Genomic DNA, 72,089 nt, shown 5'->3' with positions numbered 1-72,089 from the left:
GAAGATAAGTGTGTGTGAATGCCGTCCTTCACCTAGCTTGTTGGGAAAACAAAGTTTCTTTTCAGTTTCAAACTCCACTCCATATATATATATGGGGAGGTATTAGCTCCAACTCAGATTCACAGTGAAAACTGCAGGAACTTCAAACCGGCACTATTAAACACACTGAGAAACCAGAGTAAAACTTTCTCCTGCAACCCGTTCCCTTTGTGCTAGATGAACGAACGTCTCTCCACATGCTCAGTTCTGAGAGGTAAGTGTGTGTCAAAGCCATCTTCACCTAGCTTGTTGGGAACACAAAGTTTCTTTTCAGTTTCAAACTCCACTCCATACATATATATGGGGAGGTACTAGCTCCAACTCGGTTTTACAGTGAAAACTGCAGGAACTTCAAACCAGCACTAGGAAACAGACTGAGAAACCAGAGTAAAAGTTTCTCCTGCAACCCTTTCCCTTTCTGCTAGATGAACGAACGTCTCTCCACATGCTCAGTTCTGAGAGAGAAGTGTGTGTGAAAGCCGTCCTTCACCTAGCTTGTAGGGAAAACAAATTTTCTTTTCAGTTTCAAACTCCACTCCATACATATATATGGGGAGGTGTTAGCTCCAACTCAGTTTCACAGTGAAAACTGCAGGAACTTCAAACCGGCACTAGGAAACAGACTGAGAAACCAGAGTAAAAGTTTCTCCTGCAACCCATTCCCTAGGTGCTAGATGAACGAACGTCTCTCCACATGCTCAGTTCTGAGAGATAAGTGTGTGTGAACGCCGTTCTTCACCTAGCTTCTTTCGAACACAAAGATTCTTTTCAGTAGCAAACTACACTCCATACATATATATGGGGAGATACTAGCTCCAACTCGGTTTTATAGTGGAATCTGCAGGAACTTCAATCCGGCAGTAGGAAACAGACAGAGAAACCAGAGTAAATGTTTCTATTGCAACCCGTTCTCTTTGTGCTAGATGAACGAACGTCTCTCCACATTCTCAGTTCTGAGCGATATGTGTGTGTGAATGCCGTCCTTCATTTGGCTTGTTTATAACACAATGTTTCTTTTCAGTTGCAAACTCCACTCCATTCATATATATAGGGAGGTACTAGCTCCAACTCGGTTTACAGTGAAAACTGCAGGAACTTCAAAACTTCACTAGGAAACAGACTGAGAAAACAGAGTAAAAGTTTCCCCTGCAACCCGTTCCCTTTGTGCTAGATGAACGAACGTCTTTCCACATGCTCAGTTCTGAGAGATAAGTGTTTGTGAAAGCCGTCCTTCACCTAGCTTGTTGGGAACACAAAATTTCTTTTCAGTTGCAACTCCACTCCATATATATATATAGGGAGGTCCTAGCTCCAACTCGGTTTTACAGTGAAAACTGAAGGAACTTCAAACCGGCACTAGGAAACAGATTGAGAAACCAGAGTAAAAGTTTCACATGCAACCCGTTCCCTTTTTGCTAGATGAACGATCGTCTCTCCACATGCTCATTTCTGAAGATAAGTGTGTGTGAAAGCCGTCCTTCATCTAGCATGTTTGGAACACAAAGTTTCTTTCCAGTTGCAAATTCCACTCCATACATATATATGGGGAGGTACTAGCTCCAACTCGGTTTTACAGTGAAAACTGCAGGAAATTCAAACCGGCACTAGGAAACAGACTGAGAAACCAGAGTAAAAGTTTCTCCTGCAACCCGTTCCCTTTGTGCTAGATGAACGAACGTCTCTCCACATGCTCAGTTCTGAGAGATTAGTGTGTGTGAAAGCCGCCCTTCACCTAGCTAGTTGGGAAAACAAAGTTTCTTTTAGTTGCAAACTCCACTCCATACATATATATGGGGAGGTACTAACTCCAACTCGGTTTCACAGTGAAAACTGCAGGAACTTCAAACCGGCACTAGGAAACAGACTGAGAAACCAGAGTAAAATTTTCACCTGCAACCCGTTCCATTTGTGATAGATGAACGAACGTCTCTCCACATGCTCAGTTCTGAGAAATAAGTGTGTGTGGAAGCCGATCTTCACCTAGGTTGTTGAGAACACAATGTTTCTTTTTAGTTGCAAAATCGACTCCATTCATATATATAGGGATGTCCTAGCTCCAACTCGGTTTTACAGTGAAAACTGCACTAAAGTCAAACCTTGACTAGGAAACAGACTGAGAAACCAGAGTAAAAGTTTCACCTTCAACCGGTTCCCATTGTGCTAGATGAACGAACGTCTCTCCACATGCTCAGTTGTTGGAGATAAGTGTGTGTGAATGCCGTACTTCACCTAGCTTGTTGGGAAAACAAAGTTTCTTTTCAGTTGCAAACTCCACTCCATACATATATATGGGGATGTACTAGCTCCAACTCGGTTTCTCAGTGAAAACTGCAGGAATTTCAAACCGGCACTAGGAAACAGACTGAGAAACCAGAGTAAAAGTTCCTCCTGCAACCCGTTCCCTTTGTGATAGATGAACGAACGTCTCTCCACATGCTCAGTTCGGAGAGATAAGTGTGTGTGAAACCGTCCTTCACCTAGCTTGTTGGGAAAACAAAGTTTCTTTTCAGTTGCAAACACCACTCCATACATATATATGGGGAGGTACTAGCTCCAACTCGGTTTTACAGTGAAAACTGCAAGAACTTCAACCCGGCACTAGGAAACAGACTGAGAAACCAGAGTAAAAGTTTCTCCTGCAACCCGTTCCCTTTGTGCTAGATGAACGAACGTCTCTCCACATGCTCAGTTCTGAGAGATTAGTGTGTGTGAAAGCCGTCCTTCACCTAGCTTGTTGGGAAAACAAAGTTACTTTTCAGTTGCAAACTCCACTCCATTCATATATATAGGGAAGTCCTAGTTCCAAATCGTTTTTACAGTGAAAACTGCAGGAACTTCAAACCTTCACTTGGAAACAGTCTGAGAATCCAGGGTAAAAGTTTCTTCTGCAACTCGTTCCCTTTGTGCTAGATGAACGAACGATTCTCCACATGCTCAGTTCTGAGAGATACGTGTGTGTGAAAGCCGTCCTTCACCTAGCTTGTTGGGAACACAAAATTTCTTTACAGTTGCAACTCCACTCCATATATATATATAGGGAAGTCCTAGCTCCAACTCGGTTTTACAGAGAAACATGCAGGAACTTCAAACCGGCACTAGGAAACAGACTGCGAAACCAGAGAAAAAGTTTCTCCTGCAACCCGTTCCCTTTGTGCTAGATGAACGAACGTATCTCCCCATGCTAATTTCTGAGTGATAATTGTGTGTGAAAGCCGCCCTTCACCTATCTTGTTGGGAACACAAAGATTCTTTTCAGTTGCAAACTCCACTCCATACATATATATGGGTAGGTACTAGTTCCAAATCTGTTTTACAGTGAAAACTGCAGGAACTTCAAACCGGCTCTAGGAAATAGACTGAGAATCCAGAGTAAAAGTTTCTCCTGCAACCTTTTCCCTTTCTGCTAGATGAACGAACGTCTCTCCACATGCCCAGTTCTGAGAGATAAGTTAGTGTGAAAGCCCTTCATCAGCTCGCTTGTTGGGACTCAAAATTTCTTTTCAGTTGCAAACTCCTATCCATATATATATATGGGGAGGTACTAGATCCAACTCGGTTTTACAGTGAAAACTTCAGGAACTTCAAACCGGCACTAGGAAACAGACTGAGAAACCAGAGTAAAAATTTCACCTGCAACACGTTCCCTTTGTGCTAGATGAACGAACGTCTCTCCCCATGCTCAGTTCAGAGAGATAAGTGTGTGTGAACGCCGTTCTTCACCTAGCTTCTTTCGAACACAAAGATTCTTTTCAGTAGCAAACTACACTCCATACATATATATGGGGAGATAATAGCTCCAACTCGGTTTTATAGTGGAATCTGCAGGAACTTCAATCCGGCAGTAGGAAACAGACAGAGAAACCAGAGTAAAAGTTTCTATTGCAACCCGTTCTCTTTGTGCTAGATGAACGAACGTCTCTCCACATTCTCAGTTCTGAGCGATATGTGTGTGTGAATGCCGTCCTTCATCTAGCTGTTTATAACACAATGTTTCTTTTCAGTTGCAAACCCAACTCCATTCATATATATAGGGAGGTACTAGCTCCAACTCGGTTTACAGTGAAAACTGCAGGAACTTCAAAACTTCACTAGGAAACAGACTGAGAAAACAGAGTAAAAGTTTCCCCTGCAACCCGTTCCCTTTGTGCTAGATGAACGAACGTCTTTCCACATGCTCAGTTCTGAGAGATAAGTGTTTGTGAAAGCCGTCCTTCACCTAGCTTGTTGGGAACACAAAATTTCTTTTCAGTTGCAACTCCACTCCATATATATATATAGGGAGGTCCTAGCTCCAACTCGGTTTTACAGTGAAAACTGAAGGAACTTCAAACCGGCACTAGGAAACAGATTGAGAAACCAGAGTAAAAGTTTCACCTGCAACCCGTTCCCTTTTTGCTAGATGAACGATCGTCTCTCCACATGCTCATTTCTGAAGATAAGTGTGTGTGAAAGCCGTCCTTCATCTAGCATGTTTGGAACACAAAGTTTCTTTCCAGTTGCAAATTCCACTCCATACATATATATGGGGAGGTACTAGCTCCAACTCGGTTTTACAGTGAAAACTGCAGGAAATTCAAACCGGCACTAGGAAACAGACTGAGAAACCAGAGTAAAAGTTTCTCCTGCAACCCGTTCCCTTTGTGCTAGATGAACGAACGTCTCTCCACATGCTCATTTCTGAGAGGTTAGTGTGTGTGAAAGCCGCCCTTCACCTAGCTAGTTGGGAAAACAAAGTTTCTTTTTAGTTGCAAACTCCACTCCATACATATATATGGGGAGGTACTAACTCCAACTCGGTTTCACAGTGAAAACTGCAGGAACTTCAAACCGGCACTAGGAAACAGACTGAGAAACCAGAGTAAAAGTTTCACCTGCAACCCGTTCCCTTTTTGCTAGATGAACGATCGTCTCTCCACATGCTCATTTCTGAAGATAAGTGTGTGTGAAAGCCGTCCTTCATCTAGCATGTTTGGAACACAAAGTTTCTTTCCAGTTGCAAATTCCACTCCATACATATATATGTGGAGGTACTAGCTCCAACTCGGTTTTACAGTGAAAACTGCAGGAAATTCAAACCGGCACTAGGAAACAGACTGAGAAACCAGAGTAAAAGTTTCTCCTGCAACCCGTTCCCTTTGTGCTAGATGAACGAACGTCTCTCCACATGCTCATTTCTGAGAGGTTAGTGTGTGTGAAAGCCGCCCTTCACCTAGCTAGTTGGGAAAACAAAGTTTCTTTTTAGTTGCAAACTCCACTCCATACATATATATGGGGAGGTACTAACTCCAACTCGGTTTCACAGTGAAAACTGCAGGAACTTCAAACCGGCACTAGGAAACAGACTGAGAAACCAGAGTAAAATTTTCACCTGCAACCCGTTCCATTTGTGATAGATGAACGAACGTCTCTCCACATGATCATTTCTGAAAGATAAGTGTGTGTGAAAGCCGATCTTCACCTAGGTTGTTGAGAACACAATGTTTCTTTTTAGTTGCAAACTCCACTCCATTCATATATATAGGGATGTCCTAGCTCCAACTAGGTTTTACAGTGAAAACTGCACTAAAGTCAAACCTTGACTAGGAAACAGACTGAGAAACCAGAGTAAAAGTTTCACCTTCAACCGGTTCCCATTGTGCTAGATGAACGAACGTCTCTCCACATGCTCAGTTGTTGGAGATAAGTGTATGTGAATGCCGTACTTCACCTAGCTTGTTGGGAAAACAAAGTTTCTTTTCAGTTGCAAACTCCACTCCATACATATATACGGGGATGTACTAGCTCCAAATCGGTTTCTCAGTGAAAACTACAGGAACTTCAAACCGGCACTAGGAAACAGACTGAGAAACCAGAGTAAAAGTTCCTCCTGCAACCCGTTCCCTTTGTGATAGATGAACGAACGTCTCTCCACATGCTCAGTTCGGAGAGATAAGTGTGTGTGAAAGCCGTCCTTCACTTAGCTTGTTGGGAACACAATGTTTCTTTTCAGTTGCAACTCCACTCCATATATATATATAGGGAGGTCCTAGATCCAACTCGGTTTTACAGTGAAAACTGCAGGAACTTCAAACCGGCACTAGGAAACAGACTGAGAAACCAGAGTAAAAGTTTCCCTGCAACCAGTTCCCTTTGCGCTAGATGAACGAACGTCTCTCCACATGCTCAGTTCTGAGAGATTAGTGTGTGTGAAACCGTCCTTCACCTAGCTTGTTGGGAAAACAAAGTTTCTTTTCAGTTGCAAACACCACTCCATACATATATATGGGGAGGTACTAGCTCCAACTCGGTTTTACATTGAAAACTGCAAGAACTTCAACCCGGCACTAGGAAACAGACTGAGAAACCAGAGTAAAAGTTTCTCCTGCAACCCGTTCCCTTTGTGCTAGATGAACGAAAGTCTCTCCACATGCTCAGTTCTGAGAGATTAGTGTGTGTGAAAGCCGTCCTTCACCTAGCTTGTTGGGAAAACAAAGTTACTTTTCAGTTGCAAACTCCACTCCATTCATATATATAGGGAAGACCTAGTTCCAAATCGTTTTTACAGTGAAAACTGCAGGAACTTCAAACCTTCACTTGGAAACAGTCTGAGAATCCAGGGTAAAAGTTTCTTCTGCAACTCGTTCCCTTTGTGCTAGATGAACGAACTATTCTCCACATGCTCAGTTCTGAGAGATACGTGTGTGTGAAAGCCGTCCTTCACCTAGCTTGTTGGGAACACAAAATTTCTTTACAGTTGCAACTCCAATCCATATATATATATAGGGAAGTCCTAGCTCCAACTCGGTTTTACAGAGAAACATGCAGGAACTTCAAACGGGCACTAGGAAACAGACTGAGAAACCAGAGTAAAAGTTTCTCCTGCAACCCGATCACTTTGTGCTAGATGAACGATCGTCTCTCCACATGCTCTGTTCTGAAGATAAGTGTGTGTGAAAGCCGTCCATCATCTAGCTTGTTTGGAACACAATGTTTCTTTCCAGTTGCAAACTCCTCTCCATACATATATATGGGGAGGTACTAGGCCCAACTCTGTTTTACAGTGAAAACTGCAGGTACTTCAAACCGGCACTAGGTAACAGATTGAGAAACCAGAGTAAAAGTTTCTCCTGCAACCCGTTCCATTTGTGCTAGATGAACGAACGTTTCTCCACATGCTCAGTTCTGAGAGATAAGTGTGTGTGGAAGCCGTCCTTCACCTAGCTTGTTGGGAACACAAAGTTCCTTTTCAGTTGCAAACTCCACTCCATACATATTTAAGGGGAGGTACTAGCTCCAACTCGGTTTTACAGTGAAAACTGCAGGAACTTCAAACCGGCACTAGGAATCAGACTGCGAAACCAGAGAAAAAGTTTCTCCTGCAACCCGTTCCCTTTGTGCTAGATGAACGAAAGTATCTCCCCATGCTAAGTTCTGAGTGATAATTGTGTGTGAAAGCCGCCCTTCATATATCTTGTTGGGAACACAAAGTTTCTTTTCAGTTGCAAACTCTACTCCTTACATATATATGGGAAGGTCCTAGCTCCAACTCGGTTTTACAGTGAAAACTGCAGGAACATCAAACCGGCACTAGGAAACAGTCTGAGAATCCAGAGTAAAAGTTTCTCCTGCAACCCGTTCCCTTTGTGCTAGATGAACGAACGTCTCTCCACATGCTAAGTTCTGAGAGATAAGTGAGTGTGAAAGCCGTCCTTCATCTAGCTTGTTTGGAATACAATGTTTCTTTTCAGTTGCAAACTCCACTCCTTACATATATATGGCGAGGTAGTAGATCCAACTCAGTTTTACAGTGAAAACTTCAGGAACCTCAAACCGGCACTAGGAAACAGACTGAGAAACCAGAGAAAAAGTTTCTCCTGCAACCCGTTCCCTTTGTGCTAGATGAAACAACGTCTCTCCACATGCTAAGTTCTGAGAGATATGTGAGTGTGAAAGCCGTCCATCAGCTCGCTTGTTGGGAACACATAGTTTCTTTTCAGTTGCAAACTCCTATCCATATATATATAAGGGTAGGTACTAGCTCAAAATCGGTTTTGCAGTGAAATCTGCAGGAACTTCAAACCGGCACTAGGAAACAGACTGAGAAACCAGAGTAAAAGTTTCTCATGCAACCCGTTCCCTTTGGCCAGGATGAACGATCGTCTCTCCACATGCTCAGTTCTGAGAGATAAGTGAGTGTGAAAGCCGACCATCAGCTCGCTTGTTGGGACACAAAGTTTCTTTTCAGTTGTAAACACAAATCCATACATATATATGGGGTGGTAGTAGCTCCAACTCGGTTTCACTGTGAAAACTGCAGGAACTTCAAACCGGCACTAGGAAACAGACTGAGAAACCAGAGTAAAAGTTTCTCCCGCAAAACGTTCATTTTGTGCTAGATGAACGAACGTCTCTCCACATGCTCAGTTCTGAGAGATAAGTGAGTGTGATAGCCATCCTTCACCAAGCTTGTTGGGAAAACAAAGTTTCTTTTAGGTTGCAAACTCCAATCCATACATATATATGGGGAGGTACTAGCTCCAACTCGGTTTTACAGTGAAAACTGCAGGAACTTCAAACCGGCACTAGGAATCAGACTGCGAAACCAGAGAAAAAGTTTCTCCTGCAACCCGTTCCCTTTGTGCTAGATGAACGAACGTCTCTCCACATGTTCAGTTCGGAGAGATAAGTGTGTGTGAAAGCCGTCCTTCACTTAGCTTGTTGGGAACACAATGTTTCTTTTCAGTTGCAACTCCACTCCATATATATATATAGGGAGGTCCTAGATCCAACTCGGTTTTACAGTGAAAACTGCAGGAACTTCAAACCGGCACTAGGAAACAGACTGAGAAACCAGAGTAAAAGTTTCCCTGCAACCAGTTCCCTTTGCGCTAGATGAACGAACGTCTCTCCACATGCTCAGTTCTGAGAGATTAGTGTGTGTGAAACCGTCCTTCACCTAGCTTGTTGGGAAAACAAAGTTTCTTTTCAGTTGCAAACACCACTCCATACATATATATGGGGAGGTACTAGCTCCAACTCGGTTTTACAGTGAAAACTGCAAGAACTTCAACCCGGCACTAGGAAACAAACTGAGAAACCAGAGTAAAAGTTTCTCCTGCAACCCGTTCCCTTTGTGCTAGATGAACGAACGTCTCTCCACATGCTCAGTTCTGAGAGATTAGTGTGTGTGAAAGCCGTCCTTCACCTAGCTTTTTGGGAAAACAAAGTTACTTTTCAGTTGCAAACTCCACTCCATTCATATATATAGGGAAGTCCTAGTTCCAAATCGTTTTTACAGTGAAAACTGCAGGAACTTCAAACCTTCACTTGGAAACAGTCTGAGAATCCAGGGTAAAAGTTTCTCCTGCAACTCGTTCCCTTTGTGCTAGATGAACGAACGATTCTCCACATGCTCAGTTCTGAGAGATACGTGTGTGTGAAAGCCGTCCTTCACCTAGCTTGTTGGGAACACAAAATTTCTTTACAGTTGCAACTCCACTCCATATATATATATAGGGAAGTCCTAGCTCCAACTCGGTTTTACAGAGAAACATGCAGGAACTTCAAACGGGCACTAGGAAACAGACTGAGAAACCAGAGTAAAAGTTTCTCCTGCAACCCGATCCCTTTGTGCTAGATGAACGATCGTCTCTCCACATGCTCAGTTCTGAAGATAAGTGTGAGTGAAAGCCGTCCATCATCTAGCTTGTTTGGAACACAATGTTTCTTTCCAGTTGCAAACTCCTCTCCATACATATATATGGGGAGGTACTAGCCCCAACTCTGTTTTACAGTGAAAACTGCAGGTACTTCAAACCGGCACTAGGTAACAGATTGAGAAACCAGAGTAAAAGTTTCTCCTGCAACCCGTTCCATTTGTGCTAGATGAACGAACGTCTCTCCACATGCTCAGTTCTGAGAGATAAGTGTGTGTGAAAGCCGTCCTTCACCTAGCTTGTTGGGAACACAAAGTTTCTTTTCAGTTGCAAACTCCCCTCCATACATATATATGGGGAGGTACTAGCTCCAACTCGTTTTCACAGTGAAAACTGCAGGGACTTCATACCGGCACTAGGAAACAGACTGAGAAACCAAGGTAAAAGTTTCTCCTGCAACCCGTTCCCTTTGTGCTAGATGAACGATCGTCTCTCCACATGATAACTTTGAAGTTAAGTGTGTGTGAAAGCCGTACTTCATCTAGCATTTTTTGAACACAAAGTTTCTCTCCAGTTGCAAACACCACTCCATACATATATATGGGAAGTTACTAGCTCCAAATCGGTTTTACAGTGAAAACTGCAGGAACATCAAACCGGCACTAGGAAACAGACTGAGAAACCAGAGTAAAAGTTTCTCCTGCAACCATTCCCTTTGCGCTAGATGAACGAACGTCTCTCCACATGCTCAGTTCTGAGAGATAAGTGTGTGTGGAAGCCGTCCTTCACCTAGCTTGTTGGGAACACAAAGTTTCTTTTCAGTTGCAAACTCCACTCCATACATATTTAAGGGGAGGTACTAGCTCCAACTCGGTTTTACAGTGAAAACTGCTGGAACTTCAAACCGGCACTAGGAATCAGACTGCGAAACCAGAGAAAAAGTTTCTCCTGCAACCCGTTCCCTTTGTGCTATATGAACGAACGTATCTCCCCATGCTAAGTTCTGAGTGATAATTGTGTGTGAAAGCCGCCCTTCATATATCTTGTTGGGAACACAAAGTTTCTTTTCAGTTGCAAACTCCACTCCTTACATATATATGGGAAGGTCCTAGCTCCAACTCGGTTTTACAGTGAAAACTGCAGGAACATCATACCGGCACTAGGAAACAGTCTGAGAAACCAGAGTAAAAGTTTCTCCTGCAACCCGTTCCCTTTGTGCTAGATGAACGAACGTCTCTCCACATGCTAAGTTCTGAGAGATAAGTGAGTGTGAAAGCCGTCCTTCATCTAGCTTGTTTGGAACACAATGTTTCTTTTCAGTTGCAAACTCCACTCCTTACATATATATGGCGAGGTAGTAGATCCAACTCAGTTTTACAGTGAAAACTTCAGGAACCTCAAACCGGCACTAGGAAACAGACTGAGAAACCAGAGAAAACGTTTCTCCTGCAACCCGTTCCCTTTGTGCTAGATGAAAGAACGTCTCTCCACATGCTCAGTTCTGAGAGATTAGTGTGTGTGAAAGCCGTCCTTCACCTAGCTTGTTGGGAAAACAAAGTTACTTTTCAGTTGCAAACTACACTCCATTCATATATATAGGGAAGTCCTAGTTCCAAATCGTTTTTACAGTGAATACTGCAGGAACTTCAAACCTTCACTTGGAAACAGTCTGAGAATCCAGGGTAAAAGTTTCTTCTGCAACTCGTTCCCTTTGTGCTAGATGAACGAACGATTCTCCACATGCTCAGTTCTGAGAGATACGTGTGTGTGAAAGCCGTCCTTCACCTAGCTTGTTGGGAACACAAAATTTCTTTACAGTTGCAACTCCACTCCATATATATATATAGGGAAGTCCTAGCTCCAACTCGGTTTTACAGAGAAACATGCAGGAACTTCAAACGGGCACTAGGAAACAGACTGAGAAACCAGAGTAAAAGTTTCTCCTGCAACCCGTTCCATTTGTGCTAGATGAACGAAAGTCTCTCTACATGCTCAGTTCTGAAGATAAGTGTGTGTGAAAGCCGTCCATCATCTAGTTGTTTGGAACACAATGTTTCTTTCCAGTTGCAAACTCCTCTCCATACATATATATGGGGAGGTACTAGCCCCAACTCTGTTTTACAGTGAAAACTGCAGGTACTTCAAACCGGCACTAGGTAACAGATTGAGAAACCAGAGTAAAAGTTTCTCCTGCAACCCGTTCCATTTGTGCTAGATGAACGAACGTCTCTCCACATGCTCAGTTCTGAGAGATAAGTGTGTGTGGAAGCCGTCCTTCACCTAGCTTGTTGGGAACACAAAGTTCCTTTTCAGTTGCAAACTCCACTCCATACATATTTAAGGGGAGGTACTAGCTCCAACTCGGTTTTACAGTGAAAACTGCAGGAACTTCAAACCGGCACTAGGAATCAGACTGCGAAACCAGAGAAAAAGTTTCTCCTGCAACCCGTTCCCTTTGTGCTAGATGAACGAACGTATCTCCCCATGCTAAGTTCTGAGTGATAATTGTGTGTGAAAGCCGCCCTTCATATATCTTGTTGGGAACACAAAGTTTCTTTTCAGTTGCAAACTCCACTCCTTACATATATATGGGAAGGTCCTAGCTCCAACTCGGTTTTACAGTGAAAACTGCAGGAACATCAAACCGGCACTAGGAAACAGTCTGAGAATCCAGAGTAAAAGTTTCTCCTGCAACCCGTTCCCTTTGTGCTAGATGAACGAACGTCTCTCCACATGCTAAGTTCTGAGAGATAAGAGAGTGTGAAAGCCGTCCTTCATCTAGCTTGTTTGGAACACAATGTTTCTTTTCAGTTGCAAACTCCACTCCTTACATATATATGGCGAGGTAGTAGATCCAACTCAGTTTTACAGTGAAAACTTCAGGAACCTCAAACCGGCACTAGGAAACAGACTGAGAAACCAGAGAAAAAGTTTCTCCTGCAACCCGTTCCCTTTGTGCTAGATGAACCAACGTCTCTCCACATGCTAAGTTCTGAGAGATATGTGAGTGTGAAAGCCGTCCATCAGCTCGCTTGTTGGGAACACATAGTTTCTTTTCAGTTGCAAACTCCAATCCATATATATATACGGGTAGGTACTAGCTCAAAATCTGTTTTGCAGTGATCTGCAGGAACTTCAAACCGGCACTAGTAAACAGACTGAGAAACCAGAGTAAAAGTTTCTCATGCAACCCGTTCCCTTTGGCCAGGATGAACGAACGTCTCTCCACATGCTCAGTTCTGAGAGATAAGTGAGTGTGAAAGCCGACCATCAGCTCGCTTGTTGGGACACAAAGTTTCTTTTCAGTTGTAAACACAAATCCATACATATATATGGGGTGGTAGTAGCTCCAAATCGGTTTTACTGTGAAAACTGCAGGAACTTCAAACCGGCACTAGGAAACAGACTGAGAAACCAGAGTAAAAGTTTCTCCCGCAAAACGTTCCTTTTGTGCTAGATGAACGAAAGTCTCTCCACATGCTCAGTTCGGAGAGAAAAGTGTGTGTGAAAGCCGTCCTTCACTTAGCTTGTTGGGAACACAATGTTTCTTTTCAGTTGCAACTCCACTCCATATATATATATAGGGAGGTCCTAGATCCAACTCGGTTTTACAGTGAAAACTGCAGGAACTTCAAACCGGCACTAGGAAACAGACTGAGAAACCAGAGTAAAAGTTTCCCTGCAACCAGTTCCCTTTGCGCTAGATGAACGAACGTCTCTCCACATGCTCAGTTCTGAGAGATTAGTGTGTGTGAAACCGTCCTTCACCTAGCTTGTTGGGAAAACAAAGTTTCTTTTCAGTTGCAAACACCACTCCATACATATATATGGGGAGGTACAAGCTCCAACTCGGTTTTACAGTGAAAACTGCAAGAACTTCAACCCGGCACTAGGAAACAGACTGAGAAACCACAGTAAAACTTTCTCCTGCAACCCGTTCCCTTTGTGCTAGATGAACGAACGTCTCTCCACATGCTCAGTTCTGAGAGATTAGTGTGTGTGAAAGCCGTCCTTCACCTAGCTTGTTGGGAAAACAAAGTTACTTTTCAGTTGCAAACTCCACTCCATTCATATATATAGGGAAGTCCTAGTTCCAAATCGTTTTTACAGTGAAAACTGCAGGAACTTCAAACCTTCACTTGGAAACAGTCTGAGAATCCAGGGTAAAAGTTTCTCCTGCAACTCGTTCCCTTTGTGCTAGATGAACGAACGATTCTCCACATGCTCAGTTCTGAGAGATACGTGTGTGTGAAAGCCGTCCTTCACCTAGCTTGTTGGGAACACAAAATTTCTTTACAGTTGCAACTCCACTCCATATATATATATAGGGAAGACCTAGCTCCAACTCGGTTTTACAGAGAAACATGCAGGAACTTCAAACGGGCACTAGGAAACAGACTGAGAAACCAGAGTAAAAGTTTCTCCTGCAACCCGATCCCTTTGTGCTAGATGAACGATCGTCTCTCCACATGCTCAGTTCTGAAGATAAGTGTGTGTGAAAGCCGTCCATCATCTAGCTTGTTTGGAACACAATGTTTCTTTCCAGTTGCAAACTCCTCTCCATACATATATATGGGGAGGTACTAGCCCCAACTCTGTTTTACAGTGAAAACTGCAGGTACTTCAAACCGGCACTAGGTAACAGATTGAGAAACCAGAGTAAAAGTTTCTCCTGCAACCCGTTCCATTTGTGCTAGATGAACGAACGTCTCTCCACATGCTCAGTTCTGAGAGATAAGTGTGTGTGAAAGCCGTCCTTCACCTAGCTTGTTGGGAACACAAACTTTCTTTTCAGTTGCAAACTCCCCTCCATACATATATATGGGGAGGTACTAGCTCCAACTCGTTTTCACAGTGAAAACTGCAGGAACTTCATACCGGCACTAGGAAACAGACTGAGAAACCAGAGTAAAAGTTTCTCCTGCAACCCGATCCCTTTGTGCTAGATGAACGATCGTCTCTCCACATGCTAACTTTGAAGATAAGTGTGTGTGAAAGCCGTCCTTCATCTAGCATGTTTGGAACACAAAGTTTCTCTCCAGTTGCAAACACCACTCCATACATATATATGGGAAGTTACTAGCTCCAAATCGGTTTTACAGTGAAAACTGCAGGAACATCAAACCGGCACTAGGAAACAGACTGAGAAACCAGAGTAAAAGTTTCTCCTGCAACCATTCCCTTTGCGCTAGATGAACGAACGTCTCTCCACATGCTCAGTTCTGAGAGATAAGTGTGTGTGGAAGCCGTCCTTCACCTAGCTTGTTGGGAACACAAAGTTTCTTTTCAGTTGCAAACTCCACTCCATACATATTTAAGGGGAGGTACTAGCTCCAACTCGGTTTTACAGTGAAAACTGCAGGAACTTCAAACCGGCACTAGGAATCAGACTGCGAAACCAGAGAAAAAGTTTCCCCTGCAACCCGTTCCCTTTGTGCTAGATGAACGAACGTATCTCCCCATGCTAATTTCTGAGTGATAATTGTGTGTGAAAGCCGCCCTTCATATATCTTGTTGGGAACACAAAGTTTCTTTTCAGTTGCAAACTCCACTCCTTACATATATATGGGAAGGTCCTAGCTCCAACTCGGTTTTACAGTGAAAACTGCAGGAACTTCAAACCGGCACTAGGAAACAGACTGAGAAACCAGAGTAAAAGTTTCTCCTGCAACCCTTTCCCTTTGTGCTAGATGAAAGAACGTCCCTCCACATGCTCAGTTCTGAGAGATAAGTGTGTGTGAAAGCCGTCCATCAGCTCGCTTGTTGGGAACACAAAGTTTCTTTTCAGTTGCAATCTGCAATCCATACATATATATGGGGTGGTACGAGCTCCAACACTGTTTTACTGTGAAAACTACAGGAACTTCAAACCGGCACTAGGAATCAGACTGAGAAACCAGAGTAAATGTTTCTCCTGCAAACTGTTGTCTTATTGCTAGATGAACGAACGTCTCTCAACATTCTCAGTTCTGAGAGATAAGTGTGTGTGAAAGCCGTCATTCACCTAGCTTGTTTGGAACACAAAGTTTCTTTTCAGTTGCAAACTGCACTCCATACATATATATGGGGTGGTACTAGCTCCAACTCTGTTTAACAGTGAAAATTGCAGGAACTTCAAACCGGCACTTGGAAACAGACTGAGAAACCAGAGTAAAAGTTTCCTCTTCAACCCGTTCCATTTGTGCTAGATGAACGAACGTCTCTCCACATGCTCAGTTCTTAGAGATAAGTGTGTGTGAAAGCCGTCCTTCACCTAGCTTGTTGGGAACACAAAATTTCTTTACAGTTGCAACTCCACTCCATATATATATATAGGGAAGTCCTAGCTCCAACTCGGTTTTACAGAGAAACATGCAGGAACTTCAAACGGGCACTAGGAAACAGACTGAGAAACCAGAGTAAAAGTTTCTCCTGCAACCCGATCCCTTTGTGCTAGATGAACGATCGTCTCTCCACATGCTCATTTCTGAAGATAAGTGTGTGTGAAAGCCGTCCATCATCTAGCTTGTTTGGAACACAATGTTTCTTTCCAGTTGCAAACTCCTCTCCATACATATATATGGGGAGGTACTAGCCCCAACTCTGTTTTACAGTGAAAACTGCAGGTACTTCAAACCGGCACTAGGTAACAGATTGAGAAACCAGAGTAAAAGTTTCTCCTGCAACCCGTTCCATTTGTGCTAGATGAACGAAAGTCTCTCCACATGCTCAGTTCTGAGAGATAAGTGTGTGTGAAAGCCGTCCTTCACCTAGCTTGTTGGGAATACAAAGTTTCTTTTCAGTTGCAAACTCCCCTCCATACATATATATGGGGAGGTACTAGCTCCAACTCGTTTTCACAGTGAAAACTGCAGGAACTTCATACCGGCACTAGGAATCAGACTGCGAAACCAGAGAAAAAGTTTCTCCTGCAACCCGTTCCCTTTGTGCTAGATGAACGAACGTATCTCCCCATGCTAAGTTCTGAGTGATAATTGTGTGTGAAAGCCGCCCTTCATATATCTTGTTGGGAACACAAAGTTTCTTTTCAGTTGCAAACTCCACTCCTTACATATATATGGGAAGGTCCTAGCTCCAACTCGGTTTTACAGTGAAAACTGCAGGAACTTCAAACCGGCACTAGGAAACAGACTGAGAAACCAGAGTAAAAGTTTCTCCTGCAACCCTTTCCCTTTGTGCTAGATGAAAGAACGTCCCTCCACATGCTCAGTTCTGAGAGATAAGTGTGTGTGAAAGCCGTCCATCAGCTCGCTTGTTGGGAACACAAAGTTTCTTTTCAGTTGCAATCTGCAATCCATACATATATATGGGGTGGTACGAGCTCCAACACTGTTTTACTGTGAAAACTACAGGAACTTCAAACCGGCACTAGGAATCAGACTGAGAAACCAGAGTAAATGTTTCTCCTGCAAACTGTTGTCTTATTGCTAGATGAACGAACGTCTCTCAACATTCTCAGTTCTGAGAGATAAGTGTGTGTGAAAGCCGTCATTCACCTAGCTTGTTTGGAACACAAAGTTTCTTTTCAGTTGCAAACTGCACTCCATACATATATATGGGGTGGTACTAGCTCCAACTCTGTTTTACAGTGAAAATTGCAGGAACTTCAAACCGGCACTTGGAAACAGACTGAGAAACCAGAGTAAAAGTATCCTCTTCAACCCGTTCCATTTGTGCTAGATGAACGAACGTCTCTCCACATGCTCAGTTATTAGAGATAAGTGTGTGTGAAAGCCGTCCTTCACCTAGCTTGTTGGGAACACAAAATTTCTTTACAGTTGCAACTCCACTCCATATATATATATAGGGAAGTCCTAGCTCCAACTCGGTTTTACAGAGAAACATGCAGGAACTTCAAACGGGCACTAGGAAACAGACTGAGAAACCAGAGTAAAAGTTTCTCCTGCAACCCGATCCCTTTGTGCTAGATGAACGATCGTCTCTCCACATGCTCAGTTCTGAAGATAAGTGTGTGTGAAAGCCGTCCATCATCTAGCTTGTTTGGAACACAATGTTTCTTTCCAGTTGCAAACTCCTCTCCATACATATATATGGGGAGGTACTAGCCCCAACTCTGTTTTACAGTGAAAACTGCAGGTACTTCAAACCGGCACTAGGTAACAGATTGAGAAACCAGAGTAAAAGTTTCTCCTGCAACCCGTTCCATTTGTGCTAGATGAACGAAAGTCTCTCCACATGCTCAGTTCTGAGAGATAAGTGTGTGTGAAAGCCGTCCTTCACCTAGCTTGTTGGGAACACAAAGTTTCTTTTCAGTTGCAAACTCCCCTCCATACATATATATGGGGAGGTACTAGCTCCAACTCGTTTTCACAGTGAAAACTGCAGGAACTTCATACCGGCACTAGGAAACAGACTGAGAAACCAGAGTAAAAGTTTCTCCTGCAACCCGATCCCTTTGTGCTAGATGAACGATCGTCTCTCCACATGCTCAGTCCTGAAGATAAGTTTGTGTGAAAGCCGTCCTTCATCTAGCATGTTTGGAACACAAAGTTTCTCTCCAGTTGCAAACACCACTCCATACATATATAAGGGAAGTTACTAGCTCCAAATCGGTTTTACAGTGAAAACTGCAGGAACATCAAACCGGCACTAGGAAACAGACTGAGAAACCAGAGTAAAAGTTTCTCCTGCAACCATTCCCTTTGCGCTAGATGAACGAACGTCTCTCCACATGCTCAGTTCTGAGAGATAAGTGTGTGTGGAAGCCGTCCTTCACCTAGCTTGTTGGGAACACAAAGTTTCTTTTCAGTTGCAAACTCCACTCCATACATATTTAAGGGGAGGTACTAGCTCCAACTCGGTTTTACAGTGAAAACTGCAGGAACTTCAAACCGGCACTAGGAATCAGACTGCGAAACCAGAGAAAAAGTTTCTCCTGCAACCCGTTCCCTTTGTGCTAGATGAACGAACGTATCTCCCCATGCTAAGTTCTGAGTGATAATTGTGTGTGAAAGCCGCCCTTCATATATCTTGTTGGGAACACAAAGTTTCTTTTCAGTTGCAAACTCCACTCCTTACATATATATGGGAAGGTCCTAGCTCCAACTCGGTTTTACAGTGAAAACTGCAGGAACATCAAACCGGCACTAGGAAACAGTCTGAGAAACCAGAGTAAAAGTTTCTCCTGCAACCCGTTCCCTTTGTGCTAGATGAACGAACGTCTCTCCACATGCTAAGTTCTGAGAGATAAGTGAGTGTGAAAGCCGTCCTTCATCTAGCTTGTTTGGAACACAATGTTTCTTTTCAGTTGCAAACTCCACTCCTTACATATATATGGCGAGGTAGTAGATCCAACTCAGTTTTACAGTGAAAACTTCAGGAACCTCAAACCGGCACTAGGAAACAGACTGAGAAACCAGAGATAAAGTTTCTCCTGCAACCCGTTCCCTTTGTGCTAGATGAACCAACGTCTCTCCACATGCTAAGTTCTGAGAGATATGTGAGTGTGAAAGCCGTCCATCAGCTCGCTTGTTGGGAACACATAGTTTCTTTTCAGTTTCAAACTCCAATCCATATATATATACGGGTAGGTACTAGCTCAAAATCGGTTTTGCAGTGAAATCTGCAGGAACTTCAAACAGGCACTAGGAAACAGACTGAGAAACCAGAGTAAAAGTTTCTCCTGCAACCCGTTCCCTTTGTGCTAGATGAACGATCGTCTCTCCACATGCTAAGTTCTGAGTGATAATTGTGTGTGAAATCCGCCCTTCATATATCTTGTTGGGAACAAAAAGTTTCTTTTCAGTTGCAAATTCCACTCCTTACATATATATGGGAAGGTCCTAGCTCCAACTCGGTTTTACAGTGAAAACTGCAGGAACATCAAACCGGCACTAGTAAACAGTCTGAGAAACCAGAGTAAAAGTTTCCCCTGCAACCCGTTCCCTTTGTGCTAGATGAACGAACGTCTCTCCACATGCTAAGTTCTGAGAGATAAGTGAGTGTGAAAGCCGTCCTTCATCTAGCTTGTTTGGAACACAATGTTTCTTTTCAGTTGCAAACACCACTCCTTACATATATATGGCGAGGTAGTAGATCCAACTCAGTTTTACAGTGAAAACTTCAGGAACCTCAAACCGGCACTAGGAAACAGACTGAGAAACCAGAGAAAAAGTTTCTCCTGCAAACCGTTCCCTTTGTGCTAGATGAACCAACGTCTCTCCACATGCTAAGTTCTGAGAGATATGTGAGTGTGAAAGCCGTCCATCAGCTCGCTTGTTGGGAACACATAGTTTCTTTTCAGTTGCAAACTCCAATCCATATATATATACGGGTAGGTACTAGCTCAAAATCGGTTTTGCAGTGAAATCTGCAGGAACTTCAAACCGGCACTAGGAAACAGACTGAGAAACCAGAGTAAAAGTTTCTCATGCAACCCGTTCCCTTTGGCCTAGATGAACGAACGTCTCTCCACATGCTCAGTTCTGAGAGATAAGTGAGTGTGAAAGCCGACCATTAGCTCGCTTGTTGGGACACAAAGTTTCTTTTCAGTTGTAAACACAAATCCATACATATATATGGGGTGGTAGTAGCTCCAACTCGGTTTTACTGTGAAAACTGCAGGAACTTCAAACCGGCACTAGGAAACAGACTGAGAAACCAGAGTAAAAGTTTCTCCCGCAAAACATTCCCTTTGTGCTAGATGAACGAACGTCTCTCCACATGCTCAGTTCTGAGAGATAAGTGAGTGTGATAGCCATCCTTCAACAAGCTTGTTGGGAAAACAAAGTTTCTTTTAGGTTGCTAACTCCAATCCATACATATATATGGGGAGGTACTAGCTCCAACTCGTTTTTAGTGTGAAAACTGCAGGAACTTCAATCCGGCAGTAGGAAACAGACTGAGAAACCAGAGTAAAAGTTTCTCCTGCAACCCGTTCCCTTTGTGCTAGATGAACCAACGTCTCTCCCCATGCTCAGTTCTGAGAGATAATTGTGTGTGAAAGCCGTCCTTCACCTAGCTTGTTGGGAACACAAAGTTTCTTTTCAGTTGCAAACTCCAATCCATACATATATAAGGGGAGGTACTAGATCCAACTCAGTTTTACAGTGAAAACTTCAGGAACTTCAAACCGGCACTAGGAATCAGTCTGAGAATCCAGAGTAAAAGTTTCTCCTGCAAACTTTTCCCTTTGTGTAAGATGAACGAACGTCTCTCCACATGCTCAGTTCTGAGAGATAAGTGTGTGTGAAAGCCGTTCTTCACCAAGCTTCTTGGGAACACAAAATTTCTTTTCAGTAGCAAACTACACTCAATACTTATATATGGGGAGGTACTAGCTCCAACTCGGGTTTACAGTGAAAACTGCAGGAACTTCAAACCGGTACTAGGAAACAGACTGAGAATCCAGAGTAAAAGTTTCTATTGCAACCCGTTCTCTTTGTGCTAGATGAACGAATGTCTCTCCACTTGCTCAGTTCTGAGAGATAAGTGTGTGTGGAAGCCGTCCTTCACCTAGCTTTTTGGGAACATAAAGTTTCTTTTCAGTTGCAAACCCCACTCCATATATATATATGGGGAGGTACTAGCTCCAACTCTGTTTACAGTGAAAACTGCAGGAACTTCAAACCGGCACTAGGAAACAGACTGAGAAACCATAGAAAAGTTTCTCCTGCAACCCGTTCCCTTTGTGCTAGATGAACGAACTTCTCTCCACATGCTCAGTTCTGAGAGAAAATTGTGTGGGAAAGCCGTCCTTCACCTATCTTGTTGGGAACACAGAGTTATTTTCAGTTGCAAACTCCAATCCATACATATTTATGGTGAGGTACTAGCTCCAAATCGGTTTTACAGTGAAAACTGCAGGAACTTCAAACCGGCCCTAGGAAACAGACTGAGAAAGCAGAGAAAATATTTCTCCTGCAAACCGTTCCGTTTTTGCTAGATGAACGAACGTCCCTCAACATGTTCAGTTCTGAGAGATAAGTGTGTGTGAAAGCCGTCCTTCACCTAGCTTGTTGGGAACAAAAGTTTCTTTCCAGTTGCAAACTCCAATCCATACATATATATGGGGAGGTACTAGATCCAACTCGGTTTTACAGTGAAAACTTCAGGAACTTCAAACCGGCACTAGGAAACAGTCTGAGAAACCAGAGTAAAAGTTTCTCCTGCAAACTTTTCCCTTTGTGCTAGATGAACGAACGTCTCTCCACATGCTCAGTTCTGAGAGATAAGTGTGTGTGAAAGCCGTTCTTCACCTATCTTCTTGGGAACACAAAGTTTCTTTTCAGTACCCAACTACACTCCATACATATATATGGGGAGGTACTAGCTCCAACTCGGTTTTACAGTGAAATCTGCAGGAACTTCAAAACGGCACTAGGAAACAGACTGAGAAACGAGAGTAAAATTTTTTATTGCAACCCGTTCTCTTTGTGCTAGATGAACGAACGTATCTCCACATGCTCAGTTCTGAGAGATAAGTGTGTGTGAAAGCCGTCCTTCACTTTGCTTGTTGAGAACACAAAGTTTCTTTTCAGTTGCAACTCCACTCTATATATATATATAGGGAGGTCCTAGCTCCAACTCGGTTTTACAGTGAAAACTGCAAGAACTTCAAACCGGCAGTAGGAAACAGACTGAGAAATTAGAGTAAAAGTTTCTCCTGCAACCCGTTCCCTTTGTGCTAGATGAACGATCGTCTCTCCACATGCTCAGTTCTGAAGATAAGTGTGTGTGAAAGCCGTCCTTCATCTAGCTTGTTTGGAACACAAAGTTTCTTTCCAGTTGCAAACTCCACTCCATACATATATATGGGAAAGTACTAGCTCCAAATCGGTTTTACAATGAAAACTGCAGGAACTTCAAACCGGCACTATCAAACAGACTGAGAAACCAGAGTAAAAGTTTCTCCTGCAACCAGTTCCCTTTGCGCTAGATGAACGAACGTCTCTCCACATGCTCAGTTCTGAGAGATTAGAGTGTGTGAAAGCCGTCCTTCACCTAGCTTGTTGGGAAAACAAAGTTTCTTTTCAGTTGCAAACTCCACTCCATACATATATATGGGGAGGTACTAGCTCCAAATCGGTTTCACAGTGAAAACTGCAGGAGTTTCAAACAGGCACTAGGAAACAGACTGAGAAACCATAGTAAAAGTTTTTCCTGCAACCCGTTCCCTTTCTGCTAGATGAACGAACGTCTCTCCACATGCTCATTTCGGAGAGATAAATGTGTGTGAAAGCCGTCCTTCAACTAGCTTGTTTGGAACACAAAGTTTCTTTTCAGTTGCAACTCCACTCCATGTATATATATTGGGAGGTAATAGCTCCAACTCGGTTTTACAGTGAAAACTGCAGGAACTTCAAACCGGCATTAGGAAACAGACTGAGAAACCAGAGTAAAAGTTTCTCCTGCAACCCGTTCCCTTTGTGCTAGATGAACGATCGTCTCTCTGCATGCTCAATTCTGAAGATAAGTGTGTGTGAAAGCCGTTCTTCAACTAGCTTGTTGGGAACTAAAAGTTTCTTTCCAGTTGCAAACTCCACTCCATACATATATATATGGAGGTACGAAATCCAACTCGGTTTTACAGTGAAAACTGCAGGAACTACAAACCGGCACTAATAAAAACACTGAGAAACCAGAGTAAAAGTTTCTCCTGCAACCCGTTCCATTTGTGCTAGATGAACGAACGTCTCTCCACATGCTCATTTCGGAGAGATAAATGTGTGTGAAAGCCGTCCTTCAACTAGCTTGTTTGGAACACAAAGTTTCTTTTCAGTTGCAACTCCACTCCATGTATATATATTGGGAGGTAATAGCTCCAACTCGGTTTTACAGTGAAAACTGCAGGAACTTCAAACCGGCATTAGGAAACAGACTGAGAAACCAGAGTAAAAGTTTCTCCTGCAACCCGTTCCCTTTGTGCTAGATGAACGATCGTCTCTCTGCATGCTCAATTCTGAAGATAAGTGTGTGTGAAAGCCGTTCTTCAACTAGCTTGTTGGGAACTAAAAGTTTCTTTCCAGTTGCAAACTCCACTCCATACATATATATATGGAGGTACGAAATCCAACTCGGTTTTACAGTGAAAACTGCAGGAACTACAAACCGGCACTAATAAAAACACTGAGAAACCAGAGTAAAAGTTTCTCCTGCAACCCGTTCCATTTGTGCTAGATGAACGAACGTCTCTCCACATGCTCAGTTCTGAGAAATAAGTGTGTGTGGAAGCCGTACTTCACCTAGCTTGTTGGGAACACAATGTTTCTTTTCAGTTGCAAACTCCACTCCATACATATATAAGGGGATGTACTAGCTCCAACTCGGTTTTACAGTGAAAACTGCAGGAACTTCAAACCGGCACTAGGAAACAGACTGCGAAACCAGAGAAAAAGTTTCTCCTGCAACCCGTTCCCTTTGTGCTAGATGAAAGAACGTATCTCCCCATGCTAATTTCTGAGTGATAATTGTGTGTGAAAGCCGCCCTTCACCTATCTTCTTGGGAACACAAAGATTCTTTTCAGTTGCAAACTCCTCTCCATACATATATATGGGTAGGTACTAGTTCCAAATCTGTTTTACAGTGTAAATTGCAGGAACTTCAAACCGGCTCTAGGAAACAGTCGGAGAATCCAGAGTAAAAGTTTCTCCTGCAATCTTTTCCCTTTCTGCTAGATGAACGAACGTCTCTCCACATGCCCAGTTCTGAGAGAAAAGTTAGTGTGAAAGCCCTTCATCAGCTCGCTTGTTGGGACTCAAAATTTCTTTTCAGTTGCAAACTCCTATCCATATATATATATGGGGAGGTACTAGATCCAACTCGGTTTTACAGTGAAAACTTAAGGAACTTCAAACCGGCACTAGGAAACAGACTGAGAAACCAGAGTAAAAATTTCACCTGCAACACGTTCCCTTTGTGCTAGATGAACGAACGTCTCTCCCCATGCTCAGTTCAGAGAGATAAGTGTGTGTGAAAGCCGTTCTTCACCTAGCTTCTTTCGAACACAAAGATTCTTTTCAGTAGCAAACTACACTCCATACATATATATGGGGAGATACTAGCTCCAACTCGGTTTTATAGTGGAATCTGCAGGAACTTCAATCCGGCAGTAGGAAACAGACAGAGAAACCAGAGTAAAAGTTTCTATTGCAACCCGTTCTCTTTGTGCTAGATGAACGAACGTCTCTCCACATTCTCAGTTCTGAGCGATATGTGTGTGTGAATGCCGTCCTTCATCTAGCTTGTTTATAACACAATGTTTCTTTTAAGTTGCAAACTCCACTCCATACATATATATGGGGAGGTACTAACTCTAAATCGGTTTCACAGTGAAAACTGCAGGAATTTCAAACCGGCACTAGGAAACAGACTGAGAAACCAGACTAAAAGTTTCACCTGCAAAACGTTCCCTTTGTGATAGATGAACGAATGTCTCTCCACATGCTCAGTTCTGAAAGATAAGTGTGTGTGAAAGCCGATCTTACCCTAGCTTGTTGAGAACACAAAGTTTCTTTTTAGTTGCAAACTCCACTCCATTCATATATATAGGGAGGTACTAGCTCCAACTCGGTTTACAGTGAAAACTGCAGGAACTTCAAAACTTCACTAGGAAACAGACTGAGAAAACAGAGTAAAAGTTTCCCCTGCAACCCGTTCCCTTTGTGCTAGATGAACGAACGTCTTTCCACATGCTCAGTTCTGAGAGATAAGTGTTTGTGAAAGCCGTCCTTCACCTAGCTTGTTGGGAACACAAAATTTCTTTTCAGTTGCAACTCCACTCCATATATATATATAGGGAGGTCCTAGCTCCAACTCGGTTTTACAGTGAAAACTGAAGGAACTTCAAACCGGCACTAGGAAACAGATTGAGAAACCAGAGTAAAAGTTTCTCCTGCAACCCGTTCCCTTTTTGCTAGATGAACGATCGTCTCTCCACATGCTCATTTCTGAAGATAAGTGTGTGTGAAAGCCGTCCTTCATCTAGCATGTTTGGAACACAAAGTTTCTTTCCAGTTGCAAATTCCACTCCATACATATATATGGGGAGGTACTAACTCTAAATCGGTTTCACAGTGAAAACTGCAGGAATTTCAAACCGGCACTAGGAAACAGACTGAGAAACCAGAGTAAAAGTTTCTCCTGCAACCCGTTCCCTTTGTGCTAGATGAACGAACGTCTCTCCACATGCTCAGTTCGGAGAGATAAGTGTGTGTGAATGCCGACCTTCAATTAGCTTGTTGGGAACACAATTTTTTCTTTTCAGTTGCAACTCCACTCCATATATATATATAGGGAGATCCTAGAACCAACTCGGTTTTACAGTGAAAACTGCAGGAACTTCAAACCGGCAGTAGGAAACAGACTGAGAAATTAGAGTAAAAGTTTCACCTGCAACCCGTTCCATTTGTGCTAGATGAACGATCGTCTCTCCACATGCTCAGTTCTGAAGATAAGTGTGTGTCAAAGCCTTACTTCATCTAGCTTGTTTGGAACACAAAGATTCTTTCAAGTTGCAAACTCCACTCCATACATATATATGGGAAGGTACTAGCACCAAATCGGTTTTACAGTGAAAACTGCAGGAACTTCAAACCGGCACTAGGAAACAGACTGAGAAACCAGAGTAAAAGTTTCCCTGCAACCAGTTCCCTTTGCGCTAGATGAACGAACGTCTCTCCACATGCTCAGTTCTGAGTGATTAGTGTGTGTGAAACCGTCCTTCACCTAGCTTGTTGGGAAAACAAAGTTTCTTTTCAGTTGCAATCACCTCTCCATACATATATATGGGGAGGTACTAGCTCCAACTCGGTTTTACAGTGAAAACTGCAAGAACTTCAACCCGGCACTAGGAAACAGACTGAGAAACCAGAGTAAAAATTTCTCCTGCAACCCGTTCCCTTTGTGCTAGATGAACGAACGTCTCTCCACATGCTCATTTCTGAGAGATTAGTGTGTGTGAAAGCCGTCCTTCACCTAGCTTGTTGGGAAAACAAAGTTACTTTTCAGTTGCAAACTCCACTCCATTCATATATATAGGGAAGTCCTAGTTCCAAATCGTTTTTACAGTGAAAACTGCAGGAACTTCAAACCTTCACTAGGAAACAGTCTGAGATTCCAGGGTAAAAGTTTCTCCTGCAACTCGTTCCCTTTGTGCTAGATGAACGAACGATTCTCCACATGCTCAGTTCTGAGAGATACGTGTGTGTGAAAGCCGTCCTTCACCTAGCTTGTTGGGAACACAAAATTTCTTTACAGTTGCAACTCCACTCCATATATATATATAGGGAAGTCCTTGCTCCAACTCGGTTTTACAGAGAAACCTGCAGGAACTTCAAACGGGCACTAGGAAACAGACTGACAAACCAGAGTAAAAGTTTCTCCTGCAACCCGATCCCTTTTTGCTAGATGAACGATCGTCTCTCCACATGCTCAGTTCTGAAGATAAGTGTGTGTGAAAGCCGTCCATCATCTAGCTTGTTTGGAACACAATGTTTCTTTCCAGTTGCAAACTCCTCTCCATACATATATATGGGGAAGTACTAGCCCCAACTCTGTTTTACAGTGAAAACTGCAGGAACTTCAAACCGGCACTAGGAAACAGACTGAGAAACCAGAGTAAAAATTTCTCCTGCAACCCTTTCCCTTTGTGCTAGATGAAAGAACGTCCCTCCACATGCTCAGTTCTGAGAGATAAGTGTGTGTGAAAGCCGTCCATCAGCTCGCTTGTTGGGAACACAAAGTTTCTTTTCAGTTGCAATCAGCAATCCATACATATATATGGGGTGGTACGAGCTCCAACACTGTTTTACTGTGAAAACTACAGGAACTTCAAACCGGCACTAGGAATCAGACTGAGAAACCAGAGTAAATGTTTCTCCTGCAAACTGTTGTCTTATTGCTAGATGAACGAACGTCTCTCAACATTCTCAGTTCTGAGAGATAAGTGTGTGTGAAAGCCGTCATTCACCTAGCTTGTTTGGAACACAAAGTTTCTTTTCAGTTGCAAACTGCACTCCATACATATATATGGGGTGGTACTAGCTCCAACTCTGTTTTACAGTGAAAATTGCAGGAACTTCAAACCGGCACTTGGAAACAGACTGAGAAACCAGAGTAAAGTTTCCTCTTCAACCCGTTCCCTTTGTGCTAGATGAACGAACGTCTCTCCACATGCTCAGTTCTTAGAGATAAGTGTGTGTGAAAGCCGTCCTTCACCTAGCTTGTTGGGAACACAAAATTTCTTTACAGTTGCAACTCCACTCCATATATATATATAGGGAAGTCCTAGCTCCAACTCGGTTTTACAGAGAAACATGCAGGAACTTCAAACGGGCACTAGGAAACAGACTGAGAAACCAGAGTAAAGTTCCTCCTGCAACCCGATCCCTTTGTGCTAGATGAACGATCGTCTCTCCACATGCTCAGTTCTGAAGATAAGTGTGTGTGAAAGCCGTCCATCATCTAGCTTGTTTGGAACACAATGTTTCTTTCCAGTTGCAAACTCCTCTCCATACATATATATGGGGAGGTACTAGCCCCAACTCTGTTTTACAGTGAAAACTGCAGGTACTTCAAACCGGCACTAGGTAACAGATTGAGAAACCAGAGTAAAAGTTTCTCATGCAACCCGTTCCATTTGTGCTAGATGAACGAAAGTCTCTCCACATGCTCAGTTCTGAGAGATAAGTGTGTGTGAAAGCCGTCCTTCACCTAGCTTGTTGGGAACACAAAGTTTCTTTTCAGTTGCAAACTCCCCTCCATACATATATATGGGGAGGTACTAGCTCCAACTCGTTTTCACAGTGAATACTGCAGGAACTTCATACCGGCACTAGGAAACAGACTGAGAAACCAGAGTAAAAGTTTCTCCTGCAACCCGATCCCTTTGTGCTAGATGAACGATCGTCTCTCCACATGCTCAGTTCTGAAGATAAGTTTGTGTGAAAGCCGTCCTTCATCTAGCATGTTTGGAACACAAAGTTTCTCTCCAGTTGCAAACACCACTCCATACATATATATGGGAAGTTACTAGCTCCAAATCGGTTTTACAGTGAAAACTGCAGGAACATCAAACCGGCACTAGGAAACAGACTGAGAAACCAGAGTAAAAGTTTCTCCTGCAACCATTCCCTTTGCGCTAGATGAACGAACGTCTCTCCACATGCTCAGTTCTGAGAGATAAGTGTGTGTGGAAGCCGTCCTTCACCTAGCTTGTTGGGAACACAAAGTTTCTTTTCAGTTGCAAACTCCACTCCATACATATTTAAGGGGAGGTACTAGCTCCAACTCGGTTTTACAGTGAAAACTGCAGGAACTTCAAACCGGCACTAGGAATCAGACTGCGAAACCAGAGAAAAAGTTTCTCCTGCAACCCGTTCCCTTTGTGCTAGATGAACGAACGTATCTCCCCATGCTAAGTTCTGAGTGATAATTGTGTGTGAAAGCCGCCCTTCATATATCTTGTTGGGAACACAAAGTTTCTTTTCAGTTGCAAACTCCACTCCTTACATATATATGGGAAGGTCCTAGCTCCAACTCGGTTTTACAGTGAAAACTGCAGGAACATCAAACCGGCACTAGGAAACAGTCTGAGAAACCAGAGTAAAAGTTTCTCCTGCAACCCGTTCCCTTTGTGCTAGATGAACGAACGTCTCTCCACATGCTAAGTTCTGAGAGATAAGTGAGTGTGAAAGCCGTCCTTCATCTAGCTTGTTTGGAACACAATGTTTCTTTTCAGTTGCAAACTCCACTCCTTACATATATATGGCGAGGTAGTAGATCCAACTCAGTTTTACAGTGAAAACTTCAGGAACCTCTAACCGGCACTAGGAAACAGACTGAGAAACCAGAGAAAAAGTTTCTCCTGCAACCCATTCCCTTTGTGCTAGATGAACCAACGTCTCTCCACATGCTAAGTTCTGAGAGATATGTGAGTGTGAAAGCCGTCCATCAGCTCGCTTGTTGGGAACACATAGTTTCTTTTCAGTTGCAAACTCCAATCCATATATATATACGGGTAGGTACTAGCTCAAAATCTGTTTTGCAGTGAAATCTGCAGGAACTTCAAACAGGCACTAGGAAACAGACTGAGAAACCAGAGTAAAAGTTTCTCCTGCAACCCGTTCCCTTTGTGCTAGATGAACGATCGTCTCCCCACATGCTAAGTTCTGAGTGATAATTGTGTGTGAAAGCCGCCCTTCATATATCTTGTTGGGAACAAAAAGTTTCTTTTCAGTTGCAAATTCCACTCCTTACATATATATGGGAAGGTCCTAGCTCCAACTCGGTTTTACAGTGAAAACTGCAGGAACATCAAACCGGCACTAGGAAACAGTCTGAGAAACCAGAGTAAAAGTTTCTCCTGCAACCCGTTCCCTTTGTGCTAGATGAACGAACGTCTCTCCACATGCTAAGTTCTGAGAGATAAGTGAGTGTGAAAGCCGTCCTTCATCTAGCTTGTTTGGAACACAATGTTTCTTTTCAGTTGCAAACTCCACTCCTTACATATATATGGCGAGGTAGTAGATCCAACTCAGTTTTACAGTGAAAACTTCAGGAACCTCTAACCGGCACTAGGAAACAGACTGAGAAACCAGAGAAAAAGTTTCTCCTGCAACCCATTCCCTTTGTGCTAGATGAACCAACGTCTCTCCACATGCTAAGTTCTGAGAGATATGTGAGTGTGAAAGCCGTCCATCAGCTCGCTTGTTGGGAACACATAGTTTCTTTTCAGTTGCAAACTCCAATCCATATATATATACGGGTAGGTACTAGCTCAAAATCGGTTTTGCAGTGAAATCTGCAGGAACTTCAAACAGGCACTAGGAAACAGACTGAGAAACCAGAGTAAAAGTTTCTCCTGCAACCCGTTCCCTTTGTGCTAGATGAACGATCGTCTCCCCACATGCTAAGTTCTGAGTGATAATTGTGTGTGAAAGCCGCCCTTCATATATCTTGTTGGGAACAAAAAGTTTCTTTTCAGTTGCAAATTCCACTCCTTACATATATATGGGAAGGTCCTAGCTCCAACTCGGTTTTACAGTGAAAACTGCAGGAACATCAAACCGGCACTAGGAAACAGTCTGAGAAACCAGAGTAAAAGTTTCTCCTGCAACCCGTTCCCTTTGTGCTAGATGAACGAACGTCTCTCCACATGCTAAGTTCTGAGAGATAAGTGAGTGTGAAAGCCGTCCTTCATCTAGCTTGTTTGGAACACAATGTTTCTTTTCAGTTGCAAACTCCACTCCTTACATATATATGGCGAGGTAGTAGATCCAACTCAGTTATACAGTGAAAACTTCAGGAACCTCTAACCGGCACTAGGAAACAGACTGAGAAACCAGAGAAAAAGTTTCTCCTGCAACCCATTCCCTTTGTGCTAGATGAACCAACGTCTCTCCACATGCTAAGTTCTGAGAGATATGTGAGTGTGAAAGCCGTCCATCAGCTCGCTTGTTGGGAACACATAGATTCTTTTCATTTGCAAACTCCAATCCATATATATATACGGGTAGGTACTAGCTCAAAATCGGTTTTGCAGTGAAATCTGCAGGAACTTCAAACCGGCACTAGGAAACAGACTGAGAAACCAGAGTAAAAGTTTCTCATGCAACCCGTTCCCTTTGGCCTAGATGAACGAACGTCTCTCCACATGCTCAGTTCTGAGAGATAAGTGAGTGTGAAAGCCGACCATTAGCTCGCTTGTTGGGACACAAAGTTTCTTTTCAGTTGTAAACACAAATCCATACATATATATGGGGTGGTAGTAGCTCCAACTCGGTTTTACTGTGAAAACTGCAGGAACTTCAAACCGGCACTAGGAAACAGACTGAGAAACCAGAGTAAAAGTTTCTCCCGCAAAACATTCCCTTTGTGCTAGATGAACGAACGTCTCTCCACATGCTCAGTTCTGAGAGATAAGTGAGTGTGATAGCCATCCTTCACCAAGCTTGTTGGGAAAACAAAGTTTCTTTTAGGTTGCAAACTCCAATCCATACATATATATGGGGAGGTACTAGCTCCAACTCGGTTTTAGTGTGAAAACTGCAGGAACTTCAATCCGGCAGTAGGAAACAGACTGAGAAACCAGAGTAAAAGTTTCTCCTGCAACCCGTTCCCTTTGTGCTAGATGAACCAACGTCTCTCCCCATGCTCAGTTCTGAGAGATAATTGTGTGTGAAAGCCGTCCTTCACCTAGCTTGTTGGGAACAGAAAGTTTCTTTTCAGTTGCAAACTCCAATCCATACATATATAAGGGGAGGTACTAGATCCAACTCAGTTTTACAGTGAAAACTTCAGGAACTTCAAACCGGCACTAGGAATCAGTCTGAGAATCCAGAGTACAAGTTTCTCCTGCAAACTTTTCCCTTTGTGTAAGATGAACGAACGTCTCTCCACATGCTCAGTTCTGAGAGATAAGTGTGTGTGAAAGCCGTTCTTCACCAAGCTACTTGGGAACACAAAATTTCTTTTCAGTAGCAAACTACACTCAATACTTATATATGGGGAGGTACTAGCTCCAACTCGGGTTTACAGTGAAAACTGCAGGAACTTCAAACCGGTACTAGGAAACAGACTGAGAATCCAGAGTAAAAGTTTCTATTGCAACCCGTTCTCTTTGTGCTAGATGAACGAATGTCTCTCCACTTGCTCAGTTCTGAGAGATAAGTGTGTGTGGAAGCCGTCCTTCACCTAGCTTTTTGGGAACATAAAGTTTCTTTTCAGTTGCAAACCCCACTCCATATATATATATGGGGAGGTACTAGCTCCAACTCTGTTTACAGTGAAAACTGCAGGAACTTCAAACCGGCACTAGGAAACAGACTGAGAAACCATAGAAAAGTTTCTCCTGCAACCCGTTCCCTTTGTGCTAGATGAACGAACTTCTCTCCACATGCTCAGTTCTGAGAGAAAATTGTGTGGGAAAGCCGTCCTTCACCTATCTTGTTGGGAACACAGAGTTATTTTCAGTTGCAAACTCCAATCCATACATATTTATGGTGAGGTACTAGCTCCAAATCGGTTTTACAGTGAAAACTGCAGGAACTTCAAACCGGCCCTAGGAAACAGACTGAGAAAGCAGAGAAAATATTTCTCCTGCAAACCGTTCCGTTTTTGCTAGATGAACGAACGTCTCTCAACATGTTCAGTTCTGAGAGATAAGTGTGTGTGAAAGCCGTCCTTCAAGTAGCTTGTTGGGAACAAAAGTTTCTTTCCAGTTGCAAACTCCAATCCATACATATATATGGGGAGGTACTAGATCCAACTCGGTTTTACAGTGAAAACTTCAGGAACTTCAAACCGGCACTAGGAAACAGTCTGAGAAACCAGAGTAAAAGTTTCTCATGCAAACTATTCCCTTTGTGCTAGATGAACGAACGTCTCTCCACATGCTCAGTTCTGAGAGATATGTGTGTGTGAAAGCCGTTCTTCACCTATCTTCTTGGGAACACAAAGTTTCTTTTCAGTACCCAACTACACTCCATACATATATATGGGGAGGTACTAGCTCCAACTCGGATTTACAGTGAAATCTGCAGGAACTTCAAAACGGCACTAGGAAACAGACTGAGAAACGAGAGTAAAATTTTTTATTGCAACCCGTTCTCTTTGTGCTAGATGAACGAACGTATCTCCACATGCTCAGTTCTGAGACATAAGTGTGTGTGAAAGCCGTCCTTCACTTTGCTTGTTGAGAACACAAAGTTTCTTTTCAGTTGCAACTCCACTCTATATATATATATAGGGAGGTCCTAGCTCCAACTCGGTTTTACAGTGAAAACTGCAAGAACTTCAAACCGGCAGTAGGAAACAGACTGAGAAATTAGAGTAAAAGTTTCTCCTGCAACCCGTTCCCTTTGTGCTAGATGAACGATCGTCTCTCCACATGCTCAGTTCTGAAGATAAGTGTGTGTGAAAGCCGTCCTTCATCTAGCTTGTTTGGAACACAAAGTTTCTTTCCAGTTGCAAACTCCACTCCATACATATATATGGGAAAGTACTAGCTCCAAATCGGTTTTACAATGAAAACTGCAGGAACTTCAAACCGGCACTATCAAACAGACTGAGAAACCAGAGTAAAAGTTTCTCCTGCAACCAGTTCCCTTTGCGCTAGATGAACGAACGTCTCTCCACATGCTCAGTTCTGAGAGATTAGTGTGTGTGAAAGCCGTCCTTCACCTAGCTTGTTGGGAAAACAAAGTTTCTTTTCAGTTGCAAACTCCACTCCATACATATATATGGGGAGGTACTAGCTCCAAATCGGTTTCACAGTGAAAACTGCAGGAGTTTCAAACAGGCACTAGGAAACAGACTGAGAAACCATAGTAAAAGTTTCTCCTGCAACCCGTTCCCTTTCTGCTAGATGAACGAACGTCTCTCCACATGCTCATTTCGGAGAGATAAATGTGTGTGAAAGCCGTCCTTCACCTAGCTTGTTTGGAACACAAAGTTTCTTTTCAGTTGCAACTCCACTCCATGTATATATATTGGGAGGTAATAGCTCCAACTCGGTTTTACAGTGAATACTGCAGGAACTTCAAACCGGCATTAGGAAACAGACTGAGAAACCAGAGTAAAAGTTTCTCCTGCAACCCGTTCCCTTTGTGCTAGATGAACGATCGTCTCTCTGCATGCTCAATTCTGAAGATAAGTGTGTGTGAAAGCCGTTCTTCAACTAGCTTGTTGGGAACTAAAAGTTTCTTTCCAGTTGCAAACTCCACTCCATACATATATATATGGAGGTACGAAATCCAACTCGGTTTTACAGTGAAAACTGCAGGAACTACAAACCGGCACTAATAAAAACACTGAGAAACCAGAGTAAAAGTTTCTCCTGCAACCCGTTCCATTTGTGCTAGATGAACGAACGTCTCTCCACATGCTCAGTTCTGAGAAATAAGTGTGTGTGGAAGCCGAACTTCACCTAGCTTGTTGGGAACACAATGTTTCTTTTCAGTTGCAAACTCCACTCCATACATATATAAGGGGATGTACTAGCTCCAACTCGGTTTTACAGTGAAAACTGCAGGAACTTCAAACCGGCACTAGGAAACAGACTGCGAAACCAGAGAAAAAGTTTCTCCTGCAACCCGTTCCCTTTGTGCTAGATGAAAGAACGTATCTCCCCATGCTAATTTCTGAGTGATAATTGTGTGTGAAAGCCGCCCTTCACCTATCTTCTTGGGAACACAAAGATTCTTTTCAGTTGCAAACTCCTCTCCATACATATATATGGGTAGGTACTAGTTCCAAATCTGTTTTACAGTGTAAATTGCAGGAACTTCAAACCGGCTCTAGGAAACAGTCTGAGAATCCAGAGTAAAAGTTTCTCCTGCAATCTTTTCCCTTTCTGCTAGATGAACGAACGTCTCTCCACATGCCCAGTTCTGAGAGATAAGTTAGTGTGAAAGCCCTTCATCAGCTCGCTTGTTGGGACTCAAAATTTCTTTTCAGTTGCAAACTCCTATCCATATATATATATGGGGAGGTACTAGATCCAACTCGGTTTTACAGTGAAAACTTCAGGAACTTCAAACCGGCACTAGGAAACAGACTGAGAAACCAGAGTAAAAATTTCACCTGCAACACGTTCCCTTTGTGCTAGATGAACGAACGATTCTCCACATGCTCAGTTCTGAGAGATACGTGTGTGTGAAAGCCGTCCTTCACCTAGCTTGTTGGGAACACAAAATTTCTTTACAGTTGCAACTCCACTCCATATATATATATAGGGAAGTCCTTGCTCCAACTCGGTTTTACAGAGAAACCTGCAGGAACTTCAAACGGGCACTAGGAAACAGACTGAGAAACCAGAGTAAAAGTTTCTCCTGCAACCCGATCCCTTTTTGCTAGATGAACGATCGTCTCTCCACATGCTCAGTTCTGAAGATAAGTGTGTGTGAAAGCCTTCCATCATCTAGCTTGTTTGGAACACAATGTTTCTTTCCAGTTGCAAACTCCTCTCCATATATATATATGGGGAAGTACTAGCCCCAATTCTGTTTTACAGTGAAAACTGCAGGTACTTCAAACCGGCACTAGGTAACAGATTGAGAAACCAGAGTAAAAGTTTCTCCTGCAAACCGTTCCCTTGTGCTAGATGAACGAACGTCTCTCCACATGCTCAGTTCTGAGAGATAAGTGTGTGTGAAAGCCGTCCTTCACCTAGCTTGTTGGGAACACAAAGTTTCTTTTCAGTTGCAAACTCCCCTCCATACATATATATGGGGAGGTACAAGCTCCAACTAGTTTTCACAGTGAAAACTGCAGGAACTTCATACCGGCACTAGGAAACAGACTGAGAAACCAGAGTAAAAGTTTCTCCTGCAACCCGTTCCCTTTGTGCTAGATGAACGATCGTCTCTCCACATGCTCATTTCTGAAGATAAGTGTGTGTGAAAGCCGTCCTTCAACTTACTGTTTGGGAACACAAAGATTATTTTCAGTTGCAAACACCTCTCCATACATATATATGGGGAGGTACTAGCTCCAATTCGTTTTTATAGTGAAAACTGCAGGAACTTCAAACCGGCACTAGGAAACAGGCTGAAAAATCAGAGTAAAAGTTTCCCCTGCAACAAGTTCCCTTTGTGCTAGATGAACGAACGTCTCTCCACATGCTCAGTTCTGAGGGATAAATGTGTGTGACAGCCGTCCTTCACCTAGCTTGTTGGGAACACAAAGTTTCTTTTCAGTTGCAAAAACTACTCCATACATATATATGGTGAGGTTCTAGCTCCAACTCGTTTTACAGTGAAAACTGCAGGAACTTGAAACCGGCAGTAGGAAACAGACTGAGAAACCAGAGTAAAAGTTTCTCCTGCAACCCTTTCCCTTTGTGCTAGATGAACCAACGTCTCTCCCCATGCTCAGTTCTGAGAGATAATTCTGTGTGAAAGCCGTCCTTCACCTAGCTTGTTGGGAACACAAAGTTTCTTTTCAGCTGCAAACTCCAATCCATACATATATATGGGGACGTACTTGATCCAACTCAGTTTTACAGTGAAAACTTCAGGAACTTCAAACCGGCACTACGAATCAGTCTGAGAAACCAGAGTAAAAGTTTCTCCTGCAAACTTTTCCCTTTCTGCTAGATGAACGAACGTCTCTCCACATGCTCAGTTCTGAGAGATAAGTGTGTGTGAAAGCCGTTCTTCACCTAGCTTCTTGGGAACACAAAGTTTCTTTTCGGTAGAAAACTACACTCCATACTTATATATGGTGAGGTACTGGCTCCAACTCGGTTTTACAGTGAAAACTGCAGGAACTTCAAACCGGTACTAGGAAACAGACTGAGAAACCAGAGTAAAAGTTTCTATTGCCTCCCGTTCTCTTTGTGCTAGATGAACGAACGTCTCTCCACATGCTCAGTTCTGAGAGATATGTGTGTGTGAAAGCCGTCCTTCATCTAGCTTGTTTGGAACACAATGTTTCTTTTCAGTTGCAAACTCCACTCCTTACATATATATGGCGAGGTACTAGCTCCAACTCGGTTTTACAGTGAAAACTGCAGGAAATTGAAACCGGATCTAGGAAACAGAATGAGAAACCAGAGGAAAAGTTACACCTGCAACCCGTTCCATTTGTGCTAGATCAAAGAACGTCTCTCCACATGCTCAGTTCTGAGAGATATGTGTGTGTGAAAGCCATCCTTCACCTAGCTTGTTGGGAACACAAAGTATCTTTTCAGTTGCAAACACTTCTCCATACATATATATAGGGAGGTACTATCTCCAACTCGGTTTTACAGTGAAAACTGCAGGAACTTCAAACCGGCACTAGGAAACAGACTTAGAAACCAGAGTAAAAGTTTCTCCTGCAACCCGTTCCATTTGTGCAAGATGAACGAACGTCTCCCAACATGTTCAGTTCTGAGAGATAAGTGTGTGTGAAAGCCGTCCTTCAACTTACTGTTTGGGAACACAAAGATTATTTTCAGTTTCAAACACCTCTCCATACATATATATGGGGAGGTACTAGCTCCAACTCGTTTTTACAGTGAAAGCTGCAGGAACTTCAAACCGGCACTAGGAAACAGGCTGAAAAATCAGAGTAAAAGTTTCCCCTGCAACAAGTTCCCTTTGTGCTAGATGAACGAACGTCTCTCCACATGCTCAGTTCTGAGGGATAAATGTGTGTGAAAGCCGTCCTTCACCTAGCTTGTTGGGAACACAAAGTTTCTTTTCAGTTGCAAACACTACTCCATACATATATATTGTGAGGTTCTAGCTCCAACTCGTTTTACAGTGAAAACTGCAGGAACTTGAAACCGGCAGTAGGAAACAGACTGAGAAACCAGAATAAAAGTTTCTCCTGCAACACGTTCCCTTTGTGCTAGATGAACGAACGTCTCTCCACATGCTCAGTTCTGAGAGATAAGTGTGTGTGAAAGCCTTCCTTCACCTAGCTTGTTGGGAACACAAAGTTTCTTTTCAGTTGCAAACACCTCTCCATACATATATATGGGGAGGTACTAGCTCCAAATCTGTTTTACAGTGAAAACTGCAGGAACTTCAAACCGGCACTTGGAAACAGACTGAGAAACCAGAGTATAAGTTTCCCCTGCAACAGGTTCCCTTTGTGTAAGATGAACGAACGTCTCTCCACATGCTCAGTTCTGAGAGATAAGTGTGTGTGAAATCCGTCCTTCACCTATCTTGTTGGGAACACAAAGTTTCTTTACAGTTGCAAACTCCAGTCCATACATATATATGGGGAGGTACTAGCTCCAACTCGATTTTACAGTGAAAACTGCAGGAACTTCAAACCGTCACTAGGAAACATACTGAGAAACCAGAGTAAAAGTTTCTCCTACAACCCGTTCCATTTCTGCTAGATCAAAGAACGTCTCTCCACATGCTCAGTTCTGAGGTATAACTGTGTGTGAAAGCCGTCCTTCAACTTGCTTGTTGGGAACACAAAGATTCTTTTTAGTTGCAAACTCCACTCCATACATATATATGGGGAGGTACTAGCTCCAACTCGATTTTACAGTGAAATCTGCAGGAACATCAAACCGGCACTAGGAAACAGACTGAGAAACCAGAGTAAAAGTTACACCTGCAACCCGTTCCCTTTGTGCTACATGAACGAACGTCTATCCACATGCTCAGTTCTGAGAGAGAGGTGTGTGTGAAAGCCATCCTTCACCTAGCTTGTTGGGAACACAAAGTATCTTTTCAGTTGCAAACACTTCTCCATACATATATATAGGGAGGTAGTAGCTCCAACTCGGTTTTACAGTGAAAATTGCAGGAACTTCATACGGGCACTAGGAAACAGACTTAGAAACCAGAGTAAAAGTTTCTCCTGCAACCCGTTCCATTTGTGCAAGATGAACGAACGTCCCTCCACATGTTCAGCTCTTAGAGATAAGTGTGTGTGAAAGCCGTTCTTCAACTTACTGTTTGGGAATACAAAGATTATTTTCAGTTGCAAACACCTCTCCATACATATATATGGGGAGGTACTACCTCCAACTCGGTTTTACAGTGAAAACTGCAGGAACTTCAAACCGGCACTAGGAAACATACTGAAATATCAGAGTAAAAGTTTCCCCTGCAACAAGTTCCCTTTGTGCTAGATGAACGAACGTCTCTCCACATGCTCAGTTCTGAGGGATAAATGTGTGTGAAAGCCGTCCTTCACATAGCTTGTTGGGAACACAAAGTTTCTTTTCAGTTGCAAACTCTATTCCATACATATATATGGGGAGGTTCTAGCTCCAACTCGTTTTACAGTGAAAACTGCAGGAACTTCAAACCGGCACTTGGAAACAGACTGAGAAACCAGAGTAAAAGTTTCACCTGCAACAAGTTCCCTTTTTGCTAGATGAACGAACATCTCTCCACATGCTCAGTTCTGAGGGATAAGTGTGTGTGAACGCCGTCCTTCACCTAGCTTGTTGGGAACCCAAAGTTTCTTTTCATTTGCAAACTCGACTCCATAAATATATATGGGGTGGTACTAGCTCCAACTCGGTTCTACAGTGAAAACTGCAGGAACTTCAAACCGTCACTAGGAAACATACTGAGAAACCAGAGTAAAAGTTTCTCCTGCAACCCGTTCCATTTGTGCTAGATCAAAGAACGTCTCTCCACATGCTCAGTTCTGAGGGATAAGTGTTTGTGAAAGCCGTCCTTCAACTTGCTTGTTGGGAACACAAAGATTCTTTTCAGTTGCAAACTCGACTCCATACATATATATGGGGTGGTACTAGCTCCAACTCGGTTCTACAGTGAAAACTGCAGGCACTTCAAAACGGCACTAGGAAACAGACAGAGAAACCGGAGTAAAATTATTTCCTGCAACACGTTCCTTTCTGCTAGATGAACGAACGTCTCTCCACATGCTCAGTTCTGAGAGATAGGTGTGTGTGAAAGCCATCCTTCACTTAGCTTGTTGGGAACACAAAGTATCTTTTCAGTTGCAAACACTTCTCCATACATATATATAGGGAGGTACTATCTACAACTCGGTTTTACAGTGAAAACTGCAGGAACTTCAAACCGGCACTAGGAAACAGACTTAGAAACCAGAGTAAAAGTTTCTCCTGCAACCCGTTACATTTGTGCAAGATGAACGAACGTCTCTCCACATGTTCAGTTCTGAGAGATAAGTGTCTGTGAAAGCCGTCCTTCAACTTACTGTTTGGGAACACAAAGATTATTTTCAGTTGCAAACACCTCTCCTTACATATATATGGGGAGGTACTAGCTCCAACTCGTTTTTACAGTGAAAACTGCAGGAACTTCAAACCGGCACTAGGAAACATACTGAGAAACCAGAGTAAAAGTTTCTCCTGCAACCCGTTCCATTTGTGCTAGATCAAAGAACGTCTCTCCACATGCTCAGTTCTGAGGTATAACTGTGTGTGAAAGCCGTCCTTCAACTTGCTTGTTGGGAACACAAAGATTCTTTTCAGTTGCAAACTCCACTCCATACATATATATGGGGAGGTACTAGCTCCAACTCGATTTTACAGTGAAATCTGCAGGAACATCAAACCGGCACTAGGAAACAGACTGAGAAACCAGAGTAAAAGTTACACCTGCAACCCGTTCCCTTTGTGCTACATGAACGAACGTCTATCCACATGCTCAGTTCTGAGAGAGAGGTGTGTGTGAAAGCCATTCTTCACCTAGCTTGTTGGGAACACAAAGTATCTTTTCAGTTGCAAACACTTCTCCATACATATATATAGGGAGGTAGTAGCTCCAACTCGTTTTTACAGTGAAAACTGCAGGAACTTCTTACGGGCACTAGGAAACAGACTTAGAAACCAGAGTAAAAGTTTCTCCTGCAACCCGTTCCATTTGTGCAAGATGAACGAACGTCCCACCACATGTTCATCTCTTAGAGATAAGTGTGTGTGAAAGCCGTCCTTCAACTTACTGTTTGGGAATACAAAGATTATTTTCAGTTGCAAACACCTCTCCAAACATATATATGGGGAGGTACTAGCTCCAACTCGGTTTTACAGTGAAAACAGCAGGAACTTCAAACCGCCACTAGGAAACATACTGAAATATCAGAGTAAAAGTTTCCCCTGCAACAATTTCCCTTTGTGCTAGATGAACGAACGTATCTCCACATGCTCAGTTCTGAGAGATATGTGTGTGTGAAAGCCGTCATTCATCTAGCTAGTTTGGAACAAAATGTTTCTTTTCAGTTGCAAATTCCACTCCTTACATATATATGGGGAGGTACAAGCTCCAACTCGGTTTTACACTGAAAACTGCAGGAACCTCAAACCGGAACTAGGAAAAAGACTGAGAAACCAGAGTAAAAGTTTCTCCTGCAAACCGTTCCCTTTGTGCTAGATGAACGAACGTCTCTCCACATGCTCAGTTCTGAGAGATAAGTGTGTGTGAAAGCCGTACTTCAACTAGCTTGTTGGGAACACAAAGTTTCTTTTCAGTTGCAAACTCCACTCCATATATATATATGGGTAGGTACTAGCTCCAACTCGATTTTGCGGTGAAATCTGCAGGAACTTCAAACCGGCACTAGGAAACAGACGGAGAAACCAGAGTAAAAGTTTCTCATGTAACCCGTTCCCTTTGGCCTAGATGAACGAACGTCTCTCCACATGCTAAGTTCTGAGAGATAAGTGAGTGTGAAAGCCGACCATCAGCTCGCTTGTTGGGACACAAAGTTTCTTTTAGGTTGCAATCTCCAATCCATACATATATATGGGGAGGTACTAGCTCCAACTCGGTTTTAGTGTGAAAACTGCAGGAACTTCAATCCGGCACTAGGAAACAGACTGAGAAACCAGAGTAAAAGTTTCTCCTGCAACCCTTTCCCTTTGTGCTAGATGAACCAACGTCTCTCCCCATGCTCAGTTCTGAGAGATAATTGTGTGTGAAAGCCGTCCTTCACCTAGCTTGTTGGGAACACAAAGTTTCTTTTCAGCTGCAAACACCAATCCACACATATATATGGGGACGTACTTGATCCAACTCAGTTTTACAGTGAAAACTTCAGGAACTTCAAACCGGCACTACGAATCAGTCTGAGAAACCAGAGTAAAAGTTTCTCCTGCAAACTTTTCCCTTTGTGCTAGATGAACGAACGTCTCTCCACATGCTCAGTTCTGAGAGATAAGTGTGTGTGAAAGCCGTTCTTCACCTAGCTTCTTGGGAACACAAAGTTTCTTTTCGGTAGAAAACTACACTCCATACTTATATATGGTGAGGTACTGGCTCCAACTCGGTTTTACAGTGAAAACTGCAGGAACATCAAACCGGTACTAGGAAACAGACTGAGAAACCAGAGTAAAAGTTTCTATTGCCTCCCGTTCTCTTTGTGATAGATGAACGAACGTCTCTCCACATGCTCAGTTCTGAGAGATATGTGTGTGTGAAAGCCGTCCTTCATCTAGCTTGTTTGGAACACAATGTTTCTTTTCAGTTGCAAACTCCACTCCTTACATATATATGGCGAGGTACTAGCTCCAACTCGGTTTTACAGTGAAAACTGCAGGAAATTGAAACCGGATCTAGGAAACAGACTGAGAAACCAGAGGAAAAGTTACACCTGCAACCCGTTCCATTTGTGCTAGATCAAAGAACGTCTCTAAACATGCTCAGTTCTGAGAGATAGGTGTGTGTGAAAGCCATCCTTCACCTAGCTTGTTGGGAACACAAAGTATCTTTTCAGTTGCAAACACTTCTCCATACATATATATAGGGAGGTACTATCTCCAACTCGGTTTTACAGTGAAAACTGGAGGAACTTCAAACCGGCACTAGGAAACAGACTTAGAAACCAGAGTAAAAGTTTCTCCTGCAACCCGTTCCATTTGTGCAAGATGAACGAACGTCTCTCCACATGTTCAGTTCTGAGAGATAAGTGTGTGTGAAAGCCGTCCTTCAAATTACTGTTTGGGAACACAAAGATTATTTTCAGTTTCAAACACCTCTCCATACATATATATGGGGAGGTACTAGCTCCAACTCGTTTTTACAGTGAAAGCTGCAGGAACTTCAAACCGGCACTAGGAAACAGGCTGAAAAATCAGAGTAAAAGTTTCCCCTGCAACAAGTTCCCTTTGTGCTAGATGAACGAACGTCTCTCCACATGCTCAGTTCTGAGGGATAAATGTGTGTGAAAGCCGTCCTTCACCTAGCTTGTTGGGAACACAAAGTTTCTTTTCAGTTGCAAACACTACTCCATACATATATATGGTGAGGTTCTAGCTCCAACTCGTTTTACAGTGAAAACTGCAGGAACTTGAAACCGGCAGTAGGAAACAGACTGAGAAACCAGAATAAAATTTTCTCCTGTAACCCGTTCCCATTGTGCTAGATGAACGAACCTTTCCCCACAAGCTCAGTTCTGAGAGATAAGTGTGTGTGAAAGCCTTCCTTCACCTATCTTGTTGGGAACACAAAGTTTCTTTACAGTTGCAAACTCCAGTCCATACATATATATGGGGAGGTACTAGCTCCAACTCGATTTTACAGTGAAAACTGCAGGAACTTCAAACCGTCACTAGGAAACATACTGAGAAACCAGAGTAAAAGTTTCTCCTGCAACCCGTTCCATTAGTGCTAGATCAAAGAACGTCTCTCCACATGCTCAGTTCTGAGGCATAACTGTGTGTGAAAGCCGTCCTTCAACTTGCTTGTTGGGAACACAAAGATTCTTTTCAGTTGCAAACTCCACTCCATACATATATATGGGGAGGTACTAGCTCCAACTCGATTTTACAGTGAAATCTGCAGGAACATCAAACCGGCACTAGGAAACAGACTGAGAAACCAGAGTAAAAGTTACACCTGCAACCCTTTCCCTTTGTGCTACATGAACGAACGTCTATCCACATGCTCAGTTCTGAGAGAGATGTGTGTGTGAAAGCCATCCTTCACCTAGCTTGTTGGGAACACAAAGTATCATTTCAGTTGCAAACACTTCTCCATACATATATATAGGGAGGTAGTAGCTCCAACTCGGTTTTACAGTGAAAACTGCAGGAACTTCATACGGGCACTAGGAAACAGACTTAGAAACCAGAGTATAAGTTTCTCCTGCAACCCGTTCCATTTGTGCAAGATGAACGAACGTCCCTCCACATGTTCAGCTCTAAGAGATAAGTGTGTGTGAAAGCCGTCCTTCAACTTACTGTTTGGGAATACAAAGATTATTTTCAGTTGCAAACACCTCTCCATACATATATATTGGGAGGTACTAGCTCCAACTCTGTTTTACAGTGAAAACTGCAGGAACTTCATACCGGCACTAGGAAACATACTGAAATATCAGAGTAAAAGTTTCCCCTTCAACAAGTTCCCTTTGTGCTAGATGAACGAACGTCTCTCCACATGCTCAGTTCTGAGGGATAAATGTGTGTGAAAGCAGTACTTCACCTAGCTTGTTGGGAACACAAAGTTTCTTTTCAGTTGCAAACTCTATTCCATACATATATATGGGGAGGTTCTAGCTCCAACTCGTTTTACAGTGAAAACTGCAGGAACTTGAAACTGGCAGTAGGAAACAGACTGAGAAACCAGAATAATAGTTTCTCCTGCAACCCGTTCCCTTTTTGCTAGATGAACGAACGTCTCTCCACATGCTCAGTTCTGAGAGATAAGTGTGTGTGAAAGCCGTCCTTCACCTAGCTTGTTGGGAACACAAAGTTTCTTTTCAATTGCAAACACCTCTCCATACATATATATGGGGAGGTACTAGCTCCAACTCAGTTTTACAGTGAAAACTGCAGGAACTTCAAACCGGCACTTGGAAACAGACTGAGAAACCACAGTAAAAGTTTCACCTGCAACATGTTCCCTTTTTGCTAGATGAACGAATATCTCTCCACATGCTCAGTTCTGAGGGATAAGTGTGTGTGAACGCCGTCCTTCACCTAGCTTGTTGGGAACCCAAAGTTTCTTTTCATTTGCAAACTCGACTCCATACATATATATTGGGTGGTACTAGCTCCAACTCGGTTCTACAGTGAAAACTGCAGGAACTTCAAACCGTCACTAGGAAACATACTGAGAAACCAGAGTAAAATTATTTCCTGCAACCCGTTCCTTTCTGCTAGATGAACGAACGTCTCTCCTCATGCTCAGTTCTGAGAGATAGGTGTGTGTGAAAGCCATCCTTCACCTAGCTTGTTGGGAACACAAAGTATCTTTTCAGTTGCAAACACTTCTCCATACATATATATAGGGAGGTACTATCTCCAACTCGGTTTTACAGTGAAAACTGCAGGAACTTCAAACCGGCACTAGGAAACAGACTTAGAAACCAGAGTAAAAGTTTCTCCTGCAACCCGTTACATTTGTGCAAGATGAACGAACGTCTCTCCACATGTTCAGATCTGAGAGATAAGTGTGTGTGAAAGCCGTCCTTCAACTTACTGTTTGGGAACACAAAGATTATTTTAAGTTGCAAACACCTCTCCATACATATATATGGGGAAGTACTAGCTCCAACTCGTTTTTACAGTGAAAACTGCAGGAACTTCAAACCGGCACTAGGAAACAGGCTGAAAAATCACAGTAAAAGTTTCTCCTGCAACCAGTTCCCTTTGTGCTAGATGAACGAACGTCTCTCCACATGCTCAGTTCTGAGGGATAAATGTGTGTGAAAGCCGTCCTTCACCTAGCTTGTTGGGAACACAAAGTTTCTTTTCAGTTGCAAACACTAATCCATACATATATATTGTGAGGTTCTAGCTCCAACTCGTTTTACAGTGAAAACTGCAGGAACTTGAAACCGGCAGTAGGAAACAGACTGAGAAACCAGAATAAAATTTCTCCTGCAACCCGTTCCCTTTGTGCTAGATGAACGAACGTCTCTCCACATGCTCAGTTCTGAGAGATAAGTGTGTGTGAAAGCCTTCCTTCACCTAGCTTGTTGGGAACACAAAGTTTCTTTTCAGTTGCAAACACCTCTCCATACATATATATGGGGAGGTACTAGCTCCAACTCTGTTTTACAGTGAAAACTGCAGGAACTTCAAACCGGCACTTGGAAACAGACTGAGAAACCAGAGTATAAGTTTCCCCTGCAACAAGTTCCCTTTGTGTTAGATGAACGAACGTCTCTCCACATGCTCAGTTCTGAGAGATAAGTGTGTGTGAAATCCGTCCTTCACCTATCTTGTTGGGAACACAAAGTTTCTTTACAGTTGCAAACTCCAGTCCATACATATATATGGGGAGGTACTAGCTCCAACTCGATTTTACAGTGAAAACTGCAGGAACTTCAAACCGTCACTAGGAAACATACTGAGAAACCAGAGTAAATGTTTCTCCTGAAACCGGTTCCATTTGTGCTAGATCAAAGAACGTCTCTCCACATGCTCAGTTCTGAGGTATAACTGTGTGTGAAAGCCGTCCTTCAACTTGCTTGTTGGGAACACAAAGATTCTTTTTAGTTGCAAACTCCACTCCATACATATATATGGGGAGGTACTAGCTCCAACTCGATTTTACAGTGAAATCTGCAGGAACATCAAACCGGCACTAGGAAACAGACTGAGAAACCAGAGTAAAAGTTACACCTGCAACCCGTTCCCTTTGTGCTACATGAACGAACGTCTATCCACATGCTCAGTTCAGAGAGAGAGGTGTGTGTGAAAGCCATCCTTCACCTAGCTTGTTGGGAACACAAAGTATCTTTTCAGTTGCAAACACTTCTCCATACATATATATAGGGAGGTAGTAGCTCCAACTCTGTTTTACAGTGAAAATTGCAGGAACTTCATACGGGCACTAGGAAACAGACTTAGAAACCAGAGTAAAAGTTTCTCCTGCAACCCGTTCCATTTGTGCAAGATGAACGAACTTCCCTCCACATGTTCATCTCTTAGAGATAAGTGTGTGTGAAAGCCGTTCTTCAACTTACTGTTTGGGAATACAAAGATTATTTTCAGTTGCAAACACCTCTCCATACATATATATGGGGAGGTACTAGCTCCAACTCGGTTTTACAGTGAAAACTGCAGGAACTTCAAACCGGCACTAGGAAACATACTGAAATATCAGAGTAAAAGTTTCCCCTGCAACAAGTTCCCTTTGTGCTAGATGAACGAACGTCTCTCCACATGCTCAGTTCTGAGGGATAAATGTGTGTGAAAGCCGTCTTCACATAGCTTGTTGGGAACACAAAGTTTCTTTTCAGTTGCAAACTATATTCCATACATATATATGGGGAGGTTCTAGCTCCAACTCGTTTTACAGTGAAAACTGCAGGAACTTCAAACCGTCACTAGGAAACATACTGAGAAACCAGAGTAAAAGTTTCTCCTGCAACCCGTTCCATTTGTGCTAGATCAAAGAACGTCTCTCCACATGCTCAGTTCTGAGGTATAACTGTGTGTGAAAGCCGTCCTTCAACTTGCTTGTTGGGAACACAAAGTTTCTTTTCAGTTGCAAACTCCACTCCATACATATATATGGGGAGGTACTAGCTCCAACTCGATTTTACAGTGAAATCTGCAGGAACATCAAACCGGCACTAGGAAACAGTCTGAGAAACCAGAGTAAAAGTTACACCTGCAACCCGTTCCCTTTGTGCTACATGAACGAACGTCTATCCACATGCTCAGTTCTGAGAGAGAGGTGTGTGTGAAAGCCATCCTTCACCTAGCTTGTTGGGAACACAAAGTATCTTTTCAGTTGCAAACACTTCTCCATACATATATATAGGGAGGTAGTAGCTCCAACTCGGTTTTACAGTGAAAACTGCAGGAACTTCATACGGGCACTAGGAAACAGACTTAGAAACCAGAGTATAAGTTTCTCCTGCAACCCGTTCCATTTGTGCAAGATGAACGAACGTCCCTCCACATGTTCAGCTCTTAGAGATAAGTGTGTGTGAAAGCCGTCCTTCAACTTACTGTTTGGGAATACAAAGATTATTTTCAGTTGCAAACACCTCTCCATACATATATATGGGGAGGTACTAGCTCCAACTCGGTTTTACAGTGAAAACTGCAGGAACTTCAAACCGCCACTAGGAAACATACTGAAATATCAGAGTAAAAGTTTCCCCTGCAACAAGGTCCCTTTTTGCTAGATGAACGAACGTCTCTCCACATGCTCAGTTCTGAGGGATAAATGTGTATGAAAGCCGTCCTTCACCTAGCTTGTTGGGAACACAAAGTTTCTTTTCAGTTGCAAACTCTATTCCATACATATATATGGGGAGGTTCTAGCTCCAACTCGTTTTACAGTGAAAACTGCAGGAACTTGAAACTGGCTGTAGGAAACAGAATGAGAAACCAGAATAAAAGTTTCTCCTGCAACCCGTTCCCTTTGTGCTAGATGAACGAACGTCTCTCCACATGCTCAGTTCTGAGAGATAAGTGTGTGTGAAAGCCGTTCTTCACCTATCTTCTTGGGAACACAAAGTTTCTTTTCAGTACCCAACTACACTCCATACATTTATATGGGGAGGTACTAGCTCCAACTCGGTTTTACAGTGAAATCTGCAGGAACTTCAAAACGGCACTAGGAAACAGACTGAGAAACGAGAGTAAAATTTTTTATTGCAACCCGTTCTCTTTGTGCTAGATGAACGAACGTATCTCCACATGCTCAGTTCTGAGAGATATGTGTGTGTGAAAGCCGTCCTTCATCTAGCTAGTTTGGAACAAAATGTTTCTTTTCAGTTGCAAATTCCACTCCTTACATATATATGGGTAGGTACTAGCTCCAACTCGGTTTTACAGTGAAAACTGCAAGAAATTGAAACCGGATCTAGGAAACAGACTGAGAAACCAGAGGAAAAGTTACACCTGCAACCCGTTCCATTTGTGCTAGATCAAAGAACGTCTCTCCACATGCACAGTTCTGAGAGATAGGTGTGTTAAAGCCATCCTTCACCTAGCTTGTTGGGAACACAAAGTATCTTTTCTGTTGCAAACACTTCTCCATACATATATATAGGGAGGTACTATCTCCAACTCGGTTTTACAGTGAAAACTGCAGGAACTTCAAACCGGCACTAGGAAACAGACTGAGAAACCAGAGTAAAAGTTTCTCCTGCAACCCGTTCCATTTGTGCAAGATGAACCAACGTCTCTCCACATGTTCAGTTCTGAGAGATAAGTGTGTGTGAAAGCCGTCCTTCAACTTACTGTTTGGGAACACAAAGATTATTTTCAGTTGCAAACACCTCTCCATACATATATATGGGGAGGTACTAGCTCCAACTCGTTTTTACAGTGAAAACTGCAGGAACATCAAACCGGCACTAGGAAACAGGCTGAAAAATCAGAGTAAAAGTTTCCCCTGCAACAAGTTCCCTTTGTGCTAGATGAACGAACGTCTCTCCACATGCTCAGTTCTGAGGGATAAATGTGTGTGAAAGCCGTCCTTCACCTAGCTAGTTGGGAACACAAAGATTCTTTTCAGTTGCAAACACTACTCCATACATATATATGGTGAGGTTCTAGCTCCAACTCGTTTTACAGTGAAAACTGCAGGAACTTGAAACTGGCAGTAGGAAACAGACTGAGAAACCAGAATAAAAGTTTCTCCTGTAACCCGTTCCCTTTGTGCTAGATGAACGAACTTCTCTCCACATGCTCAGTTCTGAGAGATAAGTGTGTGTGAAAGCCTTCCTTCACCTATCTTGTTGGGAACACAAAGTTTCTTTACAGTTGCAAACTCCAGTCCATACATATATATGGGGAGGTACTAGCTCCAACTCGATTTTACAGTGAAAACTGCAGGAACTACAAACCGTCACTAGGAAACATACTGAGAAACCAGAGTAAAAGTTTCTCCTGCAACCCGTTCCATTTGTGCTAGATCAAAGAACGTCTCTCCACATGCTCAGTTCTGAGGTATAACTGTGTGTGAAAGCCGTCCTTCAACTTTCTGGTTGGGAACACAAAGATTCTTTTCAGTTGCAAACTCCACTCCATACATATATATGGGGAGGTACTAGCTCCAACTCGATTTTACAGTGAAATCTGCAGGAACATCAAACCGGCACTAGGAAACAGACTGAGAAACCAGAGAAAAGTTACACCTGCAACCCGTTCCCTTTGTGCTACATGAACGAACGTCTATCCACATGCTCAGTTCTGAGAGAGAGGTGTGTGTGAAAGCCATCCTTCACCTAGCTTGTTAGGAACACAAAGTATCTTTTCAGTTGCAAACACTTCTCCATACATATATATAGGGAGGTAGTAGCTCCAACTCGGTTTTACAGTGAAAACTGCAGGAACTTCATACGGGCACTAGGAAACAGACTTAGAAACCAGAGTATAAGTTTCTCCTGCAACCCGTTCCATTTGTGCAAGATGAACGAACGTCCCTCCACATGTTCAGCTCTAACAGATAAGTGTGTGTGAAAGCCGTCCTTCAACTTACTGTTTGGGAATACAAAGATAATTTTCAGTTGCAAACACCTCTCCATACATATATATGGGGAGGTACTAGCTCCAACTCGGTTTTACAGTGAAAACTGCAGGAACTTCAAACCGGCACTAGGAAACATACTGAAATATCAGAGTAAAAGTTTCCCCTTCAACAAGTTCCCTTTGTGCTAGATGAACGAACGTCTCTCCACATGCTCAGTTCTGAGGGATAAATGTGTGTGAAAGCCGTCCTTCACCTAGCTTGTTGGGAACACAAAGTTTCTTTTCAGTTGCAAACTGTATTCCATATATATATATGGGGAGGTTCTAGCTCCAACTAGTTTTACAGTGAAAACTGCAGGAACTTGAAACTGGCAGTAGGAAACATACTGAGAAACCAGAATAAAAGTTTCTCCTGCAACCCGTTTCCTTTGTGCTAGATGAACGAACGTCTCTCCACATGCTCAGATCTGAGAGATAAGTGTGTGTGAAAGCCGTCCTTCACCTAGCTTGTTGGGAACACAAAGTTTCTTTTCAATTGCAAACACCTCTCCATACATATATATGGGGAGGTACTAGCTCCAACTCAGTTTTACAGTGAAAACTGCAGGAACTTCAAACCGGCACTTGGAAACAGACTGAGAAACCAGAGTAAAAGTTTCACCTGCAACAAGTTCCCTTTTTGCTAGATGAACGAACATCTCTCCACATGCTCAGTTCTGAGGGATAAGTGTGTGTGAACGCCGTCCTTCAACTAGCTTGTTGGGATCCCAAAGTTTCTTTTCATTTGCAAACTCGACTCCATACATATATATGGGGTGGTACTAGCTCCAACTCTGTTCTACAGTGAAAACTGCAGGAACTTCAAACCGTCACTAGGAAACATACTGAGAAACCAGAGTAAAAGTTTCTCTTGCAACCCGTTCCATTTGTGCTAGATCAAAGAACGTCTCTCCACATGCTCAGTTCTGAGGGATAAGTGTTTGTGAAAGCCGTCCTTCAACTTGCTTGTTGGGAACACAAAGATTCTTTTCAGTTGCAAACTCCACTCCATACATATATATGGGGAAGTACTAGCTCCAACTCGATTTTAGAGTGAAAACTGCAGGCACTTCAAAACGGCACTAGGAAACAGACAGAGAAACCAGAGTAAAATTATCTCCTGCAACCCGTTCCTTTCTGCTAGATGAACGAACGTCTCTCCACATGCTCAGTTCTGAGAGATAGGTGTGTGTGAAAGCCATCCTTCACCTAGCTTGTTGGGAACACAAAGTTTCTTTTCAGTTGCAAACACTACTCCATACATATATATAGGGAGGTACTATCTCCAACTCGTTTTACAGTGAAAACTGCAGGAACTTGAAACCGGCAGTAGGAAACAGACTGAGAAACCAGAATAAAAGTTTCTCCTGCAACCCGTTCCTTTTGTGCTAGATGAACGAACGTCTCTCCACATGCTCAGTTCTGAGAGATAAGTGTGTGTGAAAGCCTCCCTTCACCTAGCTTGTTGGGAACACAAAGTTTCTTTTCAGTTGCAAACACCTCTCCATACATATATATGGGGAGGTACTAGCTCCAACTCTGTTTTACAGTGAAAACTGCAGGAACTTCAAACCGGCACTTGGAAACAGACTGAGAAACCAGAGTATAAGTTTCCCCTGCAACAGGTTCCCTTTGTGTTAGATGAACGAACGTCTCTCCACATGCTCAGTTCTGAGAGATAAGTGTGTGTGAAATCCGTCCTTCACCTATCTTGTTGGGAACACAAAGTTTCTTTACAGTTGCAAACTCCAGTCCATACATATATATGGGGAGGTACTAGCTCCAACTCGATTTTACAGTGAAAACTGCAGGAACTTCAAACCGTCACTAGGAAACATACTGAGAAACCAGAGTAAAAGTTTCTCCTACAACCCGTTCCATTTGTGCTAGATCAAAGAACGTCTCTCCACATGCTCAGTTCTGAGGTATAACTGTGTGTGAAAGCCGTCCTTCAACTTGCTTGTTGGGAACACAAAGATGCTTTTTAGTTGCAAACTCCACTCCATACATATATATGGGGAGGTACTAGCTCCAACTCGATTTTACAGTGAAATCTGCAGGAACATCAAACCGGCACTAGGAAACAGACTGAGAAACCAGAGTAAAAGTTACACCTGCAACCCGTTCCCTTTGTGCTACATGAACGAACGTCTATCCACATGCTCAGTTCTGAGAGAGAGGTGTGTGTGAAAGCCATCCTTCACCTAGCTTGTTGGGAACACAAAGTATCTTTTCAGTTGCAAACACTTCTCCATACATATATATAGGGAGGTAGTAGCTCCAACTCGGTTTTACAGTGAAAATTGCAGGAACTTCATACGGGCACTAGGAAACAGACTTAGAAACCAGAGTAAAAGTTTCTCCTGCAACCCGTTCCATTTGTGCAAGATGAACGAACGTCCCTCCACATGTTCAGCTCTTAGAGATAAGTGTGTGTGAAAGCCGTTCTTCAACTTACTGTTTGGGAAAACAAAGATTATTTTCAGTTGCAAACACCTCTCCATACATATATATGGGGAGGTACTAGCTCCAACTCGGTTTTACAGTGAAAACTACAGGAACTTCAAACCGGCACTAGGAAACATACTGAAATATCAGAGTAAAAGTTTCCCCTGCAACAAGTTCCCTTTTTGCTAGATGAATGAACGTCTCTCCACATGCTCAGTTCTGAGGGATAAATGTGTGTGAAAGCCGTCCTTCACATAGCTTGTTGGGAACACAAAGTTTCTTTTCAGTTGCAAACTCTATTCCATACATATATATGGGGAGGTTCTAGCTCCAACTCGTTTTACAGTGAAAACTGCAGGAACTTGAAACTGGCAGTAGGAAACAGACTGAGAAACCAGAATAAAAGTTTCTCCTGCAACCCGTTCCCTTTGTGCTAGATGAACGAACGTCTCTCCACATGCTCAGTTCTGAGAGAAAAGTGTGTGTGAAAGCCGTCCTTCACCTAGCTTGTTGGGAACACAAAGTTTCTTTTCAATTGCAAACACCTCTCCATACATATATATGGGGAGGTACTAGCTCCAACTCAGTTTTACAGTGAAAACTGCAGGAACTTCAAACCGGCACTTGGAAACAGACTGAGAAACCAGAGTAAAAGTTTCACCTGCAACAAGTTCCCTTTTTGCTAGATGAACGAACATCTCTCCACATGCTCAGTTCTGAGGGATAAGTGTGTGTGAACGCCGTCCTTCACCTAGCTTGTTGGGAACCCAAAGTTTCTTTTCATTTGCAAACTCGACTCCATATATATATATGGGGTGGTACTAGCTCCAACTCGGTTCTACACTGAAAACTGCAGGAACTTCAAACCGTCACTAGGAAACATACTGAGAAACCAGAGTAAAAGTTTCTCCTGCAACCCGTTCCATTTGTGCTAGATCAAAGAACGTCTCTCCACATGCTCAGTTCTGAGGGATAAGTGTTTGTGAAAGCCGTCCTTCAACTTGCTTGTTGGGAACACAAAGATTCTTTTCAGTTGCAAACTCGACTCCATACATATATATGGGGTGGTACTAGCTCCAACTCGGTTCTACAGTGAAAACTGCAGGCACTTCAAAACGGCACTAGGAAACAGACAGAAAAACCAGAGTAAAATTATTTCCTGCAACCCGTTCCTTTCTGCTAGATGAACGAACGTCTCTCCACATGCTCAGTTCTGAGAGATAGGTGTGTGTGAAAGCCATCCTTCACCTAGCTTGTTGGGAACACAAAGTATCTTTTCAGTTGCAAACACTTCTCCATACATATATATAGGGAGGTACTATCTCCAACTCGGTTTTACAGTGAAAACTGCAGGAACTTCAAACCGGCACTAGGAAACAGACTTAGAAACCAGAGTAAAAGTTTCTCCTGCAACCCGTTACATTTGTGCAAGATGAACGAACGTCTCTCCACATGTTCAGTTCTGAGAGATAAGTGTGTGTGAAAGCCGTCCTTCAACTTACTGTTTGGGAACACAAAGATTATTTTCAGTTGCAAACACCTCTCCTTACATATATATGGGGAGGTACTAGCTCCAACTCGTTTTTACAGTGAAAACTGCAGGAACTTCAAACCGGCACTAGGAAACAGGCTGAAAAATCAGAGTAAAAGTTTCTCCTGCAACCAGTTCCCTTTGTGCTAGATGAACGAACGTCTCTCCACATGCTCAGTTCTGAGGGATATGTGTGTGTGAAAGCCGTCCTTCATCTAACTTGTTTGGAACACAATGTTTCTTTTCAGTTGCAAACTCCACTCCATACATATATATAGGGAGGTACTAACTCCAACTCGGTTTTACAGTGAAAACTGCAGGAACTTCAAACCGGCACTAGGAAACAGACTGAGAAACCAGAGTAAAAGTTTCTCCAGCAACCCGTTCCCTTTGTGCTAGATGAACGAAAGTCTCTCCACATGCTCAGTTCTGAGAGATAAGTGTGTGTGAAAGCCGTCCTTCACCTAGCTTGTTGGGAAAATAAAGTTTCTTTTCAGTTGCAAACTCCACTCCATACATATATATGGGGAGGTACTAGCTCCAACTATGTTTACAGTGAAAACTGCAGGAACTTCAAACTGGCCCTAGGAAACAGACTGAGAAAGCAGAGAAAATATTTCTCCTGCAAACCGTTCCGTTTTTGCTAGATGAACGAACGTCTCTCAACATGTTCAGTTCTGAGAGATAAGTGTGTGTGAAAGCTGTCCTTCACCTAGCTTGTTGGGAACAAAAGTTTCTTTCCAGTTGCAAACTCCAATCCATACATATATATGGGGAGGTACTAGATCCAACTCGGTTTTACAGTGAAAACTTCAGGAACATCAAACCGGCACTAGGAAACAGTCTGAGAAACCAGAGTAAAAGTTTCTCCTGCAAACTTTTCCCTTTGTGCTAGATGAACGAACGTCTCTCCACATGCTCAGTTCTGAGAGATAAGTGTGTGTGAAAGCCGTTCTTCAACTATCTTCTTGGGAACACAAAGTTTCTTTTCAGTACCCAACTACACTCCATACATATATATGGGGAGATACAAGCTCCAACTCGGTTTTACAGTGAAATCTGCAGGAACTTCAAAACGGCACTAGGAAACAGACTGAGAAACGAGAGTAAAATTTTTTATTGCAACCCGTTCTCTTTGTGCTAGATGAACGAATGTATCTCCACATGCTCAGTTCTGAGAGATATGTGTGTGTGAAAGCCGTCATTCATCTAGCTAGTTTGGAACAAAATGTTTCTTTTCAGTTGCAAATTCCACTCCTTACATATATATGGGTGGTACAAGCTCCAACTCGGTTTTACAGTGAAAACTGCAGGAACTTAAAACTGGCACTAGGAAACAGACTGAGAAACCAGAGTAAAAGTTTCTCCTGCAACCGTTCCATTTGTGTTAGATGAACGAACGTCTCTCCACATGATTAGTTCTGTGAGATAAGGGTGTGTGAAAGCCGACCTTCAACTAGCCTGTTGGGAAATCAAAGTTTCTTTTCAGTTGCAAACTCAACTCCATACATATATATGGGGAGGTACTAGCTCCAACTCGGTTTTACATTGAAAACTGCAGGAACTTCAAACCGGCACTAGGAAACTGACTGAGAAACCAGTGTAATAGTTTCCCCTGCAACCCGTTCCTTTTGTGCTAGATGAACTAACGTCTCTCCACATGCTAATTTCTGAGAGATAATTGTGTGTGAAAGCCGTCCTTCACCTAGCTTGTTGGGAAAACATAGATCCTGTTCAGTTGAAAACTCCATTCCTTAAATATATATGGGGAGGTACTTGCTCCACTCGGTTTTACAGTGAAAACTGCAGGAACTTGATACCGGCACTAGGAAACTGACTGAGAAACCAGAGTAAAAGTTTCTCCTGCAACCGTTCCATTTGTGTTAGATGAACGAACGTCTCTCCACATGCTCATTTCTGTGAGATAAGGGTGTGTGAAAGCTGACCTTCAACTAGCCTGTTGGGAAATCAAAGTTTCTTTTCAGTTGCAAACTCAACTCCATACATGTATATGGGGAGGTACTAGCTCCAAAACGGTTTTACAGTGAAAATTGCAGGAACTTCAAACCGGCACTAGGAAACCGACTGAGAAACCAGTGTATAAGTTTCCCCTGCAACCAGTTCCCTTTATGCTAGATGAACTAACGTCTCTCCACATGCTCATTTCTGAGAGATAAGTGTGTGTGAAAGCCGTCCTTCAACTAGCTTGTTGGGAAAACATAGATTCTGTTCAGTTGAAAACTCCATTCCATACATATATATGGGTAGGTACAAGCTCCAACTCGGTTTTACAGTGAAAACTGCAGGAACTTGAAAACGGCACCAGGAAACAGACTGAGAAACCAGAGTAAAAGTTTCTCCTGCAACCGTTCCATTTGTTCTAGATGAACGAACGTCTCTCCACATGCTCAGTTCTGAGAGATAAGTGTGTGTGAAAGCCAACCTTCAACTAGATTATTGGGGATACAAACTTTTTTTTCAGTTGCAAACTCCACTCCATACATATATATGGGAGGTACTAGCTCCAAATCGGTTTTACAGTGAAAACTGCAGGAAATTCCTACCGGCACTAGGAAACAGACTGAGAAAGCAGAGTAAAAGTTTCCCCTGCAACATGTTCCCTTTGTGCTAGATAAACGAACGTCTCTCCACATGCTCAGTTCTGAGAGATAAGTGTGTGTGAAAGCCGTTCTTCACCTAGCTTGTTGGGAAATCAAAGTTTCTTTTCAGTTGGAAACCCCACTCCATACATATATTTGGGCAGGTACTAGCTCCAACTCGGATTTACAGTGAAAACTGCAGGAACGTCCAACCGGCACTAGAAAACAGACTGAGAAACCAGAGTAAAAGTTTCCTCTGCAAACCGTTCCATTTGTGCTAGATGAACGAACGTCTCTCCATATGCTCATTTCTGACAGATAAGGGTGTGTGAAATCCGTCCTTCACCTAGCTTGTTGGGAACACAAAGTAGTTACTTTTCAGTTCCAAACTCCACTCCATACATATATATGGGGAGGTACTAGCTCCAACTCGGTTTTACAATGGAAAGAGAAGGAACTTCAAACCAGAACTAGGAAACAGACTCAGAATCGAGAGTAAAATTTCTCCTGAAACCCGTTCCCTTTGTGCTAGATGAACGAGCGTCTCTCCACATGCTCAGTTCTGAGAGATAATTGTGTGTGAAAGACTTCCTTCACCTAGCTTGTTGGGAACAAAAACTTCTTTTCAGTTGCAAACACCTCTCCATACATATATATTGGGAGGTAGTAGCTCCAACACGGTTTTACATTGAAAACTGCAGGAACTTCAATACGGCACTTGGAAAAAGCCTGAGAAACCAGAGTAAAAGTTTCTCCTGCAACCCGTTCCCTTTGTGCTAGATGAACGAACGTCTCTGCACATGCTCAGTTCTGAGAGATAAGTGTGTGAGTAAGCCGTCCTTCACCTAGTTTTTGGAACACAAAGTTTCTTTTCAGTTGCAAACACTTCTCCATATATATATATGGGGAGGTACTAGCTCCAAATCGTTTTTACAGTGAAAACTGCAGGAACTTCCAACCTGCACTAGAAAACAGTCTGAGAAACCAGAGTAAAAGTTTCTCCTGCAACCCGTTCCCTTTGTGCTAGATGAACGAACGTCTCTCCACATGCTCAGTTCTGAGATATAGGTGTGTGTGAAAGCCTTCCTTCACCTAGCTTGTTGGGAACACAAAGTTTCTTTTCAGTTGCAAACACCTCTCCATATATATATATGGGGAGGTAATAGCTCCAACTCGGTTTTACAGTGAAAACTGCAGGAACTTCAAACAGGCACTAGGAAACACACTGAAAAATCAGAGTAAAATTTACTCCTGCATACCGTTCCATTTGTGCTAGATGAACGAAAGTCTCTCCACATGCTCAGTTCTGAGAGATAGGTGTGTGTGAAAGCCGTCCTTCACCTAGCTTGTTGGGAAAACATAGTTTCTTTTCAGTTGAAAACAACACTCCATACTTATATATGGTGAGGTACTAGCTCCAACTCTGTTTTACAGTGAAAACTGCAGGAACTTCAAACCGTCCCTAGGAAACAGACTGAGAAACCAGAGTAAAAATTTCATCTGCAAACCGTTCCCTTTCTGCTAGATGAACGAAGGTCTCTCCACATGCTCAGTTCTGAGAGATAAGTGTGTGTGAATTCCGTCCTTCCACTAGCTTGTTGGGAACACAAATTTTCTTTTAAGTTGCTAACTCCAATCCATAAATATATATTTGGAGGTACTAGCTCCAACTCGGTTTTACAGTGAAAACTGCAGGAACTTCCAACCGGCACTAGGAAACATACTGAGAAACCAGGGTAAATGTTTCTCCTGCAACCCGTTCATTTGTGCTAGATCAAAGCACGTCTCTCCACATGCTCAGTTCTGAGGTATACGTGTGTGTGAAAGCCGTCCTTCAACTTGCTAGTTGGGAACTCAAAGATTCTTTTCAGTTGCAAACACCTCTCCATACATATATATGGGGAGGTACTAGCTCCAACTCGATTTTACAGTGAAAACTGCAGGCATTTCAAAACGGCACTAGGAAACAGAAAGAGAAACCACAGTAAAATTACCTCCTGCAACCCGTTCCTTTCTGCTAGATGAACGAACGTCTCTCCACATGCTCAGTTCTGAGAGATAGGTGTGTGTGAAAGCCATCGTTCACCTAGCTTGTTGGGAACACAAAGTATCTTTTCAGTTGCAAACACTTCTCCATACATATATATAGGGAGGTACTAGCTCCAACTCGGTTTTACAGTGAAAACTGCAGGAACTTCAAACCGGCAGTAGGAAACAGACTGAGAAACCAGAGTAAAAGTTTCTCCTGCAACCCGTTCCCTTTGTGCTAGATGAACCAACGTCTCTCCTCATGCTCAGTTCTGAGAGATAATTGTGTGTGAAAGCCGTCCTTCACCTAGCTTGTTGGGAACACAAAGTTTCTTTTCAGTTGCAAACTCCAATCCATACATATATATGGGGAGGTACTAGATCCAACTCAGTTTTACAGTGAAAACTTCAGGAACTGCAAACAGGCACTAGGAATCAGTCTGAGAATCCAGAGTAAAAGTTTCTCCTGCAAACTTTTCCCTTTGTGTAAGATGAACGAACGTCTCTCCACATGCTCAGTTCTGAGAGATAAGTGTGTGGGAAAGCCGTTCTTCACCAAGCTTCTTGGGAACACAAAGTTTCTTTTCAGTAGCAAACTACACTCCATACTTATATATGGGGAGGTACTAGCTCCAACTCGGTTTTACAGTGAAAACTGCAGGAACTTCAAACCGGTACTAGGAAAGAGACTGAGAAACCAGAGTAAAAGTTTCTATTGCAACCCGTTCTCTTTGTGCTAGATGAACGAACGTCTCTCCACATGCTCAGTTCTGAGAGATATGTGTGTGTGAAAGCCGTCCTTCAACTAGCTTGTTTGGAACACAATGTTTCTTTTCAGTTGCAAACTCCACTCCTTACATATATATGGCGAGGTACTAGCTCCAACTCTGTTTTACAGTGAAAACTGCAGGAACTTCAAACCGTCACTAGGAAACAGACTGAGAAACAATAGAAAAGTTTCTCCTGCAACCAGTTCCCTTTGTGCTAGATGAACGAACTTCTCTCCACATGCTCAGTTCTCAGAGAAAATTGTGTGGGAAAGCCGTCCTTCACCTATCATGTTGGAAACACAAAGTTATTTTCAGTTGAAAACTCCAATCCATACATATTTATGGTGAGGTACTAGCTCCAACTCGGTTTTACAGTGAAATCTGCAGGAACTTCATACCGGCACTAGGAAACAGACTGAGAAACGAGAGTAAAATTTTCTATTGCAACCCGTTCTCTTTGTGCTAGATGAACGAACGTATCTCCACATGCTCAGTTCTGAGAGATATGTGTGTGTGAAAGCCGTCCTTCATCTAGCTTGTTTGGAAGAAAATGTTTCTTTTCAGTTGCAAATTCCACTCCTTACATATATATGGGGAGGTAATAGCTCCAACTCGGTTTTACAGTGAAAACTGCAGGGACTTCAAACCGGCATTAGGAAACAGACTGAGAAACCAGATTAAAAGTTTCTCCAGTAACACGTTCCTTTGTGCTAGATGAACGAACGTCTCTCCACATGCTCAGTTCTGAGAGATAAGGGTGTGTGAAAGCCGTCCTTCACCTAGTTTGTTGGGAACACTAAGTTTCTTTATGGTGGAAAACACATCTCCATACACATATATGGGGAGGTACTATCTCCATCTCGGTTTTACAGTGAAAACTGCAGGAAATTGAAACCGGATCTAGGAAACAGACTGAGAAACCAGAGGAAAAGTTTCTCCTGCAACCCGTTACTTTTGTGCTAGATGAACGAAGGTCTCTCCACTTGCTCAGTTGTGAGAGATAAGTGTGTGTGAAAGCCGTCCTTCACCTAGCTTATTGGGAACACAAAGTTTCTTTTCAGTTGCAAACTCCACTCCATACATATATATGGTGACGTACAAGCTCCAACTCGATTTTACAGTGAAAACTGCAGGAACTTCAAACCGTCACTAAGAAACAGACTGAGAAACCAGAGTAAAAGTTTCTCCTACAACCCGTTCCCATTGTGCTAGATCAAAGAACGTCTCTCCACATGCTCAGTTCTGAGGGATAAGTGAGTGTGAAAGCCGTCCTTAACCTAGCTTGTTGTGAACACAAAGTAGTTACTTTTCAGTTCCAAACTCCACTCCATACATATATATTGGGAAGTACTAGCTCCAACTCGGTTTTACAATGAAAAGAGAAGGAACTTCAAACCGGAACTAGGAAACAGACTCAGAATCGAGAGTAAAATTTCTCCTGAAACCCTTTCCCTTTGTGCTAGATGAATGAACGTCTCTCCACATGTTCAGTTCTGAGAGATAATTGTGTGTGAAAGCCGTCCTTCACCTAGCTTTTTGGGAACACAAACTTTCTTTTCAGTTGCAAACACCTCTCCATATATATATATGGGGAGATACGAGCTCCAACTCGGTTTTGCAGTGAAATCTGCAGGATCTTCAAACCGGCACTAGGAAACAGACTGAGAAACCAGAGTAAAAGTTTCTCCTGCAACCCGTTCCCTTTGTGCTAGATGAACGAACGTCTCTCCACATGCTCAGTTCTGAGAGATAAGTGTGTGTGAAAGCCGTCCATCAGCTCGCTTGTTGTGAACACAAAGTTTCTTTTCAGTTGCAAACTCCACTCCATACATATATATAGGGAGGTACTAGCTCCAACTCGGTTTTACAGTGAAAACTGCAGGAACTTCAAACCGGCACTAGGAAACAGACTGAGAAACCAGAGTTAAATTTTCTCCTGCAACCCCTTCCCTTTGTGCTAGATGAACGAACGTCTCTCCACATGCTCAGTTCTGAGAGATAAGTGTGTGTGAATGCCGTTCTTCACATAGCTTGTGTTAACACAAAGTTTCTTTTCAGTTGCAAACTCCACTCCATAAATATATATGGGGAGGTATTAGCTCCAACTCGGTTTTACAGTGAAAACTGCAGGACCTTCAAACCGGCACTAGGAAACAGACTGAGAAACCAGAGTAAAAGTTTCTCCTGCAACCCGTTCCCTTTGTGCTAGATGAAAGAACGTCTCTCCACATGCTCAGTTCTGAGAGATAAGTGAGTGTGAAAGCCGTCATTCACCTAGCTTGTTGGGAACACCAAGTTTCTTTTCAGTTGCAAACACCTCTCCATTCATATATATGGGGAGGTACTAGCTCCAACTAGGTTTTACAGTGAAAACTGCAGGAACTTCAAACCGGCAGTAGGAAACAGACTGAGAAACCAGAGTAATCTTTTCTCCTGCAACCCGTTTCCTTTGTGCTAGATGAACGAACGTCTCTCCTCATGATCAGTTCTGAGATATAAGTGTTAGTGAAAGCCGTTCTTCAACTAGCTTGTTGGGAACACAAAGTTTCTTTTCAGTTGCAAACTCCACACCATAGATATATATAGGGAGGTAGTAGCTCCAACTCGGTTTTACAGTGAAAACTGCAGGAACTTCAAACCGGCACTAGGAAACAGACTGAGAAACCAGAGTTAAATTTTCTCCTGCAACCCCTTCCCTTTGTGCTAGATGAACGAACGTCTCTCCACATGCTCAGTTCTGAGAGATAAGTGTGTGTGAATGCCGTTCTTCACATAGCTTGTTGTTAACACAAAGTTTCTTTTCAGTTGCAAACTCCACTCCATAAATATATATGGGGAGGTATTAGCTCCAACTCGGTTTTACAGTGAAAACTGCAGGACCTTCAAACCGGCACTAGGAAACAGACTGAGAAACCAGAGTAAAAGTTTCTCCTGCAACCCGTTCCCTTTGTGCTAGATGAAAGAACGTCTCTCCACATGCTCAGTTCTGAGAGATAAGTGAGTGTGAAAGCCGTCATTCACCTAGCTTGTTGGGAACACCAAGTTTCTTTTCAGTTGCAAACACCTCTCCATTCATATATATGGGGAGGTACTAGCTCCAACTAGGTTTTACAGTGAAAACTGCAGGAACTTCAAACCGGCAGTAGGAAACAGACTGAGAAAACAGAGTGAAAGTTTCACCTGCAACCCGTTCCTTTGTGCTAGATGAACGAACGTCTCTCCATATGCTCAGTTCTGAGAGATAAGTGTATATGAAAGCCGTCCTTCAGCTAGCTTGTTGGGAACACAAAGTTTCTTTTCAGTTGCAAACTCCAATCCATACATATTTATGGTGAGGTACTAGCTCCAACTCTGTTTTACAGTGAAAACTGCAGGAACTTCAAACCGGCACTACGAAACAGACTGAGAAACCAGAGTAAATTTTCCCCGGAACCCGTTCCGTTTGTGCTAGATGAACGAACGTCTCTCCACATGCTCAGTTCTGAGAGATAATTGATTGTGAAAGCCATCCTTCAACTAGCTTGTTGGGAACACAAAGTTTCTTTTCAGTTGAAAACTCCATTCCATACATATATATGGGGAGGTACTTGCTCCAACTGGATTTTACCGTGAAATCTGCAGGAACTTTAAACCGGCACCAGAAAACAGACTGAAAAACCAGAGTAATAGTTTCTCCTGCAACCCGTTCCCTTTGTGCTAGATGAACGAACGTCTCTCCACATCCTCAGTTCTGAGAGATAAATGTGTGTGAAAGCCATCCTTCACCTAGCTTATTGGGAATACAAAGTTTTTTTTCAGTTGCAAACTCCAATCCATACATATATATTGGAGGTACTAGCTCCAAATCGGTTTTACAGTGAAAAGTGCAGGAACTTCCTACCGGAACTAGGAAACAGACTGAGAAAGCAGAGTATAAGTTTCCCATGCAATATGTTCCCTTTGTGCTAGATTAACGAACATCTCTCCACATGCTCAGTTCTGAGAGATAAGTGTGTGTGAAAGCCGTTCTTCACCTAGCTTGTTGGGAAAACAAAGTTTCTTTTCAGTTGCAAACCCCACTCCATACATATATTTGGGCAGGTACTAGCTCCAACTCGGATTTACAATGAAAACTGCAGGAACTTCCAACCGGCACTAGAAAACAGACTGAGAAACCAGAGTAAAAGTTTCCACTGCAACCCGTTCCATTTGTGCTACATGAACCAACATCTCTCCATATGCTCATTTCTGACAGATAAGGGTGTGTGAAAGCCAACATTCACCTAGCTTTTTGGGATCACAAAGTTTCTTTTCATTTGCTAACTCCACTCCATACATATATATTGGGAGGGACTAGCTCCAACTCGGTTTTACAGTGAAAACTGCAGGAACTTCAAACCGGCACTAGGAAACAGACTGAGAAACCAAATTAAATGTTTCTCCCGCAACCCGTTCCCTTTGTGCTAGATGAACGAACGTCTCTCCACTTGCTCAGTTCTGAGAGATAAGGGTGTGTGAAAGGCGTCCTTCACCAAGCTTGTTGGGAACACTAAGTTTCTTTTGAGTGGAAAACACATCTCCATACACATATATGGGGAGGTACTATCTCCAACTCGGTTTTACAGTGAAAACTGCAGGAAATTGAAACCGGCACTAGGAAACAGACTGAGAAACCAGAGGAAAAATTTCTCCTGCAACCCGTTCCTTTTGTGCTAGATGAACGAAGGTCTCTTCACTTGCTCAGTTCTGAGAGATAAGTGTGTGTGAAAACCGTCCTTCACCTAGCTTATTGGGAAAACAAAGTTTCTTTTCAGTTGCAAACTCCACTCCATACATATATAAGGGAGGTAGTAAATCCAACTCGGTTTTACAGTAAAAACTGCAGGAAATTCCTACCGGCACTAGGAAACAGACTGAGAAACCTGATTAAAAATTTCTCCAGGAACCCGTTCCCTTTGTGCTAGATGAACGAACGTCTCTCCACATGCTCAGTTCTGAGAGATAAGGGTGTGTGAAAGCCGTCCTTCACCAGCTTGTTGGGAACAAAAAGTTTCTTTTCAGTTGCAAATTCCACTCCATACATATATACGGTGACGTAGAAGCTCAAACTCGATTTTACAGTGAAAACTGCAGGAACATCAAACCGGCACTAGGAAACAGACTGAGAAACCAGAATAAAACTTTCCACTGCAACCCGTTCCCTTTGTGCTATATGAACGAACGTCTCTCCACATGCTCAGTTCTGAGAGATAAGTGTGTGAGTAAGCCGCCCTTCACCTAGCTTTTTGGGAACACAAAGTTTCTTTTCAGTTGCAAACACCTCTCCTTACAGATATATGGGGAGGTAGTAGCTCCAACACGGTTTTACATTGAAAACTGCAGGAACTTCAATCCGGCACTTGGAAAAAGCCTGAGAAACCAGAGTAAAAGTTTCTCCTGCCACCCGTTCCCTTTGTGCTAGATGAACGAACGTCTCTCCACATGCTCAGTTCTGAGAGATAAGTGTGTGAGTTAGCCGCCCTTCACCTAGCTTTTTGGGAACACAAAGTTTCTTTTCAGTTGCAAACACCTCTCCGTACATATAAATGGGGAGGTACTAGCTCCAACTCGGGTTTACAGTGAAAACTGCAGGAACTTCAAACCGGCACTAGGAAACAGTGTGAGAAACCAGAGTAAAAGTTTCTCCTGCAACCCGTTACCTTCTGCTAGATGAACGAACGTCTCTCCTCATGCTCAGTTCTGAGAAATAAGGGTGTGTGAAAGCCGTCCTTCACCTAGCTTGTTGGGAACACTAAGTTTCTTTATGGTGGAAAACACATCTCCATACACATATATGGGGAGGTACTATCTCCAAATCGGTTTTACAGTGAAAACTGCAGGAAATTGAAACCGGATCTAGGAAACAGACTGAGAAACCAGAGGAAAAGTTTCTCCTGCAACCCGTTACTTTTGTGCTAGATGAACGAAGGTCTCTCCACTTGCTCAGTTGTGAGAGATAAGTGTGTGTGAAAGCCGTCCTTCACCTAGCTTATTGGGAACACAAAGTTTCTTTTCAGTTGCAAACTCCACTCCATACATATATATGGTGACGTACAAGCTCCAACTCGATTTTACAGTGAAAACTGCAGGAACTTCAAACCGTCACTAAGAAACAGACTGAGAAACCAGAGTAAAAGTTTCTCCTACAACCCGTTCCCATTGTGCTAGATCAAAGAACGTCTCTCCACATGCTCAGTTCTGAGGGATAAGTGAGTGTGAAAGCCGTCCTTAACCTAGCTTGTTGTGAACACAAAGTAGTTACTTTTCAGTTCCAAACTCCACTCCATACATATATATTGGGAAGTACTAGCTCCAACTCGGTTTTACAATGAAAAGAGAAGGAACTTCAAACCGGAACTAGGAAACAGACTCAGAATCGAGAGTAAAATTTCTCCTGAAACCCTTTCCCTTTGTGCTAGATGAATGAACGTCTCTCCACATGTTCAGTTCTGAGAGATAATTGTGTGTGAAAGCCGTCCTTCACCTAGCTTTTTGGGAACACAAACTTTCTTTTCAGTTGCAAACACCTCTCCATATATATATATGGGGAGATACGAGCTCCAACTCGGTTTTGCAGTGAAATCTGCAGGATCTTCAAACCGGCACTAGGAAACAGACTGAGAAACCAGAGTAAAAGTTTCTCCTGCAACCCGTTCCCTTTGTGCTAGATGAACGAACGTCTCTCCACATGCTCAGTTCTGAGAGATAAGTGTGTGTGAAAGCCGTCCATCAGCTCGCTTGTTGTGAACACAAAGTTTCTTTTCAGTTGCAAACTCCACTCCATACATATATATAGGGAGGTACTAGCTCCAACTCGGTTTTACAGTGAAAACTGCAGGAACTTCAAACCGGCACTAGGAAACAGACTGAGAAACCAGAGTTAAATTTTCTCCTGCAACCCCTTCCCTTTGTGCTAGATGAACGAACGTCTCTCCACATGCTCAGTTCTGAGAGATAAGTGTGTGTGAATGCCGTTCTTCACATAGCTTGTGTTAACACAAAGTTTCTTTTCAGTTGCAAACTCCACTCCATAAATATATATGGGGAGGTATTAGCTCCAACTCGGTTTTACAGTGAAAACTGCAGGACCTTCAAACCGGCACTAGGAAACAGACTGAGAAACCAGAGTAAAAGTTTCTCCTGCAACCCGTTCCCTTTGTGCTAGATGAAAGAACGTCTCTCCACATGCTCAGTTCTGAGAGATAAGTGAGTGTGAAAGCCGTCATTCACCTAGCTTGTTGGGAACACCAAGTTTCTTTTCAGTTGCAAACACCTCTCCATTCATATATATGGGGAGGTACTAGCTCCAACTAGGTTTTACAGTGAAAACTGCAGGAACTTCAAACCGGCAGTAGGAAACAGACTGAGAAACCAGAGTAATCTTTTCTCCTGCAACCCGTTTCCTTTGTGCTAGATGAACGAACGTCTCTCCTCATGATCAGTTCTGAGATATAAGTGTTAGTGAAAGCCGTTCTTCAACTAGCTTGTTGGGAACACAAAGTTTCTTTTCAGTTGCAAACTCCACACCATAGATATATATAGGGAGGTAGTAGCTCCAACTCGGTTTTACAGTGAAAACTGCAGGAACTTCAAACCGGCACTAGGAAACAGACTGAGAAACCAGAGTTAAATTTTCTCCTGCAACCCCTTCCCTTTGTGCTAGATGAACGAACGTCTCTCCACATGCTCAGTTCTGAGAGATAAGTGTGTGTGAATGCCGTTCTTCACATAGCTTGTTGTTAACACAAAGTTTCTTTTCAGTTGCAAACTCCACTCCATAAATATATATGGGGAGGTATTAGCTCCAACTCGGTTTTACAGTGAAAACTGCAGGACCTTCAAACCGGCACTAGGAAACAGACTGAGAAACCAGAGTAAAAGTTTCTCCTGCAACCCGTTCCCTTTGTGCTAGATGAAAGAACGTCTCTCCACATGCTCAGTTCTGAGAGATAAGTGAGTGTGAAAGCCGTCATTCACCTAGCTTGTTGGGAACACCAAGTTTCTTTTCAGTTGCAAACACCTCTCCATTCATATATATGGGGAGGTACTAGCTCCAACTAGGTTTTACAGTGAAAACTGCAGGAACTTCAAACCGGCAGTAGGAAACAGACTGAGAAAACAGAGTGAAAGTTTCACCTGCAACCCGTTCCTTTGTGCTAGATGAACGAACGTCTCTCCATATGCTCAGTTCTGAGAGATAAGTGTATATGAAAGCCGTCCTTCAGCTAGCTTGTTGGGAACACAAAGTTTCTTTTCAGTTGCAAACTCCAATCCATACATATTTATGGTGAGGTACTAGCTCCAACTCTGTTTTACAGTGAAAACTGCAGGAACTTCAAACCGGCACTACGAAACAGACTGAGAAACCAGAGTAAATTTTCCCCGGAACCCGTTCCGTTTGTGCTAGATGAACGAACGTCTCTCCACATGCTCAGTTCTGAGAGATAATTGATTGTGAAAGCCATCCTTCAACTAGCTTGTTGGGAACACAAAGTTTCTTTTCAGTTGAAAACTCCATTCCATACATATATATGGGGAGGTACTTGCTCCAACTGGATTTTACCGTGAAATCTGCAGGAACTTTAAACCGGCACCAGAAAACAGACTGAAAAACCAGAGTAATAGTTTCTCCTGCAACCCGTTCCCTTTGTGCTAGATGAACGAACGTCTCTCCACATCCTCAGTTCTGAGAGATAAATGTGTGTGAAAGCCATCCTTCACCTAGCTTATTGGGAATACAAAGTTTTTTTTCAGTTGCAAACTCCAATCCATACATATATATTGGAGGTACTAGCTCCAAATCGGTTTTACAGTGAAAAGTGCAGGAACTTCCTACCGGAACTAGGAAACAGACTGAGAAAGCAGAGTATAAGTTTCCCATGCAATATGTTCCCTTTGTGCTAGATTAACGAACATCTCTCCACATGCTCAGTTCTGAGAGATAAGTGTGTGTGAAAGCCGTTCTTCACCTAGCTTGTTGGGAAAACAAAGTTTCTTTTCAGTTGCAAACCCCACTCCATACATATATTTGGGCAGGTACTAGCTCCAACTCGGATTTACAATGAAAACTGCAGGAACTTCCAACCGGCACTAGAAAACAGACTGAGAAACCAGAGTAAAAGTTTCCACTGCAACCCGTTCCATTTGTGCTACATGAACCAACATCTCTCCATATGCTCATTTCTGACAGATAAGGGTGTGTGAAAGCCAACATTCACCTAGCTTTTTGGGATCACAAAGTTTCTTTTCATTTGCTAACTCCACTCCATACATATATATTGGGAGGGACTAGCTCCAACTCGGTTTTACAGTGAAAACTGCAGGAACTTCAAACCGGCACTAGGAAACAGACTGAGAAACCAAATTAAATGTTTCTCCCGCAACCCGTTCCCTTTGTGCTAGATGAACGAACGTCTCTCCACTTGCTCAGTTCTGAGAGATAAGGGTGTGTGAAAGGCGTCCTTCACCAAGCTTGTTGGGAACACTAAGTTTCTTTTGAGTGGAAAACACATCTCCATACACATATATGGGGAGGTACTATCTCCAACTCGGTTTTACAGTGAAAACTGCAGGAAATTGAAACCGGCACTAGGAAACAGACTGAGAAACCAGAGGAAAAATTTCTCCTGCAACCCGTTCCTTTTGTGCTAGATGAACGAAGGTCTCTTCACTTGCTCAGTTCTGAGAGATAAGTGTGTGTGAAAACCGTCCTTCACCTAGCTTATTGGGAAAACAAAGTTTCTTTTCAGTTGCAAACTCCACTCCATACATATATAAGGGAGGTAGTAAATCCAACTCGGTTTTACAGTAAAAACTGCAGGAAATTCCTACCGGCACTAGGAAACAGACTGAGAAACCTGATTAAAAATTTCTCCAGGAACCCGTTCCCTTTGTGCTAGATGAACGAACGTCTCTCCACATGCTCAGTTCTGAGAGATAAGGGTGTGTGAAAGCCGTCCTTCACCAGCTTGTTGGGAACAAAAAGTTTCTTTTCAGTTGCAAATTCCACTCCATACATATATACGGTGACGTAGAAGCTCAAACTCGATTTTACAGTGAAAACTGCAGGAACATCAAACCGGCACTAGGAAACAGACTGAGAAACCAGAATAAAACTTTCCACTGCAACCCGTTCCCTTTGTGCTATATGAACGAACGTCTCTCCACATGCTCAGTTCTGAGAGATAAGTGTGTGAGTAAGCCGCCCTTCACCTAGCTTTTTGGGAACACAAAGTTTCTTTTCAGTTGCAAACACCTCTCCTTACAGATATATGGGGAGGTAGTAGCTCCAACACGGTTTTACATTGAAAACTGCAGGAACTTCAATCCGGCACTTGGAAAAAGCCTGAGAAACCAGAGTAAAAGTTTCTCCTGCCACCCGTTCCCTTTGTGCTAGATGAACGAACGTCTCTCCACATGCTCAGTTCTGAGAGATAAGTGTGTGAGTTAGCCGCCCTTCACCTAGCTTTTTGGGAACACAAAGTTTCTTTTCAGTTGCAAACACCTCTCCGTACATATAAATGGGGAGGTACTAGCTCCAACTCGGGTTTACAGTGAAAACTGCAGGAACTTCAAACCGGCACTAGGAAACAGTGTGAGAAACCAGAGTAAAAGTTTCTCCTGCAACCCGTTACCTTCTGCTAGATGAACGAACGTCTCTCCTCATGCTCAGTTCTGAGAAATAAGGGTGTGTGAAAGCCGTCCTTCACCTAGCTTGTTGGGAACACTAAGTTTCTTTATGGTGGAAAACACATCTCCATACACATATATGGGGAGGTACTATCTCCAAATCGGTTTTACAGTGAAAACTGCAGGAAATTGAAACCGGATCTAGGAAACAGACTGAGAAACCAGAGGAAAAGTTTCTCCTGCAACCCGTTCCCATTGTGCTAGATGAACGAAGGTCTCTCCACTTGCTCAATTGTGAGAGATAAGTGTGTTTGAAAGCCGTCCTTCACCTAGCTTATTGGGAACACAAAGTTTCTTTTCAGTTGCAAACTCCACTCCATACATATATATGGGAGGTACTAAATCCAACACGGTTTTACAGTGAAAACTGCAGGAAATTCCTACCGGCACTAGGAAACAGACTAAGAAACCAGAATAAAAGTTTCCCCTGCAACCCGTTCCCTTTGTGCTAGATGAACGAACATCTCCCCACATGCTCAGTTCTGAGAGATATGTGTGTGTGAAAGCCGTCCTTAACCTAGCATGTTGTGAACACAAAGTAGTTACTTTTCAGTTCCAAACTCCACTCCATACATATATATGGGGAGGTACTAGCTCCAACTCGGTTTTACAGTGAAAAGAGAAGGAACTCCATACAGGAACTAGGAAACAGACTCAGAATCGAGAGTAAAATTTCTCCTGCAACCCTTTCCCTTTGTGCTAGATGAATGAACGTCTCTCCACATGCTCAGATCTGAGAGATAATTGTGTGTGAAAGCCGTCCTTCACCTAGCTTTTTGGGAACACAAACTTTCTTTTCAGTTGCAAACACGTCTCCATATATATATACGGGGAGGTACTAAATCCAACTGGTTTTTACAGTGAAAACTGCAGGAAATTCCTACCGGCACTAGGAAACAGACTTAGAAACCAGATTAAAAGTTTCTCCAGCAACACGTTCCCTTTGTGCTAGATGAACGAACATCTCTCCACATGCTCAGTTCTGAGAGATAAGGGTGTGTGAAAGCCGTCATTCACCTATCTTGTTGGGAACACAAATTTTCTTTCATTTGCAAACTCCAATCCATACCTATATATGGGGAGGTACTAGCTCCAACTCGCTTTTACACTAAAAACAACAGGAACTTCAAAACGGCACTTGAAAATAGACTTAGAAACCAGATTAAATGTTTCTCCAGCAACCCGTTCCCTTTGTGCTAGATGAACGAACGTCTCTCCACATGATCCGTTCTGAGAATAATTGTGTGTGAAAGCCGTCCTTCACCTACCTTGTTGGGAATACAAAGATTCTTTTCAGTTGCAAATTCCACTCCATACATATATATGGTGACGTACAAGCTCCAACTCGATTTTACAGTGAAAACTGAAAGAACTTCAAAACGGCACTAGGAAACAGACTGAGAAACCAGAATAAAAGTTTCCCCTGCAACCCGTTCCCTTTGTGCTAGATGAACGAACGTCTCTCCACAAGCTCAGTTCTGAGAGAAATGTGTGTG

This window comes from Camelus bactrianus, chromosome 7 (assembly GCF_048773025.1).
Source record: "Camelus bactrianus isolate YW-2024 breed Bactrian camel chromosome 7, ASM4877302v1, whole genome shotgun sequence".
Classification (NCBI taxonomy): Eukaryota; Metazoa; Chordata; class Mammalia; order Artiodactyla; family Camelidae; genus Camelus; species Camelus bactrianus.
This window is presented reverse-complemented; position numbering follows the sequence as displayed.